Source organism: Eschrichtius robustus, chromosome 10, assembly GCF_028021215.1.
Source record: "Eschrichtius robustus isolate mEscRob2 chromosome 10, mEscRob2.pri, whole genome shotgun sequence".
Lineage (NCBI taxonomy): Eukaryota > Metazoa > Chordata > Mammalia > Artiodactyla > Eschrichtiidae > Eschrichtius > Eschrichtius robustus.
The window spans coordinates 116,648,394-116,720,482 of record NC_090833.1 but is presented as its reverse complement, the minus strand read 5'-3'; the positions used below and the strand labels follow the sequence as shown (position 1 = coordinate 116,720,482).

Below are 72,089 nucleotides of genomic sequence, written 5' to 3'. Positions count from 1 at the left end.
ATTGATATATATTCTTCACGTTGATTTATAAGAACGTGGCTAGAGAAATGGAGAACAGTCCAGCCAGCAAGTGGGCCAGGGAGTCCTGGATAACCTGGTAGTGGTAGTTTCTCTATGACCCAGCGAGTGTAGACAGGGTGGTCTACTACCCTGCTCCTAAGAATAGGTGTCCAGGAAGTTGGATTTGGACAGTTGGGCATGCATTTTTCAGGCTTTCATATTGCCCAGTGATGGCCAATGCACACATCTTCAGACTGACATGAAGACGCCAAGAGTTCAGCCGTGCACGCAATCTTCATGCTACCCACACCTCACACATGTATCAGCCACCCCCTAATCAGGTGAGAAAAGTCCCGGAGGCATGACAAACGGAAAGGGAAGCTGGATTCACGTGTAAATACTCTCATGAGTCTGAGATGGATGGGTTTAAACAAACCCGAGACAGCCTGATGTATCGCGATGCTTGTATCAAGCGAGTGTAAATGGAACATGATAGGCTGCGGAACTTCTGTTCTGAACTACAGCATAATGACCATTAGGCATTCGTGACACAATCGACGACTCCACTTTTCTGACAAAGCCTGCCTGTCCGCTGTTCCCACGGGCTGCCTTCTCTCTGCTCCCAAGAGGGCATTTAGAACCTGAAGCCCTTTCCCTGGGCTGGGTGACTGTGCTCGTTGCAGAGCTGCCCGTCCCAGCCAGCCTGGCAGCCCGAGTCCCACATCCTCCTAAGAAGAGTGCCAGCTCCCTGCGGGTGTAGAATTCCCTGACAAACCATGGCTGTGGCTGGAGAACTTGATTCCAAGGGGGTCCTCATTTCTATGGCTACGAGACTTCCCTGCGTGACAGAAAATAAGGGCAGATTGCTCTCAATTTCTCAATACATTGATATAAATGTTACAAGAAAATCCACCCTCTAGTTGCTCATCCTCTCCCTCTCCACCTCCTACCACTGGCATTACAGCGAATGCCACTGAGGCCTCCCAGCCTCCATCTGCCTCTACTGCCCTCCTTTCTAATACAACCCTGGTTTGCTCAGCCCTCCTCACCCCTCTTCACAGTTGACGTGGTTAGATTTCAGGGGAGACTGGCCCTGTCCACGGTGGGTTCATCATGCTTGATGTAAGCCAGGGACTGATTTAGGGACAGGCATTTCACTCAGTCCAGGAAAAAAAGAGATGTCTGATCAGCTCAGCTGGGTGTACTTCTGAGAAAGAGTTCCCTTCCTTAAAACAAACAGAACAAACAAGAAGAAGAAGAAATGGCCCTTTTGTATTTTCTGTTTCCGAATGCCGAGTGTGAAGGGCGATGCCTGTACCTGCTTTTCCACCTGGAGACCACGAGGGAAGCCAGTGAAGGTCCAGGGGAAACGGAACTGTTGGAGGCTGGATAAAACCTCAGTACTTAATTACGCTGATGATTTAATCACCCTGAGAAACTCTCCACCGCCAGAGCTCTTATCATGTGAGAGTACAAAAAAAAAAAAAAAAAAAAAAAATCCTAATGTTGGCTTCAGTCACTTTGAGTTGCATTTTCTACCTTCCTGGCAGCCCAAAGCACCCTAACTAAGCCATGTGACTCCAGCTGTTTGCTCAACATGTCTTTATAATCCCCTGGCTTGGGGACTTTTGAACAACAGTAGGATTTTCTAGTAATTAATACGTCAATGTATCAAATAGATGAGTCTCTACTTCCAACAGAAGACAAATTACTGGTTCTATTTTTCAGTGTTGTTTGTATCGTATTTTCAGTTTACAAAGCGCCCTTGCACACTCTCAAGTCCTGCCCTGTGAGCAAGTCCAAGAACAAGCAGGCACTTCCTAACTGCAAAGGTACCGAGAGAAAGCAGTGGTCAAACTACGTGTTTACGGACACGTATCTGTCAATCTCAAGGAGCTGGAAAGGACTTGCAAAAGTCACAGCAGTAATGGGTGTAACTGTTCCAAGTGTTCGATTTTCCTTACGTTCTCCTCCCCACTTCTCGGATGGCAATGTGATTCTCTCAGTCATCCAGGATTAAAACCTCCAATTTATTTCTGCTCCTCCCGCCCTCTTACTCCAGAAACTACTGTGGCCAAGCCCCCGACGAGGCGCTCAGAAACATCTCTCAGGTCCAGGCAGATCATCCTGCCGTTCCTGCCACTCACCTGGTCCAGACCGTCATCAAGAGCCTCTGAAATCCCCACGGGGGGCTTCACTCTCTCCCGCGCATCTTTCCAAAGCAGAGGTCTGTCCTGTCCACTCTGCACACTGGCCTTCAGGAGACCTCAGCCCACGTCCCCCCTGTGCCCCGCGTTCCCCACTCCAGCCCAACAGCCGGCCCTCTGGGCCCTTTATTGCCTTCACCCCTCACCTCACATCCAGTCCGTCTCCACCTGCCCAAATCCCAACTACCCTTCACAGATTATCTGAAATTACCTTTTTCTTCAGAGTTCTCCTGATTTCTCCCAGTCAAAAGTATGGCATTCCTCCCTTGACTTTTACTAGGATTTCAGTTCTCTATCCATGAGGGCATTTATTACTTTTTTTTTTTTTTTTACAAGATTCACTTTTAATGGATTTGATAGTCAGGTGCAAATTTGAGCATTATATACAAGAGCTGATGCTTCTATAGAGCTATGTCTGTTTGAACAAGAACAGACTTTCAAAATACAACATAAACCTGAACCAACTAGATTTTTTTCCCTGCAAGTTATAATATTCTGATCGAATAAAATATAATAAAAATTCTTGCTTCCCCACAGGTGTATAGTGTTTCCTTATAGGCAGAGGGAATGGTATCTTAGATGCCCGACCACAGTTCTAGGCATTTCTTGAGAGCTGGATTAAATGGATGTATGCATCACAGTACATAATCAGTTTTATCCACAGAGCAAAAACCTGTCTTCATTCTGGCATCTCTTTAACATTAAGTAAGGGTTTTTACCAAGAACGGGGTGTTGGCGGTTCTTCCCCTTGTAATGAGATCCGTGCTGCTCTGGAGGTTTCACACTCCGTGATTACTAGTAGCAGAAGACAAACACCTGAGGCAGGTGCTTCACAATGATGCTGCAATCTAATCTTGAGCTACTCTTTTCAATCCCTAAAATCTCTGATGGTGTGCCACCTTTTTTCCAACATTTATTACTTTTTGAAAAATCATCTATTGTAGCTATTTACTACATACCTCAAGTACTTTCTAAAAAGGTGAAGTTTTAAGGACAGGAACCAGGTCTTGTTCATTTTTATGTTCTTGGAGCCTAGTATTTCCTTGACCCTTACAAACATCCAATAAAGATACGTGTCTGTAAACACACAGTTTGACCGAACTGCTTTCTCTCGGTACCTCTGCAGTTAGGAAGTGCCTGCTTGCCCTTGGACTTGCTCACAGGGCAGGACTTGAGAGTGTGCAGTGGCACTTTGTAAACAAAAAGAAAGGTGACTTACTAAAGAGGGACTGGCTTTCTGTTGAATCCTGCTTTGTGTGTCCAAACCTTATCGTCATCTGATTAATTAAAATGAAATAAAATTTTGCAAAAAAATAAAGGGACATTATTTGGTTCAGCTGGTCACTAATCGCCTATATGAGGGAGAATTCTTTAAGGGTTGATGAATTCAGAATCATATTAACGGCAAAACAGGATAGATACCTTCGTTTCCTATTTCAGAGAGATTCTTATTAATCTGAACGAGTTTGAATAACATACATACTTCAGGATGATTCTCCCAAATTTATAAGCACTTTTTGGCCTTTCATCTGAAGATTATCACTTGAACTTTACAGAAAATGACTGTTTTGCTTTACTGAAAAACACCACTTTTCAATGAGTCAAAAGATTACGTGTACCAATATCAATATGAAGGATGCTTTTAAACAAGCAAATGCCTATTTCTTCGCTGGGCAGACTTCTCTACTGATCAAGGTGATGCCCTACTGTTCATGTGTAGGCACCATGAGATGATGAGATGCATGCCACCTAGTTAGCAGTGAACACCAGGACTTCCTGTTGGACCCCAGGAACCTCTACTCAGCTAATCTGCAGAAAAGGAACGCACCACAGGCTCATGCTGGGGGAATTCTGAGACACATCTAGGCTTACCCTCCACATTTTCTTACCCTTAGTTTCTTCCCCTACTATTTAGATTAAATTTAATACACAGTGTAAAACAGAAGTAGACCCAGAGGTTATCAGATCAAGAAAACTGTAGAGTAAATAAACCCTATTCATTTCCATGAACTTACTGCTTATTGGGTAAGAAGATAATGTAACTAGATACCATAGTAGGATTTGTTCTGACTCACTTTGACAGGTTATGAAGTAAACACTTGATAAGTGGTAAAACTGAATTCCTGAGTATTTAATAGGAGCAATTAAGATTTTATTTGCAAAATATTCGTGCAAAAGTAAAAACCAACTGGACCATCTTTAATCCATATCAGGATGGAACAGGTCCTTTATCGGGTGGGGATAAAGAAATCAAGGGCAGCTCAGAGACACACAGCAAACTAGAGAGAAGTGAGTCACAAAGGGTTCAAAAGGATTTCTACCCTATAATTAATACCTAGAGTCAAGCCTCTTGTGACTGCAGATGCCAGGAAAGAGGATTTACAGCGAGGTTGGGCAGGGCTGATGTTACATAAGCAAGTAGGTGCCCAGTCACCCTGCCGGACGCCGGGGCAGTGGGCAGAGCTCTGGATCTGGGCCCTTCTCCGGTCTGGGCAGCAGCGATTACGGAACCAGGCTCCACAGGGGAGTGGGACAGAGTGGCCGCTGTGGACCCCAGTGGAAATGTTCCCTCGTTACTGCCTCTGGATGGTTACTCAACTTTCGGATGAGAGGGTGGTGTTAGGACCAAGACAGAGACCTGGCTGACCTGGCGGCAGGTGCATTTCTGTCCAGGTGAATGCCATGGAGGGGGTGACAGGGGTTCTTATAGTTCAGATGTCAGTCCCCCCCATTGCAAGACCGCGTGTGTGCCATGTGTTGATGTGGTTCTGCTATTGTAAGACCATCCCCGTGATCTTCCGTAGTTACTGTTTCTGAGAGGGACCAGGAGGGATCACAGCCCTGGAAGCAGCTCTTCTTCCTCCTCGCCTGCCTCTGGTTGCAGGGGCTGCTGGGGTGTGTGTGTGTGTGTGTGTGTGCGTGTGTGTGTGTGTGCACGTGTGCAGTGGGAGCACGTGTGCAGCATGACGGGAAAGTCGGGCTCATGGCACCTCAGCAGTTTGTTATACAGGGAAGCAGTTCAGGGCCCAGCAGCCCGAGGCCTCTCAGAAGGGTCTGCACAGTTCCCGAGGTCAAGGGTGCCCAGTGACGGTGACACTCTGATGGTGGTGCCGGGGCCCGGGCCAGGGCCGGGGCTGGTCAGCGGAGGGAGGCTGGGGAAGGCGAGGACGGGTTTGCGCGGCCCGGGCTAGGACAGTAAGGAGGAATCAGCCCTAGTGGAGGTCAACTTGGCCTGATCCGCTGTGAAGTTTGGAAGGAAAGGTGGAATTGAGCAAGTAGGCAGGCTTAGCTTTCAACAAGCCTGGTAAGTACCGGGGCGGGGGAAGTTAACTCACAGCATCGAAAGCAGTTGATGTTTGGACGTGTTTATGTGCCTTAGTAGCGGCACATGGTGACCAAGAGTGGCTGGAGGGGACCAGAGGTCACCAAGATGGAAACACGAGAGCCGGTGAAAGCCTCCACCTCCTGGGCTGCTTTCTGGGGTGTGCTGTGTGAGCCTGAGCCCAGCCCCTCCCCAGGAAGCACCCGCCTTCAAGACAGGAGGAAAACACAGGTGCTCCCTGCCCGCCGGGGGCTGAGGCCCCACGACAAGACAAGACCAAGATGGAGGGGAAGCTGGGGAGGAAATGATGGTGACCCCTTGAGACAAGGCTGCAGCCGCAGAGGGCCTTCATCTCCCTTCACAAACCCCGGGCACCGGCTGCACCAAGAAGCCCTCGTGGGCGACGCCACAGCACGCAGCTCAGCGGCAGCACACGTGTGCGTCGGGGTGACGTGCCTGTTATGTCACATGCTGTCCCTCCTCGATCCTGAAATAATTCCCTCACTTAACGAGCCCGGTTTCCCTGCTCCTACAATGAGGCCCGTGGGCAGCGCTGCCCTGCTGTGCCCTGAAAGCAATTCAGGGGGGTACACACCCCTGGTTGTTTAGGAACATTTAAACCCATCAGCTGTGTGTGGGGGTTCATTTTCCACTGGGGCTGGTCTGCCCTGGTGAAGATTTAAGGAGAGGGCAGCTTGGGCTCAAGGAAGGGGATTCTCCACTAGAATTTTGTTGTTTCTTTTGAGGTAAAAGAAACTTAGAAGGGGGCCAGGGCAGCCTGGGCGGTTAAGCACTGACCTGTCCCCGGGATGCATGGACTGTCCCCACCAGCATCTGAGCTGCAGAAAGGATGCGGTTTTTATTCTGCTCGACCCTCCAGGGTCTGAAAAGTGCCCTCAGAGAATACGACACGAAATGACATAGAGGTGATTCCAGTGTCACTATTCCTTTCTCTTGAATTCACTGCAGCTTTCTAATTGTGGAAAGCTGTCTCACCAAGACACCACCAGAGTGGACAGAAGACTTTTAAACGGCTCTATAAAAAAATATGTTAGGTTAAAGTTCGATAGAAAGAGAAGAGTTATATTCTACTCCTTGAAAAAGAAACCTACCCCATCCTGTGAAGGTGGGAGTGTCTGCACAAGTATGGTTTTAGGTTCCAAGAGATTCTTCAAAGTGTACTTTTTACCCTTCACTGGGCCCTATGAATGAAGACATTTAATCCAATATCAATAAATCCTAATTAGCTAGAAGACAGATTTGTTTGCATTTAATTAACGTTTACTAAAGGCTAGTTATCTTTACGCTTCTGTAGGAAGCACTGTGGCGATACAGACATGATTGCTGTCTGCACAGAGCTCACAGTCTGGTAGCTGTAGATTCTCTTTTGGTCTTGGGAAAATGACTTTTTTGTTTAGAACATGGGATCATCTGTTAGGCTACCCTGCCGGTAAGACAGGGAAGAAGAAGGGTGTGTCTTGTTATGAAGGGGAAACCAAAGAAAAGACTTAAGGGTTTATGCAATCATATATCTGATAGGGGACTTGTATCTAGAATATAATAAAGAACTATTACAATTCAACAACAACAACAAAAAGACTTAAGGGTTTACCCAGCTTTACCTAAATACTCCGATATGAAAAATGACAGGAAATGTTACCTCCCACTGCTGATGAATGAGCATAAACAATTTTGTAAGGCTGTGAAATACTGTCTATGCAGAGGAAACAGAGCAAAACTTAGGTGGTACAGAATAAATCTGATCATGGTCAGTGTATGGTGTGCACATCTCGTGCTTAGTCCTGAGTTTGGAGTGGAAAATACAGAACAGCAACTTTACTGATGTGGCAATTATGAAAAAAACATTTTTGAACTTGATGGAGACAAAGTATCCTAATGTAGCACACTCAAAATAAATATTTGAAAGAGGCTTCAATGTTGCTGCTTAACGGAAAGTCCGCCCTCCACTATCACTGGGAATCATTTCTTAGTAATGGTTTAATAACTTGAGTTTTGTAACAGGACTCTACTGATTAGCTTAGCACAAAATGCTTCAGTCGTTGAGGTTCATGTCACCGAGGAGACAACCAGGACCCAAACCGGAGGGGTTTCTTGGCTGGAAATTAGGTAACGAGTATAATTTTCTGTAATTTTTACGACTGATTCACACAAGCTAATGCATTTACCATTTTCCATACTTAAAAAATTCACTTTTATCTGGGCACAGCTGCCCCTGGCTAACAGTATGAAGGAGAGTTGTTTTTTCAGTTTTCTCCTGCTTTCCTTAGGCTGCTCCTCTCCTGCTTCCAAGAGGTCAGCGTCCAGCTTCAGGCTGCTCAGGACCTCCGGCCAGGGCTGGCCTCCTGGAAGTCCCGTACCCTCCTCAACACTCCTGGGTCCGGGGCACTCAGATTTCAGCTGGTTGTTAGAGTCATAGGAGCAAACCAACCCACACTCCGTACCCGTAATGCCTGATGGAAGCCAAATGTGCTTACGAGTCCAGGGCATTTGCACAGTAAGAGAACAACGTTACTTGGAAGGATTCTTTCATGGCGCCTTTCCAGTGGCTTCGAATGAGGACTCTTCCAGACTCCTCAGATGCCCCTGTTCTGGAATCTGCCTCCTGTGCCTTCCTGAGTTGGGCAGAGAATCTTTTCCTCAACACTGTGGCCGGCTGTCTTAAGTTCAACACTTGAGATGCTTTCTTTTTTTTTTTTTTTTTTAGTTTATTTATTTTTGGCTGTGTTGGGTCTTTGTTTCTGTGCGAGGGCTTTCTCCAGTTGCGGCGAGTGGGGGCCACTCTTCATCGCGGTGCGCGGGCCTCTCACCGTCGCGGTCTCTCCCATTGCGGAGCACAGGCTCCAGACGCGCAAGCTCAGTAGTTGTGACTCACGGGCTTAGTTGCTCCGTGGCATGTGGGATCTTCCCAGACCAGGGCTCGAACCCGTGTCCCCTGCATTGGCAGGCAGATTCTCAACCACTGCGCCACCAGGGAAGCCCTAGAGATGCTTTCTTAATATAACATCAGAAGTGACAGGTACCTCATCACGGCCTAGGGGCTGGCACTTACCTGCCCATCCCGTCTTACCCAAGGGAGCGGAAAACAAGGCTATCGAGATCTCCAGCATCACAGAGGTTGTCTGAGCCTTTACCCATGACTTGTTACCACTCTGTGCCTTAGTTTTGGAACTTCTGGAGTGTACCTAGACATTTTACATTTGGGAGGGAGTACTTTCTCTTTGAGACTTTTAAAGGCATGTAGCAACCACGCCTTTGTTCCGTGCTCTGCATCTTCTGGCTGCTCTAGAGTGCAAGGCATGAAGTGGGCATCCCAGAGCTCCTCCACCAAGACACCTGCCTCACGTTCCTCCTTCTCAAGGGTTTTCTAGAATTTCAAGTGTCTGGCTGTCTTTCCTTTGTGTTTCAGAAACCACACCTGTCTGTCTTCATTGTACAAGTCCTTTTAAAGCAACAGGAATTCAGACATCAAGAAACTGATAAATGTCCATATATTTCTATTGGTAAAACATACTTATTACAGTTGGTTCCAGAGAAGCTTCAGTTATCTAGTTAAGTTTACTGATGTAAAAAAAAAATGTGTTCTGGGGTGGGAGGGAGGGAGGTGTGGTTGTGAAAGGGCAACTCAGGGGTCCTTGTACTCATGGAATGTTCTGCATCTCGCTGGTGGTGGTGGATGCACAGACCTACATGTGCGGTAAAATTTCACAGAACTAAATGCTCACACACAAATGAGTGTGTGGAAAACTGGGGTGACCTGGTTAAGACTGGAGAACTGTATCAGTATTGATGCCCTGATTGCGATGGTGTGCAATGCTTTTGTGAGAGATATCCACTGGGGGAACTGGTCAAGTGTACGTGGGATCTCTCTGTACTATTTCTTACAACCACGTGGGAATCTAGAACTCTCAAAATAAAAAGTCTAATTACCATAGACTGGCATCTTAAAAAAAGCATTTATTTCTCACAGTTCTGGAGGCTGGGAAGTCCATAACCAAGGCTCTGGAAGATTCAATGCCTGGTGAGGCCGGCTTCCTGGTTCAGAGATGGCTATCTTCTCGCTGTGTCTTTGGAGCGCTCTGGGCCTCTTTTATAAGGACACTAATCCCATTCATAAGGGCTCCACCCTTATGACCTCATTACCTTCCAGAGGCCCCACCACCAAATACCATCACATTGGGGTTTAGGATTTCAACATACGGTTTTTGAGGGGACACAAACATTCAGTCTGTGAGTATGCCATAATCATCTTATTCTTGTGTTACAGCGGAAAACCTTCCATTTTTAGCTACAGATAAAGAAAAGCATTTCTAGATCATCCAGCTGTTCTGCTTGTATAGTCATACTGAAAATCTCTCATGGATTCAAAATGATTGGGAATAAAATGTCTGATTAATAGTCTGGTTATTGAGTTAGTGAACTTGTACGAAACACAGCAATTACTAATGTCAAAGGATGCACAGAGAGTAAAATATATTTAACTCAATCACCTCAAATCCATTATGGGATGGGAGAAGGTAACATAAAATAGTTAGATGATATCTAACTATTTATCTGCATGTATTTTTTAAAAACTTGGTTTTTTTGTTTTTTTTTTTCAGGATCTGGCAGGTTTTCAGAAATATCACTAATGTATCTCAATAACTACTATAATGACAAAACGTTAGGAAAGTTGTATTCTGGACACACAAAAAAACTGATCCCAGACTTCCCATATGAGCTGTCATCTTTCTTTTTTTTTCCTACAAACGTATTTAAATTTTCTATAATTTCTGAGGTCTTAACACTTTCAAAATTTCTTCATTAGATGAAGACATTTCTACAAATATGGTGCCAGGTCTTAATTTTTGTAATGTTTCAGCTTTAAAATAATCTCAAGTGAAGCCAATATTAAAATTTACCTCTTGTATGCTCAAGTGTCTGCTACATGGTGGATGAATTTTCTCAGTCTCTAACTGTAATCAAGCATCTTACTTCGTGTGTTAATAGCTTGGTCCACTGGCCCAACAGGTGAGGTAATGCTAGCAGGAAAGACAGGAGACATCATCTGACAGTGAGGGCTATCTGCACAGCTGGTATGGAAGAAGTTTACCTCTTCAGACAAATTTGTCATTTCTTTCCCACTTCACGTAAAAACCTTGAGGTTTAGAACTAGGAATATTTTTAAAGTTTTGGGACAACTTTATTCACCTCATCAAATGGCTGGGTGGAATAAGTATGCCACAGTAGAAGTAATAATCCATCAGACCTAAAAATCAGAGACGCCGATCACGTCAGGGTCTCCAATGCATGTGAGTTTCATACGAATCCTGAAAACTTTCAGCAAACAGATGCTGTACAGCATGAAAACTGAACAACAGAAAGACCCTCAATCTAGCTAGAGTTCTATGCGCAGGTGATTTTTTTTTGCATGATTCATGTGAATTCCCATTCCATAATGAGCTTTAAAACATGAGTCCATTATAAGAAAACCCACTCCATTGGTAGTGAGAAATTTGCTTCTTGAAAAATTCATATTGCTATGCAACAACCTTCATTCATATTTTTTAGCTTAGTTAATATGAGTTAATACCTTAGGAAAATTCTTAGTTTACTCTTGGTGCCTTCATTTTACCTAACAGTTAAATGCAATTGGTGCTGGCCCTGATTCACTTATTATTTAAAAATACCTCAATAAGCCACTTAACACATACATACACTTCTTTCGGTGTGTCATCTCTAATGGTCCTTTCAAAACACACTGATCTACTGAGGCACTTCATCTGCTGGTTCTTTCATTTTTCTGGCAGTTGAACCATCCTTTACTTAATGAGTTGTAGCGTCAGGGCATCTCCGTGGTTGGGGGAGCACCTGAGTCGCCTACTTCTGCCTCCAACACCATTGGCAGAAACCATTTAAACTCAAAAGGGTCTGTGCCACATGGCGTGTAATTCATGTAGTGGTGCCAGGAGCACCCATGTTTTTTTGGTAATCCTCTCTTTGACATGAATACACTTATAATTTTCATTTTGGGTTGACAGTAAAGGAAAATTTTATTGTGGCAGGACAAACTCACGCTTTCAGCTCCAGATGCTCAACAAGGACCAGTGTGGGACCATTTTTAAGATTTCTGACTCAGCGCTTAAAACCTACCAACACCGGAGCATGTCCTAAACGTGGTCACGGGCTCTGCTACACCAGAGATGTTCAAGCAGAGCTGAACCCCTGTGTGTCAGGGACTCTGCCGAAAAGACAGGGAAATCAGAAAACCTGACACTTATTTTCCAGCTCTGTGACTACACGCTTTGAAAATCACTCAGATTAATATTAAGCCTTACCTAGGCTCCTCTGATTAAGGCCCATGAAGAATGCACTATTCCAAAACCTGTAAAAAAAAAAAAAATTAGCAGCTGTTTGTTCTGGGTCTGAAAATATGTACCAGTTAAAATTACGCAGTTAGGACAAAACTTTCCTATTTTCTCTTCCCTGGTGGCACAATTGTTAATTTTTCCATGAATGCTACCACAGTTCTCTTAAACCTTTTTTTGACAGAACCTCTGGATCTTAAGTTATATGCACAGTTTATCCGGTAACCCATTCAATAATTTTGTTGGCTTCTCCAGATCTATAGCAAAACACTGACTTTCTTTCCCATTTGGTGTTATCCTTTCTTGTTTTGTTTACACGACCTCATCCTATATGAGAGGAATCCAGCTTTCAAAGCTTTCAAGGGGCACCTCCTTAGCATATTCTTGGATTTGGACTGGACTGGGTTCTGTCTAGGTGTTTTGTGTTGGATCTATGACTAATGTCTTCTCCCGTGGAATGTTCTGGGTAGGTGAGTTTCCTGGTCTTCGTGGATTTTCTACAATAAGCTTGATGTTACATGTTAAAAATTATTTCTTCATGTAGATAGTCATTTATAAAAAAATAAATGGCTATCAAGTTTGTCAGGACAGAGTTAGGATTTTTGAATTTGGATAAAGTTTGCAGATTCACATAACAATTACCTCATTTTTCCCTTTTCCCCAAGATATGCCACAGATGCAAAAGGTAGGGATGAGGACTGACTACGGATTTCTTACCATTGGAAAGAGTAAATCAGGCCACACTCACACAGCCTTGAGCTGGGACACAACACGCTTGGCACACCTGTGCAAATCCTTTATTAAAGCAACAACCAAAATACAGGATGGCTCACATGTTTTTTTTGCTTTTTTGCTGCTATATCAATTTAAATATTAGTCATTTGTTTATACCTTTAAATTATTCTTAAAAGGTGAACATTTATAGCTCACAAATCAACAGTTTGACATTTCCGCCCAGATACATTTTTCCATCTTATTTCCTGGCTTTAACAAAGAAATTCCAGAACCAGAGGAATAGCACATCAAACGTTAGGTGCCAGCATCTTCCGTGAGCACTGCTGGGGTGTCTGAGAGATACACTGAAGGTTTTAATTCCTCGTTAAATAAAAATAATTTATGCCAGAATATTCTTAGAACTATTTGCTTTCTGTTTTTACATTCTCTATGAGCTTCAGTTTCGACTGTGATATTCTAAGCATTAGTCCCCTTAAAAATGACACCTCTAAAAAATCTCAGTTAAAAATCATTATCACCCTCATACAACATTTTCTTGTATAACAGACACTCAGTCCTTCAGGAAGCAGAATAAGCAATTGTTTTTTTCGATTTTTTTCCCCACCACTGATTTGTTTAATTCAAACCTTGTTAATCACTGGTTTAACCCTAAGAGTCATTAGGAAGATGAACTTTGTTATCTACTAAAGGATTTTTAAATGAATAGGTGAATGTAAAAATGACTAATACCGTGAAGGTAACAGGTGCTCAAAACACGTGTGTGAATATACAACGAGATTTGCTGGCTATTTAAAGAGTACCAACGAATTAGTTTAAAAAGCAAGAACAGAAACCAGGATTATGATCTAAAGGGACTGCCAAAAGGGTACGTGAAGACAGGTACAGGGAAGTCGCTGAACTGCGCTGGGTATAAAGTAGAGGATCTGAAAGATAAGGTAAATGCTCCATTTTCTTACCCAGTGAAACACTGGGAGGAAACCCCTGTTCACAGAACCACAGGGGCTGCCCTTCAAGAGTTTTAGCACTGGTACAACACTGAAATTCAACCTGCACACACAGGAGTCTGATCTGCCTTTTGAAATGGCTCGTCCGCGGGCTGGGATTGGGGTTTCTGTGGTTGAGTTAGTTTGTGTTGGCTGCACTACATTTAGAGGCTGTCTGTCCAAATCCTGCAAACATTCTTTCTGCCTAACATTTTCTTCACGAGCTAAACAGCTGAACAGCTCTGAGACCACCAATAGAGAACAATCCAAACATTAGATGAGAAATGTTACCAGCCCAGAGAATAAGTTACACAGCCATCCTTCAAGCCAAGTCTTTCCATCACGTTGCTTTCTTATCTCACATTTGCCCTTCAAAGAGGTCTGAACAACACGGGATGTCTACAATTAAAAATGAAACACACAATGAAAAAGATAAAGAAGGGAAGGATTCCAGACTCCACTGTGTGGGAGGCCAGGCCTTTTGGCTTGGTTTTGAAAAAAGAAAACGCTCACCAGCAATCATTCTGGGTGTAATGACACAGCACAATAATGCTCAGGATGGGTAAGGACATTCAGTTATTTTCAGAGCGATTTCTATACATTATAGATGTCACATTTGGTTCCTAGAGATTTAGTCAAGTATTACTATTTCTTTTTGTCAAGTATGATATACAAAAAGAGAATAGATGTGCCCTAAAAATATGAAAATATAATATATAAAACAAAACCATTATAAATTACATAGATTTGCAGTATAAAATTTTTTCCCATTTAGAATAAATACCATCCAAGTTTACAGATCATCTATGTGAATTAAATATGCACACATATCTGAATCATTTTCAGAACTTCAAGAAAAGAAATCGCTAGAGATATGACCAGATGACTCAGAAACCAGAAACTGCTTGCTTTTGAGAATAATGACCTAAGACCCAAAGGACATGGCTTGGGATTTAGTGCTGTTAAAACTGCCCAAAAGAGTCTGACGTATGCATGTGTGCATACACACACACACACACACACACACGCTCACATGCAGCCATACTTTTATGAATTTCTATGAAGCTCAACAGTTTATCTTTGAAAAATCAGCCAAAAGTCACGAGATCATCTCTGTTCCATATTCTAGCAGGAGAGCTTTTCTATTCTGTAAAGAAGCTACAGGATGAACAGGAAGAGTGTGGCCTTTCTGGACAGAGAAATCTTCGTTGTAAGCCAGCCTCCTCTTTGGTTGGCTGTTATTCTATCAAGAGCTTTCTGATGCCTTAAAGAGGGGAAAGGTTTTGAAAAGTCTATATAATCTCGCCAGTCTAAAGAAGCTAAAACCAACCTGAAAACATTCTTTGGTCACACATTTCTGCTCCTGCTTCATAAAAAATCTGCCCGTTTTTAACTTTCTATCCCTAATCAGTGTCTAGATGGGAGAGATGCCTTTTCCTGTAATTTCCACGTGGAAATGTGCACATGGGTTTCGGTGGAGGGAGAACTGGACAGAATGGGAAAAGGTTCATGCAGTGTCACAAAATGAGTGTTGGCCCCTGTTGTCGCTTTGGGTGTACAGATCCATGGTAAGAATCCGCTGACCTCCATGACAAGTGGAAAATTCTAAGAGGTGGAGATAAAACTCTTCTGCAACCAAATACAGAAAACCCTTGTCCAGAGAGTGCAAGTGGGAGGTCAAGGTTTCTCTCGATTGTTCACTACTCACTTTTTATGTGACCACCCAAGACACTCCTAACTGATGGCAATGGGTCACTTGAGGCCAAGAGGACTCTGATCCAACTCTGAGTCTTGTCAGACCACCTGTCACACCGGTTATCTATACATAGAGAAACCCCTGAAGCCAAATCTCTGCCCTCAGCTACGGATTCAGATGCTTTTGCTGTGAAGGTTGGCAGCAAGAGCATCTAGCCTCACGTGCCCATTTCTGCTCTCAAGACTGCTTGTCTCCTGCAAGGGGGGCCATCACACACTTTCCATAAAACTCTAAATGTCTGAGCCGCATGGGATCTGGGGACCCATCAAGTACCACATCCGTGTTTGTCAGATGAGAAAGATTAAACCCAGGGGGGTGTCGAAGGTCACTTATCCAGATAGCTAGAGAGTGAGGACTAAACATCAGATCTGCTCTCACATCCGTGTGGCCCAGGGAACCTCCATGGAAACCATGATGTGGCCGTGACCCTCAAGACGACTCCAAGGTTATGGCTCCCCTGCTCATACATGGAAATGAACCAATACCTCTCATTCTTCCCACGATGACATCTAAACTGCAGACGCTGCCCTAATGATTTTGGGATTTGAGTTTTTGAAACTGATCCTCTTGATTTGCATTAGTACTAACTTTCAGCATAAAGAAGATTAGAGGAACCAGAGAGGAAAGTGAAAAATCTTTCGAGTAACTGTGGAGGAGGGCCAGGTGATTCTGCGGGAGAGGGGACCATCTAGATGGAGCTCGAGCCCGTCCGGTCTGTCCCTCTGCCAGGGAAGGAATGGAGGCCCCACCTGCCCAAAGCCTGTGGTGGTTACTGGCACCGTCAGACGAGACGCTAGCCTTTGGGTGACTAATTTTGTCGTTTCTATAACATCATTCTGCCGCACATACAACTGCTTTCTTGTGGGACAAAATTAATTCAAGAATTCTGGTGTGAAATCTGATGCCATCACCCTAACCTTTCGCTCTCCCCTTCAAGGACGGACGAGCTAGCCCTGCAGTTCAGAGAAGTGGGCCTGGCTAGGCGACCCCACGGACCCTCACACTCGCTGCCCCAAACCAAGCGTCTGGGTCCCCGGACGGCCCCTGGCGGCCCTCGAGGGAGGCCCACATTCTACACCTACACGGATTCCTCAGATGCCTCTGTCTCTGGAAGCAACACGCGTTCCAGATCAAGCAGCAGCCGTGTTTGGAGGATGACGTTACTTAAACGTAAAAACAGCACTTTTCATGGACAGTTTGGGCAAATTCAAGTTTACAGTCTCCCTGCAACCTCAGCTGAGCTCACCCAAAGGCTCTCAGAATCGGACAGGCAACACATTTTTATTTGGCTATTAAAGTGCTATCCTGGGCAAGGTTTTTTTTTTTCTCAGTTTCACAACAGCAGCTTCATTGGAAACAAACAAAAAAAAGCGATGGATGGAGACAGGCCTGGGAAATGACAAAAATCACGACGCTGGTAACTGCTTTGGAACATTACAGATGACTTGTGGGTATCAGCCCTGACACCAAAGCCTCTGAGGTAAAAGTTTGGCGGGGGGTGGAGAGAAATAAGGACAAAGTGGCAAAGGGGACGAAACCAGAAGGAACGATTAGCATTCGTATCACAACGACTCGGTTATAGGGGAACAGGGAAGGGGGTTAAAACTGAGAAGAAAGTGCAACAGACCCACGGCCGTGCAGTTGCTCTCGTAGCAGACCTGTAATTTTTTAAAGGAAAAGCGCTGCAGTGTGCATTGGACAGGGCTCTTGACCTCAGAGTCTCTCACACCAAAAGGGCATCAGCGATTAAGGTATCTGGCAGAGAAGAGCCTCTGAGATTCGTGCCGTGCGCACAGACACCTGCCCAAGGTCACCGGCTCTGCACCCTGCCGCTGCTGGCATCCTCTGTCGCGGGGCGCGGTCCGGGCACACAGCATGCACACAGGCGCTCCCTTCTGAAGGGGCCTGGCTCCTACCTACGGGACAGGCGTCTCCGGTAAGGCTTAGCGGCGAGGGCGGACCGCGTCTGGCCCTGGGGGGGGGCGGCCCTGATTCTCGGGGTGTGCATAGCTTCTCGGGGGGGGGGGGCTGTTAGACATGGCTTTCACAGACGACGCGGGCGTTCCTGTCGCGCGCCCCGGCCGGCTCTGCGGCTTCCAGGAGACCTGGGGGCAGGACACGGTCCGGCACCTCGACGGGCGTGGGCTCCTCGGAGGTCAGCGCCGCGGATGTGACCTCGGTGGACGGCGCCGCGGACTCGGGGGAGCGCTCGGCCGACGGCTCGGTGTCCTCGTCTCTGGCCTCGAGGGGCCCCCCGTCCCGGTCATCCGTGGGCTCCCTCTGGGCCTGGGGGTGCACGGACACCTCGATGGCGATCTGCTGGGGCTGCTCGTGCAGCGACGAGGCGTCCGAGTCAGCGGCGGGGGACTCGCTCCGCTGCAGGGTGGCGGGGATGGTGTAGACCTCGTCCCCGGTGGCGGCCTCCTGGCCCTCAGGCGCCGGGCGCACGAAGTTCTGGCCCTGCTCCTCCAGCCCCACCACCTCCATGAGCTCCTCCACGATGGTCCTGCAGTTCATGATGAGCGGGGGCAGCGGCACGCTGCGGGCCAGCTCCTCGATGTAGCGGGCGAACTCCATGGTCTTGAACTGTGTGACCTTGGCCAGCTCCAGCGTCTTGGCCGAGGTGATGATGGGGATGCGCTTGGCGATCTCGAAGGCCTTCTGCAGCTTCTCGGCGCCCTCCGTGCGGAAGAACTCATTGATGGCCTTCTCGGTCTTCTTCAGGTGGCTGCTCATCATGCAGAGGCGGGTGATGTTGAGGACCAGCACCACGGCGAAGGCCACCAGGCACACCACCATGTAGTACACGCCCATGTCCCCCGACGTGAAGACCACCCTCAGCGTCACCGTGTTGTTCACGGTGCCGTGGATGTTGGCGGCCACACATGTGTACCGACCTCGGTCCGTGAAGGACACCTTGGTGATGTTCAGGAGGCCGTCGTGCATCTGCCACTTTCCTGCAGGAGGAAGAGGACAGAGTCAGCCGGGCCCTCCGCTCCCTGCAGCCACTGCCCCGCACGTCGCTGCGTGCATCTCCCACCACCGTGTCTGCCATTGCCGACGGCGCCCACGGCGAACGCCGACCTCGCCGGACGGTGACAGTGTTAGCTCGCCTAATCCGCACAACTCGGGGAGGAGCTACCAGCACCAGCCCATTTTACAGTATGGAGAAACTGAGGCACAAGTCCACTAAGCCACCTCCCCAGGGCGCCAGTTTGGAAGCAGTTGAGCTAGACGTGAACTTGAGCCCAAGAGGCTGTCCTCTTAACACCAAATCATACTGTGTGATTCCACATCCTAGAGAAAAATTAGAAAAATAAACAGTATGGAAAATACTTGCTCTTACTAGAGAATTCCTTAATGTAGCATCTGATTTTCTAGCCTGCCTGTGAGCATGGCTCTACAGAATATATATGTTCATTGGAGAGTTTTAATACTTTTCAGAAGATAAAGTACTTTAGGATCAACATAAAAACTGGAGTAAATCAATTAAATTGTAATGGTTCACCTGGGTTTCTCATATTTGAGATTGAAGTAGTCCTCGTATGACCTCGGTTGATGGAAACATAAATAATTAATTTTGAGAAGCTACAATGAACTATGTCACTTACAGTTACAAGCTAACGCTGTGGAGATTCAGAGGCTGGGTGTGAATAAGCAACAATTTGGTTTCGCTTTGCAAATAAATCATAGACCCATCAGGTTAAAACCAGGCCTCACATAATGGAGAATGCACGTTGAAAAGCATTGTAATAGATAAGAATTCTACCGCTCTCTGGCCTGGAAAGGATCGTTGCACTGGGAATGAGGTTCTTAATCTGAATTAATCTTTGCTAGGGATTAATCCTTAGTCTGCCTGTGTACCCGCAGGTCAGAGGACCCCGGGAAACGTGATCCTAGCTTTGCCTTCCAGGTCTTGGGTCTGAGCCTTTCTGAAAACCCTCCACCTCCCTAGACTGTCCTGTAGAGAGAGAAGGGTCCCGGTCCGGCCTCGGGGGAGTTCTGAGGAGCAGGAAGATCTTTCTGCGTAAAAGCACTCGCGTCCCCAGGCAAGCCAGAGGCCTCTCCTGAGAGATGCGGCAACTTAGCGTGTAGTTTCCTTTTAAGGGTGTATTATCGCTTTGTATTTTTGCTTGTTTCATCCCCTTCTGGCAGTAACTTAATTCTAATTAAAGTCTGATATTTCCCCAAAGCAACAAGCAATGGTTTTTTAAAAAAAGAAGAAATTTGTGAGCACCAACGTGACCAGGGTCTCCAGGGACTGTGGGATGAGACAGCAGACGCTCCCGTTATTCCAGGTCCTCTGCTCCAAGGACCATCCTTCGGGAGGCTGGCCGGAGCCGTGGGGGCCATCGGGGACCTGCAGCCCCTCCTCCCGCTGGCCTGGGGAGCCTGGCAGGAAGCCTCTTGTAGATGCTGTCACATTCCTCTGCTTTCTGAAGGAACATCTGTGAAGAGTGGTTCCTGGTGTCCCCAAGTACCCTGCGTCTAATAATTCGGCCAGTGTACTTTCCCGAGAGTAGGAAACACTGGTTTGGGAAATCTAGCGAATTTCCGTCTCTCGTGAACGTGTATGAACAGACCAACCTAGAGCCCGGCCTGTGAAATCTTCTCTCGTCCAGATGGGCACAGGCAAGCCTCCCACCCTGTCCGTTCGTTCCCGAACATGAGACTTGATACTTCAGTGGCAGATTTATCCAAATAGAGAATAATTTGAGCAAGGGAAATGATCAACTTGTTTTCTTAAAATGTGCATGTTTTATCAAACCACACTACAGCAGGCATAGAAAAAAATAACAACTCTGGTTGCTTGAAAGCTTATTATAGATGTGGAAGGTACTGGGTTCCAGAGAATTACAGACTCTACCTATAGGAGTTTCTCATACTGATTGTTGGAAAACAACAGGAAATAGGAAGGGAGAGGGTGAGAAGATGAGGTTATTTGTATGAGGGACAGTTAGGACCAATGTGTCCACCTCCTAACCTCCCACCCTCGCTCCCTCTGTGGAGGAATTATTATCTACAAATTCAAGGACAGGGTAGGGGGACCCAGGGTGTGGAGGAAGAGCAGAAAAGAGTACTGAACTCAAAAGGCTGGCACCTGACGGTAACATAAACAAGCTCTCTCCCCACACCTAGGCAAGGCGCTCAGGGACAACTGCACCTAATTGTGATAGAAAAGTGAAGTGCAGAAATGCACACCAGTTACAAGATACCAACAGTTTCCTCTACCGACTATTCAAAGGGTTTCTGAACTTGGATTTTATAGTTATCTTTAGGCATGTTTTTAATCGTCTATTGATGTATATTTATCTATCCTGGACCCAAGCGATTCAAAGCAGATACCGACTCAGACACTCCAGAAGTTCCCTGTCGCACGGTCAAAACAGGCACAGGCCGGAATCAAACACAATTAGGTGACACTTGTTGTTCGTTCTGGTTCTGGGGAAACCGGTGAGACGTAGAGTGCATAAATTATTAGTTTGGCACGTATTCTGCTTCTTAGCCCAGGGCACTGGGTCCTTGGACAAACATCTATCATATACCTTATCCAATAATTAACCTCGTTTGTTCCGGAAGCCCGAAGCCCAGCCATGAATCTGCGAAGTGACTATATTTGCCTAACGATAAACCACAACAATGAATCACATATGATTATCCTGAAACAGGCAGGTATTACCCCTAATAGGAGCTGTGACACTGTAGTTAAATAACTGAGACCCATCTCTCTGCCAGCAAGTCCCTGTTTCGGGTCCATGACAAGGACATCAAGACATCCCTCTCTTCAGGGTTCAGTCCTTCACTATATTTCTCTTGAAACAAAACACATATCACATTTACTTTATGGATTAAGGTAATATTAATGCTGCTTAGGCTTCTCAGGTACAACGAGGTAAAGTGAATGTGTGACCTGGACTAAACATTCTTTTGCCAGATCTCAAAGCGAGTCTTGGGAAGCCAGCACACACACACACACACACACACACTCATTCTGATGACAGAAGATTCTGACCTCAAAGGTGATGTATGTCCGTGTCACGTCCTATTTAAAGGCTGATACATTCTTTCCTTCCTAGGAACTAAGACTCTAAATACTTCCTCTCAGCCTCAGCATGACCTTGGATTAGCGAGAAATAAAGATTTCTGCATGTTCTCCTGCTGTATGCAGCCCCGAACACTATGAACCCCACCCTGGGGGTCCTCCCACATCAGCAGGGGCCCAGGCTCATGGAGAATCACTGGCAGCCGCCCCACTAGGATCGTCTCGAGAACATTCCTGGGCCACGTGTTGCCTTTCTCCTTAGTCTGTAAATACCTTGTCCTGAGACCCAGCCTGGAAGGTCTGACTTCAGCCATCAGGAGGTCGAGGGAATAAAAAGGGCCACAGTGACTGTCACACGGACCCGCAGAACCAGCCACCTGGGGCAGGGACGCTCGGTGCTGCAGCTCCAGAGATGATTTTAAACTGGAGTTGAGCAGGGATGTCACAACCACGTGCTGAATTCTCACTAAGCTGCATCACTTCAGCACAAGTAAACACCTAAAATGTGAGCCGCTGATGCTGAGTCACTTCAACAGGCAATGGTTTTGGAGGAAATGCACAACTAAAAGATCTTGCATGCCGCAACTAAGAGATCCTGCATGTCCCAACGAAGATCCCACATGCCACAACTAAGACCCGGGGCAGCCAAATAAGTGAATAAAAAAATTTTTTTTTTTTTTAAAGGCAGATGTTGAGCCATCACTTTCTGATTCTAATACCAAAGATTCTGTGTCAAACGTTTCCCTGACAGATTGGTTCAAGATGGCCAACTAGAAGGACGTGTGCTCACTCCCTCTTGCGAGAGCAATGGAATCACAACTAACTGCTGAACAATCATCGACAGGACACTGGAACTCACCAGAAAAGATACCCCACATCCAAAGACAAAGGAGAAGTCGCAATGAGATGGTAGGAGGGGCGCAATCACAGTAAAATCAAATCCCGTAACTGTTGGGTGGGTGACTCACAGACTGGAGAACACTTATACCACAGAAGTCCACCCACTGAAGTGAAGGTTCTGAGCCCCACGTTCAGGCTTCCCAACCTGGGGGTCAGGCTTCCCAACGTGGGGGTCCGGCAACGGGAGGAGGAATTCCTAGAGAATCAGACTTTGAAACCTAGTGGGATTTGATTGCAGGACTTCGACAGGACTGGAGGAAACAGAGACTCCACTCCTGGAGGGCACACACAAAGTAGTGTGTGCATGGGGACACAGGGGAAGGAGCAGTTACCCCATAGGAGACTGAACCAGACCTACCTGCTAGTGTCGGAGGGTTTCCTGCAGAGGCGGGGGGTGGCTCTGGCTCACCATGACGACAAGGACACTGGCAGCAGAAGTCCTGGGAAGTACTCCTTGGCGTGAGCCCTCCTGGAGTCTGCCATTAGCCCCACCAAAGAGCCCGGGTAGGCTCCAGTGTTGGGTTGCCTCAGGCCAAACAAACAACAGGGAGGGAACCCAGCCCCACTCATCAGCAGACAAGCAGATTAAAGTTTTACTGAGCTCTGCCCACCAGAGCAACACCCAGCTCTACCCACCACCAGTCCCTCCCATCAGGAAACTTGCACAAGCCTCTTAGATAGCCTCACCCACCAGAGGGCAGACAGCAGAGGCAAGAAGAACTACAACCCTACAGCCTGTGGAACGAAAACCACATTCACAGAAAGACAGACAAGATGAAAAGGCAGAGGACTATGTACCAGATGAAGGAACAAGATAAAACCCTAGAAAAACAATGAAAGGAAGTGGAGATAGGCAACCTTCCAGAAAAAGAATTCAGAATAATGATAGTGAAGATGATCCAGGACCTCGGAAAAAGAACGGAGGCAAAGACCAAGAAGATGCAAGAAATGTTTAACAAAGACCTAGAAGAATTAAAGAACAAACAAACAGAGATGAACATTACAATAACTGAAATGAAAAATACACTAGAAGGAATCAATAGCAGAATAACTGAGGCAGAAGAACAGATAAGTGACCTGGAAGACAGAATGGTGGAATTCACTGCCGTGGAACATATTAAAGAAAAAAGAATGAAAAGAAATGAAGACAGCCTAAGAGACCTCTGGGACAACATTAAATGCACCAACATTTGCATTATAGGGGTCCCAGAAGGAGAAGAGAGAGGGAAAGGACCCAAGAAAGTATTTGAAGAGATTACAGTTGAAAACTTCCCTAACATGGGAAAGGAAATAGCCATCCAAGTCCAGGAAGTGCAGAGAGTCCCATACAGGGTAAACCCAAGGAGAAACACGCCGACACGCATAGTTATCAAATTGGCAAAAATTAAACACAAAGCAAAATTATTAAAAGCAACAGAGGAAAAATGACAAATAATATACAAGGGAACTACCATAAGGTTAACAGCTGATTTCTCAGCTGAAACTCTATAAGCCAGAATGGAGTGGCACGATATATTTAAAGTGATGAAAGGGAAGAAACTACAACCAAGATTACTCTACCCAGCAAGCGTCTCATTCAGATTCAACGGAGAAATCAAAACCTTTACAGACAAACAAAAGCTAAGAGAATTCAGCACCACCAAACCAGCTCTACAACAAATGCTAAAGGAACTTCTCTAAGTGGGAAACACACGAGAAGAAAAGGAACTACAAAAACAAACCCAAAACAATTAAGAGAATGGTAATAGGAACATACATGTTGATAATTACCTTAAATGTGGATGGATTAAATGCTCCAACCAAAAGACACAGGCTTGCTGAATGGATACAAAAACAAGACCCATATATATGCTGCCTACAAGAGACCCACTTCAGACCTAGGGACACATACAGACTGAAAGTGAGGGGAGAGAAAAAGATATTCCACGCAAGTGGGAATCAAAAGAAAGCTGGAGTAGCAATACTGATATCAGATAAAATAGACTTTAAAATAAAGAATGTTACAAGACACAAGGAGGACACTACATAATGATCAAGGGATCAATCCAAGAAGAAGATATAACAATTATAAACATATATGCACCCAACATAGGAGCACCTCAATACATAAGGCAACTGCTGAAAGCTATAAAAGAGGAAATCGACAGTAACACAATAATAGTGGGGGACTTTAACACCTCACTTACACCAAAGGACAGATCATCCAGAGAGAAAATTAATAAGGAAACACAAGCTTTAAATGACACAATAGACCAGATAGATTTAATTGATATTTATAGGACATTCCATCCAAAAACAGCAGATTACACTTTCTTCTCAAGTGTGCACGGAACATTCTCCAGGATAGATCACATCTTGGGTCACAAATCAAGCCTCAGTAAAGTTGAGAAAATTGAAATCATATCAAGCATCTTTTCTGACCACAACGCCATGAGACTAGATATCAGTTACAGGGAAAAAAAACATAAAAAACACAAACACACGGAGGCTAAACAATACGTTACTAAATAACCAAGAGATCACTGAAGAAATCAAAGAGGAAATCAAAAAATACCTAGAGACAAACGACAATGAAAACAGGATGATCCAAAACGTATGGGATGCAGCAAAAGCAGTTCTAAGAGGGAAGTTTATAGCAATACAAGCCTACCTCAACAAACAACAAACATCTCAAATAAACAATCTAACTTACACTTAAAGGAACTAGAGAAAGAAGGACAAACAAAACCCAAAGTTAGTAGAAGGAAAGAAATCATAAAGATCAGAGCAGAAGTAAATGAAACAGAAACAAAGAAAACAATAGCAAAGATCAATACAACTGAAAGCTGGTTCTTTGAGAAGATAAACAAAATTGATGAGCCATTAGCCAGACTCATCAAGAAAAAGAGGGAGAGGACTCAAATCAATAAAATTAGAAATGAAAAAGGAGAAGTTACAATAGACAACGCAGAAATACAAAGCATCCTAAGAGACTACTACAAGCAACTCTATGCCAATAAAATGGACAACCTGGAAGAAATGGACAAATTCTTAGAAAGGTATAACCTTCCAAGACTGAACCAGGAAGAAATAGAAAATATGAACAGACCAATCACAAGTAATGAAATTGAAACTGTGATTAAAAATCTTCCAACAAACAAAAGTCCAGAACCAGATGGCTTCACAGGGGAATTCTATCAAACATTTAGAGAAGAGCTAACACCCATCCTTCTCAAACTCTTCCAAAAAATTGCAGAGGAGGGAACACACCCAAACTCATTCTATGAGGCCACCATCACCCTGATACCAAAACCAGACAAAGATACTACAAAAAAAGAAAACCACAGACCAGTATCACTGATGAATATAGATGCAAAAATCCTCAACAAAATACTAGCAAACAGAATCCAACAACAAATTAAAAGGATCATACACCAAGATCAAGTGGGATTTATCCCAGGGATGCAAGGATTCTTCAATATGAGTAAATCAATCAATGTGACACACCATATTAACAAATTGAAGAATAAAAACCATATGATCATCTCAATAGATGCAGAAAAAGCTTTTGACAGAATTCAACACCCATTTATGATAAAAACTCTCCAGAAAGTGGGGACAGAGGGAACCTACCTCAACATAATAAAGGCCATATAGGACAAACCCACAGCCAACATCATTCTCAATAGTGAAAAGCTGAAAGCATTTCCTCTAAGATCAAGAACAAGACAAGGATGTCCACTCTCGTCACTATTATTCAACACAGTTTAGAATTCCTAGCCACGGCAATCAGAGAAGAAAAAGAAATAGAAGGAATACAAATTGGAAAAAAAGAAGTAAAACTGTCACTGTTTGCAGATGACATGATACTATACACAGAGAATCCTAAAGATGCCACCAGAAAACTCCTAGAACTAATCAATGGATTTGGTAAAGGTGCAGGATACAAAATTAATGCACAGAAATCTTTTGCATTCCTATACACTAACGACGAAAGGTCAGAAAGAGAAATTAAGGAAACAATCCCCTTCACCACTGCAACAAAAAGAATAAAATACCTAGGAATAAACCTACCTAAGGAGGTAAAAGACCTGTACTGAGAAAACTATAAGACACTGAAGAAACAAATCAAAGATGACACAAACAGATGGAGGGATATACCATGTTCTTGGATTGGAAGAATCAATATTGTGAAAATGACTATACTACCCAAAGCAATCTACAGATTCAATGCAATCCCTATCAAATTACCAATGGCATTTTTTACAGAAGTAGAACAAAATATCTTAAAATTTGTATGGAGACACAAAAGACCCCGAATAGCCAAAGCAATCTTGAGGGAAAAAAATGGAGCTGGAGGAATCAGGCTCCCGGATTTCAGACTATACTACAAGCTACAGTCATCAAGACAGTGTGGTACTGGCACAAAAACAGAAATATAGATCAATGGAACAGGACAGAAAGCCCAGAGATAAACCCATGCACCTATGGTCACCTTATCTTTGATAAAGGAGGCAAGACTATACAATGGAGAAAAGACAGCCTCTTCAATAAGTGGTGCTGGGAAAACTGGACAGCTACATGTAAAAGAATGAAATTACAACACTCCCTAACACCGTACACAAAAATAAACTCAAAATAGATTAGAGACCTAAGTGTAAGACTGGACACTATAAAACTCTTGGAGGAAAACATAGGAAGAACACTCTTTGACATAAATCACAGCAAGATCTTTTTTGATCCACCTCCTAGAGTAATGGAAATAAAAACAAAAGTAAACAAATGGGACCTAATGAGACTTAAAAGCTTTTGGACAGCAAAGGAAACCATAAACAAGATGAAAAAACAACCCTGAGAATGGGAGAAAATATTTGCAAACGAATCAACATACAAAGGATTAATCTCCAAAATATATAAACAGCTCATGCAGCTCAATATTAAAAGAACAAACAACCCAATCACAAAATGGGCAGAAGACCTAGACATTTCTCCAAAGAAGACATACAGATGGCCAAGAGGCACATGAAAAGCTGCTCAACATCACTAATTATTAGAGGAATTCAAATCAAAACTACAATGAGGTATCACCTCACAGTGGTTAGAATGGGCATCATCAGAAAATCTACAAATAACAAATGCTGGAGAGGGTGTGGAGAAAAGGGAACCCTCCTGCACTGTTGGTGGGAATGTAAATTGATACAGCCACTATGGAGAACAGTATGGAGGTTCCTTAAAAAACTAAAAATAGAATTACCATATGACGCAGCAATCCCACTACTGGGCATAATATACCCAGAGAACACCATAACTGAAAGAGACACATGCACCCCAGTGTTCACTGCAGCACTATTTACAGTAGCCAGGACATGGAAGCAACCTAATTGCCCACTGACAGACAAACGGATAAAGATGTGGTACATATATACAATGGAATATTACTCAGCCATAGAAAGGAACGAAATTGGGTCATTTGTAGAGCCGTGGATGGACCTAGAGACTGTCATACAGAGTGAAGTAAGTCAGAAAGAGGAAAACAAATATCGTATATTAACGCATATATGTGGAACCTAGAAAAACGGTACAGATGAACTGGTTTGCAGGGCAGAAATAGAGACACAGATGCAGAGAACAAACGTATGGACACCAAGGGGGGAAAGTGGGGGGAGGGTGGTGGTGGTGGGATGAATTGGGAGATTGGGATTGACATATATACACTAATATGTTTAAAATAGATAACTAGTAAGAACCTGCTGTATAAAAAAGAAAATTAAAAACAACAACAAACCGCCTCCTTGACACTCGGGAGGGCAGTCCCCGGTTCCCGTCCTGTGCTCGGATGGGAGCTCCCCCTCTGCCCCTCGGGATGGCCTTCCCCATCCCATCCTCCCGCTCTGTCCTGATGCACGGCTGGAGGCTGACACCCCAGGAGACGGGCCGTGCGGCTCTCGGGTATCCTTCACGGTCTCCCCGGATACTCCAGGCACGAGAGGCCCATGTGGAAATCTCCCCCATGTGAACTGGGGCATCGCCTTTGCAAAGACAAACGCTAACAGAGGTTCGCTTGTAGCTGAACCACGCCGAGTGCTGCGCTGTGTGACGAAGCTGACGTCTTTAGAAGGACAGCGGTATTTTTTATCTTGTTCATGCATTCGGTCAACAAACATTACTGAATCCATTGTCTGTCACCAGGCTCCCTGCCAGAAGATGCAGCTACAAAGATGAGTGAGACATGACCCCCGGCTGCAGAAACCAGCGGGCCCCGAGAGGGCTGCAGACCCCCAGCCAAGCCGGGGCCTGTGGCGCGTGCCCTGTGCGGGTGGCGGGGACGGCAAGGGTGCTGCTCAGCGGGGGTGCGGCCCCGAGCGGGATGCGGGCGCAGGCAGAGCAGCAGAGGAAGAGGAAGCACTCCCAAGGCCACAGGGGGCAGCAGGGCTGGTGAGCAAAAGAGGGGCGCCCGTGTGCACTGCTGCAGCTCACAGACGTCGCACACACCAAGAGGGGATGCGCCACCTGCACACCCCCTGCTCTGACCCCTGGTTCAGCCAGCAGAGGAAACCTCCAAGTCCAGACGAAGACGCCGGCAAGCGTGGGAATTTTAAATGAAGGAAAAGGTCATTTCCAATCGGGGGGAAGAATACTGGGATAACTGACTACTCATTTGAAAGAAAATGAAGTTAAATTCCTAGTTTATGTGATACCTAAAAATAAATTCCAAGTACTCTAAACATAAAATGAAAAGTATAAAGTTAATAAACGATATGAAAACATTTTTCTAACCTTGGGACCGGAAAGCTTTTTTCAACATTTCAAGAATCCCAGGGGCTTCCCTGGTGGCGCAGTGGTTGAGAGTCTGCCTGCTAATGCAGGAGACATGGGTTTGAGCCCTGGTCTGGGAGGATCCCACATGCCGTGGAGCAACTGGGCCCATGAGCCACTACTGAGCCTGCGCGTCTGGAGCCTGTGCTCCGCAACAAGAGAGGCCGCGATAGAGAGGCCCGCGCACCACGATGAAGAGTGGTCCCCGCTTGCCGCAACTGGAGAAAGCCCTCACACAGAAACGAAGACCCAACACAGCCATAAATAATAAATAAATAAATAAATAAAAATTAAAAAAAAAAAAAAGAATCCCAGAAACTCTAACAGAGAACCCTGACGGATCGGATTTCTCCCAAATTAAAAGTTTTACACTGTAACATCTGTTACACTAAAGTTGAGAGCAAATGAAAGAGTGGGAGAAAATTCTGGAATATTTGACAAAGGCTTAATAACCACAAAACATAAAGAACTCCTATAAATCAAGACAAAGAACCCAAAAGGAAAAAAAAAATGGGAAAGGAGACGGACGGAGAAGTCACAGAAAAAAGGAATGCAGGTAGTGTCTAAGTGCACAAAATCACTCGTGGTTAAATCATAATTAAATTTAAAGAGACTGAAGTAATTTTTAAAAACAGATGACTTTTCCACCTTGCAGAGCGCCAGAGGAAGGGGGGCCCTGATTATATAGTGTGTTGCTGGGAGGATGGGAAGGCAGATTGCAAGGCTGGGTTTTGGCATCGACCGAAGTGCAAGATGAATGGAGCCTGTGACCCACTTCTAGAACTCTTGAAACGCTTCAAATCAGGCAGGCCTAGATTGACTGGGAAAATATTAATGAGTGTAAGAAAATCAAGGTAGTGAAAAAAATCTCCTTGTCAGCATCTTTCTCCCCAGGGACACAGTTCTAGAGACTTCCTCATGGCCTACATCTTCTGGATGAAGCCGTCACCGGGGTCGCAGGCCAGAAAGGCGGCTGACCTCGTATCACTGTGTCACTGCGGGGCCCAGGCACGTGGAGGGGGAGTCACTGAGGGCGGCACGAGGTCATGTCGACAAAACTGGGTCAGGGGACCATCCAGCAACTAGAGAAGCAGGTCAGCAGCGTTGCGTGGCGACAGTTAAAACCCGTGCCACCAAGAAAGGCCACGGCACACGGGTTACTGTGACTTACATGACAGATCAGGACGAACGCTGGTGCCAACACCTTCCGACCAAATGACCGCTGGACAGAAACAGCAGCACCATCTCCTTCCTCCCGGAACCGAAGCATCACGAGAAAGGTGACAGCACACCCACAAAGATGCTGTAACTACAACTTCCCTCCAAACCCATCTCTGCCGAAATCCCCAATCTTTCCAGCAGTCCTGAGGATCGCTCAGCATTAAAAATTAACACCATGCCCCAATGAAAAGCTCTTAGAATTTCCCTCAAATTATTTATTAGAAGAAAAGGATTTCTCTTTTTCCTTGGAGATGTCTTTCTGTGAAAGCGTCAACAAGCTGATGTGTGGTTCATCTACATTCCCGATAGGTGGTATGAGAACATTAAGCCTCTGTTCACAATGCCATTTAGACACTGAGGCTCTTAAACTTTTCAAGGAGGAGAGTTCGGTCTGCTAAAACAAGGAGGTTGTTTTCCTGAAACCAACTTAAAACTTTTCAGGTGGTGAGAGTTCCAATATACGTTTATGCAAACAGAAAGGAAGTGCAACACTCACTTGAATGACACCGCACTGAATCCACACTCTTCAAATAAGAACGAAACATGCGCATGTGTCTATAAGCATGGGGTCTATTTTCCAACATGTGAAATAGAAGCTATTGAGAGGAAAGGACCCAAGCCTTTTTACAAAACAGAATTGAGAACAAATGGAGCTCCGCATGGCTGCACCTGTTACGGGGCTTCTGCATGAGACGATAGCTCCCCGAAGCCACTGCAGAGACCCAGGTTAGAAACACTGCAAGCCGCAAGGGCTCCTGCGACACCACCCCCAGCCTCCCAAGCGGGCTCTTCGGATGGTCCTGGGGCAGCTCTACCAAGCTGCTTCCTACGTCATGTGGGACAGAGGTGGCCTGGGATCATCAGGGATTAGCTCAGCTCTCAGCTCAGGAAGGTTGGGGGGAGGGCGGGCTGTTCACAGCCTGCAGTTGTGCTTTGCTTCAAGGCATAAATAATATCTGAAGAGAACCCGTCTTTTCATTTCCTGGCAAAGGAAACATATGACCCTCCGGCTCATTCGGCCTGATAATCTCCATTTTTAAAAAAGTGCCAAGCACGTCACTCCATGCAGGCTGGCAAGAGTCTCTTCTGAGAGTGGGCATAGGTGGTCTTCTAAGAGCACGCTGCCTTGGGTGGATGGAAATAGCATCTCAGCCCTCACATCCTCATCTGAGAGGGATGGGGAAGGGTCGTCCCACTGCTAAGACTAACGCAGTCTGGGCTCACACCCCAAAGGGGCAGCACAACTCATTAAAAAAAACCCACTATAAATGGTGGTTCATTACCAGGCTGGCCCTCGACGTGACTCAATTTGGAAAATGAACCGAAGTACCACTTTCATGGAAAAATACATTTTGGGTTCACGCAAGTGACTTAACCGACTTTGGAATGATTCTTTAGCTGGCTGAGGATGCTTCTTCAGTTGAAACCAGGGTTTCTTCTCTTGGGCTGGCATTTTGCATCAGATAATTCTTTGTAGGGGGCTGTCTGTGCATTGCAGGATATTGAGAGCATCCCTGGCTTCCACCCTCTAGATGCCAGCAGCACATCTCCCCGGTCCTTCCCCTCCTGCCCCGGCTATGACAACCAAAAACACCTCCAGACTTGGCCGGTGTCCTTTGGGTGAGAGAACCAGTGGGTTAGGCAAAGGGAAAGTTCATCCTGTGCGTAATATACTCCGTAACATCCACACTCACTGCTCCGAGGCCTGGGCGCGTTGGAGGGCAGCGGGCCCCTTGCACGCGGAGGGGGGATGTGTCAGGGAGGGGATGTTGCTGGTGGAGGGGGGAGAGCCACTCTCGCCATCACATCCGTCACAGCGTTAACTCGAGCTTCTAAACAACACTTAAGGGATATAAATGTTTTTGGTCTTTACTGAATGTTTTTTTAAAAGGTTGAGAACTTGAGAGAGCGAATAAGAAATTGCCCAGAAAACTATTTCCTTTCTTTACAAAACACACCGTACTATGAAGCAGAGACAGACGCACTTGGGATCTTGACTGTGACAGCACAGGACTGACATTTCATACACGACACAAATTGCACAGCCCTGCCTGGTGGTAAAATAGGATTATCTCTGCTTTACACATAGGAAAACTGGCTCCGAAAAGTTGAGGAACTTGCTGAAAGAGATGCCATTGTGCTGTTCTGCTGAATTTGCAGTAATACATTTATAGTTACATAAATTTTGTCTAACGCCTTTTGAGGAGTTGATTTTTTAAATCTCAAATATGTAACATATTTAAGAGAAATTCAGTATAACACTTCCATAGGTTAATGCACTACTCCACGCTTCATCTGAGAGGCAAAGGATGATGTAAATTTAGTGCTGTGGGCGCTGACCCCCTCCTGGATATGTTGCAGGGGGTGATACACTCCGGCCTCAAGACGTGGCTGGCACAGTTTGTTGAGGCCCCCTGGCAGAAGGAGTTGAAAGCATCTCACGGGCTACTAAAAACATTTGCAAAGCAGAGGATACAAACACAAGAGCCGTGTAAACTAAAGCAAAATTTATAACAATGAATTCCACAAAGGTCAAGTAGCTGTGAGACAACTGTGAACTTTGTACAATTCAGCTCAGCTTACTTACGCTGTGCATGTTTATTTTCAGAGATAATTCTTAGTTATTTTTGGTGGCAGAATGCTACAGGGGAATGGAAAACAAATCCACAGGAAAGTCTAAAACCTCACCTGAAGGAAGAATTTCCAAGTTAATCGCTAACGAACCAGGCATGTTTCCAAAGGCCTATGCCTTTTCCAAAGCTGACTTTTTTTTTTTTTTAATTTTTATTGGAGTCTAGTTGCTTTACAATGTTGTGTTAGTTTCTGCTGTACAGGAAAGTGAATCAGCTATACGTATACATACATACATCCCCTTTTTTAGATTTCCTTCCCATTTAGGTCACCACAGAGCACTGAGTAGAGTTCCCTGTGCTAAACAGTAGATTTTCATTAGTTATCTATTTTATACGTAGTAGTGTGTATATGTCCATTCCAATCTCCCAATTCATCCTACCCTCCCCTCTCCCCTTGGTAACCATAAGTTTGCCCTCTACATCTGGGTCTCTATTTCTGTAAAGCTGACTTTCTTGAAATGCTTCTTATTTATTCATCTGATAAAGGTGCCAATGTGCATTTGAATGGTTTAAAGTCAGAGTATGAAGCTACAGCAAAAATACACTGGATAATTGGTACCTGAAATAACAGGGAACCACTTTCTGGCACCTATATACTCCTAGTTACCTCTTGCAAAAGGAAAATTGAAAACAGGACATTTTGTGGCCATTTGTGGTTCCTCGTGTTATTGGACTTGTGGGTTATTTCTGTAACATGGTTGGTGGACCACCCCGAACGTGTCCTTTGGTGAACTCCAAAAAAAGTCTTCCTCCAGAAATAGCTCACACATTAGCCTCTCCTGACCTGTGGGAATGAAGTGACAACACGAGGGACACAAAGCGAAGCAGCCGCCACTCCTGCCAGCGACAGGAAATAGCCCGTCCCTTCTAGGACCCGCGGGGCTGGCGCCAGGAACAGCCGTCTCACTTTCTCAGCACCAACAAGAAACGGAACTCCTCCTGGAACCGCAAAGCACACGTGGTGGGCAACTCGCCAGACGGCTCTGGACACACCTGGGTGTGTGCACGCCTCGTACGCAGGTCATGGCGGGGTCCTAACCCTGCTTCTTTGTGACGGTGACGGGGCTGGTGCAGGGACCATCCAGCCTCTCATCCACTCCGTCTGGTCAGAGGCTCTCACCACCCCTCGCCTGCCAACACCTGGAGGATGAGGAGGTGCTGGTGGGCACGGTGGGCACCACGCACCTGCTTCTCATCTGGATGGGTGAGCACCAAGGCCACCAAACCCTCACACTCACTGGAAGGACCAGAAACAAGGTGTGCAACGTGGTACAAGGGCTTAGTCAACGCAAGTGGTTGCTCATGGGAATTACACTCATTTTGTTTGGTTTCAGCAGTGGTCTACCGTGTACATAGGTAACATTCCAGGAGCACCATTTTCCACGCTGTATCCATCACCTCCTTGTTGAGTTATTAACACTGCTGCATTTAAACTCCTGGCCAATCAGCCCAGAAACTGAAATCTACATCCTGGTTAGCACGTGGGCACCTTCCTGTCAGAAATGGAGACTTAGACCATGGGTCCTCGAGTGGCACCACCATGCGCGTATTTTACGATGAGGATAAATGTTCTGCAATTTCCTCTGTCTTGCCTGGTTGTTCTGAATGTTGCCCCGTGTTACTTGTGCCCTGAAATGACTGTTACTATGCACGGTAACTACCAAAGCTGAGCTGGAACATCAAGTGCCAGGATCACGAGTTCTTTTAAAAACTCCACAGTGTGTCTTCCTTCCGAGGTTTTAGAACAGCCAACTGATTTCTCGGCACGGCCACCGGCTACAAACACGACCAGAGGGTTTTGATGCCCCGCCTTGCGCCCAGTCTCTGTCTCCGAGGCACTGGTGGCCGCTCCTTCCTCTCCCGGCGCCAGTGGACGGAACAGAAGTGAGCCTGGGGGACCCCGGCTCCACCAACCTCCCAATGAGAGAAACGACATACAGGGGTCACTTGCCAAGACTGGACCCACACCGTCAAGACTTCGCACAATCTCCCTGGCGGGGCCACTACGACTCCAAGGCAGCCCTCACAAAGCCACGGCTGAGGTCCAGGCCCCAGCCCCACTCTGTTCCCACGCTTCCCTCCTCTCCCGGATACAGGGCTCAGAGCCCCACCCTGGCTCTTTATACCCGGGACCACCTCTGCTCCGGGCCCAAGGGAGCCGCACGCTTGGTCTGCAGTCCCTGGTCCCCCGAGAATCCTCCCCGAGGCCCAGCCCAGCAGAAAGACCCCGTGGGGTCCAGGGACCTGTGTGTGCACACGTTGCCATGGTTACCGCCCCTGCGCAGGTGACGTCACTTCCTCCTGACCTGCAGCAGGAGGAAGGGGCGGTGCCGTCCCATCTGCCCACTGTCAGCACGGAAGGTCCGGTCACAGCCACTTAATGACCACAGGACCGGGGAAAAGTCCCGTAAAAGAGGGGTTCGGACTGCACTGTCTCCAGGGTCCCTTCCAATGGGAAAGTTCTGTGGTCCCATCGTTTTACTTGGTGGGGAGGGAGTTCCCCTCTACCAGGTGAAGCATGCAAACACACACATGGTGTTTTCGTGACCATGATACTTTCACTAGAGGGGAGAAGCTGCATGACGCTGCCTGGCCTTGAACGGCCGTGTAAGGGGCAGTACAGGCAGTGAATGTCGGGGGCATGACTGGGAGAAGCCTGGACTTGTCAGACACCCCATCACCTGGCACCTAAGGAGACAGAGTGTTAGCCTCTGGTCTTTTTTTTTTTAAGATTTTTTTGATGTGGACCATTTTTAAAGTCTTTATTGAACTTGTTACAATGTTGCTTCTGCTCTGTGTTTTTACTTTTTGGCCGCACAGGATGTGGGATCTTAGCTCCCCGACCAGGGATCAAACCCTCACCCCCTGCATTGGAAGGCGAAGTCTTAACCACTGGACCACCAGGGAAGTCCCAGCCTCTGTTCCTTTTCAGAGCGATTAAGATAAAATGAGGAAAAGAGATTAGCAATGCAGGCCTTCCTGGGGCAGAGACTCTTCTGGGGGTTAGAGGGCTGTGGGCTGGGAGGTACACGAGGGAAAGGGCGGCAGAAACGGAGCAGCTGCTAAGTCAGATCCGTGGTCATTTCACCCTCACCCCCACCCGCCAGGTCATCACCGGAGATGCTCAGAAAGTACCTCCCGGGCCTTCAGGTCAATCAATCAGGCTTGGTTCTCACACCTGAGATAGGAAGCATGTAGACTCCTGAGGACCCACGGTGCCCCCTCCGGCCTCAGTCCTTCCTGACGTGAGCTGGTACGTGGGAAGGGGATTTGCACCTTTTGGCCAGAAACTCATTTATGAGAAGCCAAGCACTCCCCCTATGCCACGGGTTATTTCTCCCCCCTGGCCAACAGTCTAGAAACTTCAGCCAGGTCCCCGGGAGCACACATGACCTCTGGCTGCTGGTGAGAAGCTGCACAGAGACCGCTCTCAAAAGACGTGGCCTTTAAACCCACAGTCCACGAATTAAACTGACCTTTAATGATAGACAACTGCTATGTTCCTTGAAACAAATTAAAACTCCCATATAAACAGAACATATGCTTAAGGAAAATCCACTTTACATCCACCCCTACAATATTCTGTACGCATTATATTGCAACATTCCAAGAGGCCTTTTAAAAGACTCAAACATACATACAATATTTTCGTTACTGTAATACTTTCATTAGAGGGGAGAAGCTGTTTGAGTTTTGTCTTCTGAGTCAAGAGTGAAAGAATGAATTCATTACTGCTTTGAATCCTTAAGGATATTCACTTCTTGGATATCTCTCTCTTGCCTTAGAAAAACAAGACAAAAGGAGATGCTGAAATGATCTGCATAAGAACAACGGACATTGAGGGTGCCGGCCCCCAAGGCCCTCCCCGTATTTTCTGACACGGGACACAACTGGACAGCCTACCTGCCCCTCGGTTCTCGGTGTCCTCATGCAGCAGCTTGCCCACGGAGTTATACCACTTGAGCTGGGGCTCAGGGAGGCCATAAACACTACAGTTGATCAAGGCACTGTTCCCTTCCTTGACGATGATATGGTCGGTTCTGGCAATGACCACGGGCACTGAGCCCACGACCATGTCAGTGCCATTTAAAGTGCTGTTGGCCACACTCTTAGCAGTCGCCAGAGTGGACACTAGGATTAACAAGGGCACAGAAGGCAGAAAGCACCCAGGCAGAGGGCGCGCCACTCCGTCCATCTTCTTCGTTTGCTCTGTAAGGCAACAGAGCCGGTCGGCCAGGGGAGTCTTCTAGCAGACAACACCCGGCTCACAGCAGGCCAAGGGCCAAACCCGGCCTGGGTCCATGGAGTTGGCTCTGGATTAAGAACCTCTGTAAAGAAAAAAAACGAACAAAAAAAACATGTAAATGTTAGCACCCATACTTTAAAAGGATTATTTATAAAATGTTAGAAACCCTGCTAAAGTACACATCTGTGTAATTTTTAAATAGCACACAAATTCAGAAGATGTTCCAAATATTCATGGAAATCGTGATGATACACGTCTGTTATTTTTGCTACTGAAACATATGACTCTTAGCAAGAACACGTTAACTTTGTACCACACGACTTCATGGGGCTCAAAAGCTGACCCCTGCTTCTTTCATCCCGCACCTCGAGGCCTCCTCCCATCCCTCACCTGTCCCCGTCGTGGACCCCGGTGGTGCACCTGGGTCCTCCTAACTAACTTCTCTCTGCTGGCTGAAATGAATTCCAGCTCCTGCAGTGTGCACCTGGGCTCTGCCACATCGGAAGGGCCCCCCCGAACCAGTGCAGTGTCCCCCTTACCCCCACCAGGACACCCCCTTCCCCTTTCAGGCAACTGCCCCGGCTCCTGGAGCTTCCGGGCGACCCTCATCACTCACTGAATGCCTTGCTTTCCATCTTCACCTGCCTCCCTGGATGCAGGGGGTGACATGACAGGTGGCTGCACTTCTTCACCCAAGGATCTAACCTTCACCTACACCTCTACTCTCCATTTCGTCCACTAATCACACGGCCACACCCTGGACCCTTCTTCTCTCCAAATTCTGAATTCTGGAGTTCCAGGTCATTCTGGAGTTCTCAATACCCGTCTTTCCCTGCACCCCACCTTCTCAGTCCCCTCACTGGGTTTCCTGGCCGTCCTACTCTCCTCAGGTCCTCCCTCCCACCCAGCTGGCTCACTTCCTTTCTGCCCCCGCTTGCACCCGGGCACACGGACTGCGCCCCCCGCACCCTCAGCCCTCACCCTCCCGCCACAATCCCTCTGCCAGCGCCCAGCCGCGATCCACCCATCGCTTGTCGTCCCAGCTCCTACTCCCCGGAGGCCGGAGCAGGACTGGGAGGGCATCCTACACCCATGACGTGACCGCAAAAATAAGGGGACGGTTGCCAGCCCCAGCCAGGCCCTCTGTGACAGCTGGCAATCCAGGAGAACTTCACTGAGGAGGTGGCCCCGGAGCTGAGGGCTCTTTGGGAATCAAGCATGCCTAGACCCCAGAGAAGAGCATTCCAGGAAGAGCCAACAACCAAAGCAAACGGGGCGCTACGAGATGGGCCCAGGTCACCTAGGGCTTTGGAGGACAGAGTAAGGAATCTGGATTTTAGCTGACGTTCATTGAAAAATGTTAAGCAGGGGAGGGACAGGATATGATTTGTCTTTTTTAAGATCAACTTTACTGTGGCATAATTTACAAATTAAAAAAGTGCCCATTTTACGTATGCATTTTAATAGGCTTTGAGAGATTTATACACTCACAAAACCACCACAATAAACAATACATAGAATGTTTCCATCACGACCAAAAGTTCCCTTGTGTCCCTTCCCAGTTTTAGTTTTGCCATGTTACTTTTGTTTACGGCGTGAGGGAGGGACTGAGGTTCATTTCTTCCCCACACGGACATCCAGCCCTTTCTGCACCACCTGTAGAAAAGACCATCCTTTCTCAGTGGATTGTGTCTCAAACACAATGAGTCTATTTCTAAACTCTTCCTTCTGTTCCACTAGCGCCAATGCCTGCCCCGAGGCCCATGTCAGCCTGACCGTACTGTCTGCCTCATCTTTCTTGGTATCTACAGAGTCTGAAATTGTCCCTGACACTTTACTTGCCCAACGGATTGCTGAATGAATGAATCTGTCTGCAAAAGCAGAAAGCAGAAATTATCACTCCAATTGTGTGGACGGTAACACTGAAGAGGTACCAGGTGTGATAAAGCAGCCTCGGACCACAGATTTCTTCAGTCGGAAAGACACGCGTTTCTTAGAGCTACAGCCTTCCACACACACACCCCACGGGGCCGGGTGCCTTCCTGCCCAGGGTGGCCCACACGCGACTTCCCAGTAGGAATCGTAGGGCCGAAGAGCGTGACAGACACCCTGCCGTGACTCTGTCAATGGTTTTCTATACTTGGGCTCATCTTGTGGTTTCCTTTTAGCAGGAAAGCTGACCCGCTCCATACAGAACGCTTAAGAGCATGGCCTCAGGTTTGAGAGTGACTGGGGTCCCACCTGGATCCAACCACCCTGACGGCCTGGGTGTTTCCGGCCCAGGACTTACCGAGTAAGGACTGTTACAAGGATTCATGATCAAATATACATCAAGCATGCATTGCTCAGCTTGAAAATAAAAGTTACTAATGCAGCATATAAAGCATCCTTTACTGAAATTACGCTTCTCAAGTTCATTCTTCTTTCAGGTGTTATCACACCTTGTTTTTGGTTTTGTTGAATACATTATGACTACCATCCCACCACCAGAAGTCATGACAAATGGTTTCCGGCGCTGGGTCCTTTGGTGGGACTCAGGTCTGAGAAGCATGAGCGCCACGGGCAGCGAGCGCCTGGGGACACTCCCTCCCTGGCACGAGGCCAGGGCAGACGCCAACCCAGGACCTCAGGGAGGATCAGAAACAAGTCGGCGAGGGAGACAGGTTCTCATAAATATGTGCAGTAAACACACTGTGACCTTTTCCCCCACAACTAGGGACAATGCAGCAAATGGGAGATCACAATGGGTTTTAAGGTGCGTAAATCAGAGCTGCTTTCAAACAAAGGCTGGCCACATGGTTTGTACTTCCCAACACACTGCGCCAGCCAGGACAAAGGGAAGGGGAGACGGCTGTTCTGTCCTCTTTTAATCACGTCAGTGGGTGCTCTGGGCTGGGCACACGGCGACCGCTCTGCAAGGGCTCGAGCTCGCTATGAGGTCTGACCAGGTAGGGGGAGAGGCTCCCCTCTGCTGCAGGCACGCTGACTCATCCCTCCCCTCCCTTCCCATCTGAAAAGTCACTGAGGTGCTTCGAAAACAGAGTGCGTCACCTATGCGCTGTTGGGAAGCCAAGCGTTTGTACTCTACAACTCTCTGTGAACACTCATTTTTGAAAAGAAAGCACTCATTTCTGAAAATGCGCACTAACGAAATTAACAGGTTTTGGTAAGAATTCACCATATCTCATGCCATGCCCTTTCAGTTTAGATTTTCAAAAAAGTATTTATTATGTGTTGGGCACACCGCCAGGGGCTTGGGGGCGGCAGGGGGCGTTGGGAGCGCTACGAACTCAACAAGCCATAGGCCGTGTCCTCTTACAATCCCCTGTGGAGAGAGACAGGTAAATTCAATGTGCTGTGCAGGTGTTGGGAGACTGGGGGTGGCTGGCGGGTGACACTGGGAGTGGCTGTTTGCCACTGGCCTCCCCTGCAGCATCCAGGGCCACCCCAGCTCCCCTCCCCACCTCCAGGAGTCCCACCGCTCACCCATCCCAGTCCTAATCGTCCCGGGGCAGATGCAGCTTGTGCCAGCCTCCTGGCACCCCTCCCACCCAGGCCCTTGCCTTTTCTCAGTTCTGAGTAACAAGGAGAATGCGTGGAGGGCAGGAACTCGGTGCAGTTCTGCAGAGTTCCCTCCATCTCGGCCGCCCATGGTCCTGCTTCCCTCCACACCTGCCCTGTGGCCACACCGGGGTGGGATCCACCGGCACCTGCTCAAGAGGAGGGAGGTGCCAGAAGAACATAAAGACATCGCATCCCTCTGGATGCTGGGGAAACGTTCCACAAACGTACTTTGTTCAGCTTGTCGGACTCTGCAGACAGCATCGTGACAAGTTCAGTTGATAACACTGTCACGCTGGGAAAGACATTTCAGCCACTGTAGAATTAACCACGAGGACTGTAATCCGGCAGCTTAAAACGCAGTCCTTCAAAATACAACAACGAAGGCCACAGATTCCCAAACCGGGGCTTAGCGACAGACACAATGGACAAATTGTTAAGGTTCACATGTTTGCTCAGGGCCTTTGGGAAAACGTTCACAGAATACTTGACTTTTTTTTTTTTAAATGAATGAAACAAAAGAGAAAACGCTTAGCAAATATCAAATGTCCTTTCTTTAACGTGACCCCTTTCTTACTTTCCAACAATTGCATCTTATCTAAAAGCATTTTAATAAAATGCTTTGTGGAGGCTTATTTGCTATCTCTGCACCTATAATAAAACATGACTATTGACCATGAATTTCTGGAGTTGGAAGGAAAAGTGCCTCTTGTTTCAGGGTGTTTTGAACTACATGAATGTACAGGATTGTTTTTTCTTGGCAGTGTTCATGCTGGCATTTCCCCATCAACTGTGATGAATAATTTTATACTTCACAGAACGGGGTTTTGTCACAAAAATATACGAAGAGTTATCACCATTTTTCATTTGTGCATAAACGACGTGACGGGCACAGAGGCCACCTTTTAGATAGGACACAATGTTGATAGGTCCCTACTCATCAGGCGAGGTGGGAAATCTCAACTTCCGGTGGAATGGACAAGGCCTGACGTGCTCATTACATCGTAGGTGCTAATGTTCAAAACCGGTAGCCAGCTGCGGCCACCCTAGTTACAGATATCTTTCTGCAACTTCCTTTCCCATGTGTCATAATCAATGAAAAATACCTATGCTAACCTGTTTTACGAACATGGTTTAAAAAAGATTTTCTGGGCTTCCCTGGTGGCGCAGTGGTTGAGAATCTGCCTGCCAATGCAGGGGACACGGGTTCGAGCCCTGGTCTGGGAAGATCCCACATGCTGCGGAGCAACTGGGCCCCGTGAGCCACAATTACTGAGCCTGCGCGTCTGGAGCCTGTGCTCCGCAACGAGAGGCCGCGATAGTGAGTGGCCCATGCACCGCGGTGAAGAGTGGCCCCCGCTTGCCGCAACTAGAGAAAGCCCTCGCACAGAAACGAAGACCCAACACAGCAATAAATAAATAAATAAATAAATAAAATTAAAAAAGATCTTCTTTTGCAATTTTAAAGAAAAATGACAAAATTCTACCAGCCCATTCTTTCTCCCCTAACTTGAGTTTTTAGGTAGTTAAGGTGATGTCTGAACATGGGCTACGGGAATCCAAAGTCAAAGATGAAGAGCTCTGTGGAACAAGCACGTTCCTGCCACGGCGACTGTAGCCCAGCATCACATCATTTAAGCTCTAAATCAGCTAAGTTCTATCTCAATGTCCAAAGTCACGCTACAGAAAGAGGTTCATGTGGTCCTTCTTTCTTCCCGACATGTGTCCTAGAATCCGTCTGTGCAGGGAATCCTGATGTCTCTAACCACACAAAGGTAACTCCTGACTCAGATGGTGATCGTTACATGAAAGGATGAAGAGCATCCTGTTTAGGTGACTTTCAGAAGCACCCAGCATCACTCCAAATCACTACACTTTAACTGAGAAGATTCCCCGTGCGAGGCACACTGCCGGGGTGTGGAGCACACAGGAAAGACACGGTCCTTACCCCTGTCACCCAAGAGTCGAGGAGGAGGACAAAGTAAATCAATAATTACAGGGCAGTGTGGCAACTGCCCCATCAGAGAGGGGTCAAGGATCCACATGGTACAGGACAGGAGACCCAAGTGGTAGAGGGTCCAGGAAGAACTTGCTTACAAGAAGTGACCCTGCGGTTTAATTACAAAGGGGTTCACCAAGGGGGCCAGGGGCCGGAAGCTGACCCTATAAGAGGAAACGGTGATTAGAGAGGACCCAACACACTCGGGGAAAGGTATGCATTAGGCATCACTGGTGACGTGCACAAGACGGGGGGCTGGAAAGGCAGAGTGCCTGGATAACAAGGGGGGGGCCCTGTAACACCAAGGATGGGGCGTGCCCACAGGTAACGGGGGGAGTGACCCCCAGACAAGGCCGGCAAGCTCACTGAACAATTCAGAAGGAGCTAGAACAAAAGGCCTCATTCCTACTTTATCAACTGCACTGATGTTCAGGCCTCTATTTTTCTGATACACAAAAGGCACCTACTTTTCAAAAACGGATCTGTTTTAAATCACTGTTTTTCAAACCTAACAATGAATGACAGGCCCAGAAATGCCATCTATGTAATATGTTATTTTTTATGGGTGCATCGTATGAAGAAACCCTTCTTGGATCTTCATCACATTTTTTCCACAGGGTACGTTTTTTTGGTTAAAAGTAAGAATCACATAAAATAAAGCTCTCATAAATATAATGGTTAGAAAAGGAGAAAGAGAAAAAGAAGAGTATTAAAGGCTTCCCTCTGCAGACAATGACTATCGTCAGGTGAGATACAAATGGTCCCATCGCATGGGTTTGTTCACAGAACAAGAGCAGTAGATCTGGAAGAACCTGGGTGTCTCTTCTCAGAGGCGTTTTTTTTTACACAAGATGAGAAACGGAGACCACAGCAGGTAAGCAACTGCCTAGGGTCACACAATTTATTGGCTTCAAACCAGGATAAAACGTCACGCCCATGTCAGGCCTGATATCACATGAAAACCTCTCGGCTCCATAAAGGCGATTTTTCATTGTTCTAGCAGTTGAGACAGGCAAAGAGGACTATTCTAATCACAAGCGTATCTTTTAGAAGGGCTTATTGATGTTTTAGGGTGTATTTAGCGTCTTCTAATTGTCATTCTAAATGAATAGGCTAAAACACTTTTGGGCCCAATTAATGCAAATTCTTAATTGATCAGAGAGATACTTCCTCAGGAATCTGACGGTCCAGGGAATAAGCCAAACCTGGGAACTGAATACAGATGGGACACATACATTGGTGGATGGTGCCTTTGTGCTACCAAACCTGTTCCTGAAACACATCACGATGCAGATAAAAGGTGAGGATGCCCAGTAGTGGGATGGCTGGGTCGTATGGTAGTTCTATTTTTAGTTTTTTAAGGAACCTCCATACTGTTCTCCATAGTGGCTGTATCAATTTACATTCCCACCAACAGTGCAAGAGGGTTTCCTTTTCTCCACACCATTACTGGGCGTATACCCTGAGAAAACCATAATTCGAAAAGAGTCATGTACCAAAATGTTCATTGCAGCTCTATTTACAATAGCCAGGACATGGAAGCAACCTAAGTGTCCATCATCGGATGAATGGATAAAGAAGATGTGGCACATATATACAATGGAATATTACTCAGCCATAAAAAGAAACGAAATGGAGTTATTTGTAGTGAGGTGGATGGAGTTAGAGTCTGTCATACAGAGTGAAGTAAGTCAGAAAGAGAAAAACAAATACAGTATGCTAACACATATATATGGAATCTAAGGGAAAAAAAAAAGGTCATGAAGAACCTAGTGGTAAGACAGGAATAAAGACACAGACCTACTAGAGAATGGACTTGAGGATATGGGGAGGGGGAAGGGTAAGATGTGACAGCGTGAGAGAGTGGCATGGACATATACACACTACCAAACGTAAAACAGATAGCTAGTGGGAAGCAGCCGCATAGCACAGGGAGATCAGCTCGGTGCTTTGTGACCACCTAGAGGGGTGGGATAGGGAGGGTGGGAGGGAGACGCAAGAGGGAAGAGATATGGGAACATATGTATGTGTATAACGGATTCACTTTGTGATAAAGCAGAAACTAACACACTATCGTAAAGCAATTATACTCCAATAAAGATGTTAAAAAAACAAAAAAAAAAAAGGTGAGGATGCTGTGTTGGCATTTTTCTCTTCTTTTCCCTTTGCAACTCTGATGATCAGATCCTATACGGGACCTAACGCTGGTCCAGAAGCACCTGGAGCTGCTTGTCTTTCTCTGCCTGTCTCTACCACTAGATATTTTGTCCAGCATCTCCCACCACCACTTAAAAAAACCGGGTCCTTCCCAAACATCCTCCCTACTCTTTGGAACGTACCTATAGGGAGATACATATTTTCATCCTAGTGCAGTTAATTTCTCTTACGGGCTGACCTACAGCACAACTTCAGCCAACCTTCAATTCTTCTTGTTTTAATTTCATTGCAAGCCCGTTTCCCGAGACGCTCTTGATGTAGTTCATGCATAAGCTCCTCTGTCCAGAGTGAAGCCAGACAGGAGCTGGTGGGCATATGGGAGCCTGGACGCATCAACAGGCCAGCCTGGAAAAGTGGCCAGAGGATTCGACGTCTTGGGGCGATGTTTGATGGACACGCTGACCCCCGGCTGCCTGCCCGCAAGGCCAGCGTTCTGCCCGGACAGAGGGGCAATCCGCCCTCCCGGCCGACTGCCAAAATCAGAGACCAATATTCTTAACCTTCTTCCTAAATATGATGTTTAGGCCCGAAGCAATGGCGAGTTTAGATTTTCTCGCGGATTCTGGCACACGCCGTAAACACTTAAGGCCGTGGCAGTGAAAGCCCCTTTCTCAACCCCATCTGCCTGTACACAGACCACCTCCCAACTGCCAAGGGTGAGGCATTGTGTGGACTGAGGGGGGCCCTTTTCCAGAGAAGCCATCCCTAAGGGATGACTGATTATTTCTCCTCCGAATCCACCATCCTGTGACCACAACGAGCAGGGGTGTAGCTGAGCTGAGGAGGGAGGGAACAGGGAGGTGTCTGTGTCCAGACCAAGGTCCCCCTGCAGGGAACAGTCAGGGCAGAGCGCCAGGTTGCCAGCCGTCCGGGACTCGGTGGATGGCCAGGAAGTGGCCTGGGTACCACACAGCACGTGGGGACTTGTCCTTTGCCAGGGATGCACCTTCCTGAGTGTCCCCTCCATCCTGTAAAACAGGGTGCGAGCTCCCGAAGCCTTTAGACCTCCATCCACACCCTCCAGATGCCTCACCTCAACACAGAGAGGAAGCAGCTCGGGTCCCTAGCGGCGCCTGTACGCGCAGGCGGGATGGGGTGGCTGGGGGCTGCGGGGAGGGACCCTCCTCCCGCGCGGCAGGGGCAGGGCTCTCCCTCGGCCCCACCCCCGGCGAGCTCAGCGCCACCACGGAGCCTCGCTGCTCGCGTGGATGGCGGTGAGGACCCGGGTGCCGTGGCCGCACCACCGACCGCCCCCTCTTCAGACCAAGGCCCACCACGGAGTTGGCCCCTGCTGTGCCCCTGCCCGGGCCCTGACAGCTCCACTTCGCTTGCTAATACCCGACAGAGAGGCCCTGCAACTGCTCTTGCGACCTGGGGGTATCACTGTTATCCTGGCGACGCTGTGACCGGACAAATTCTCTATAAATTCTATGTGAACTACAGAAAGGTGTGGTTGGTGCTCAAATACCTGCTGCCATCCTGGGCACCAGGCGTTCGTTACGTACTTTCGTAAATGTCTGGTAGCAGCCTGTGCATGGGGAGGCCTCAAGGAAAACACACCAGGAACACTCTTTAGTTAGCACAATGCACACTTCCCAGGGCTCCTCACTGAAGGGTAAAAGCCGGAGGGCCGGGACTTCCCGGGTGGCGCAGTGGTTAAGAATCCGCCTGCCAATGCAGGGGACACGGGTTGGAGCCCTGGTCCGGGAAGATCCCACATGCCATGGAGCAACTAAGCCTGTGCACCACAACTACTGAGCCTGCGCTCTAGAGCCCGCCAGCCACAACTACTGAGCCCGTGCGTCACAACTACTGAAGCCCGCGCGCCTAGAGCCCGGGCTCCACAAGAGAAGCCACCGCAATGAGAAGCCCGCGCACTGCAACGAAGAGTAGCCCCCGCTCGCCGCAACTAGAGAAAGCTCACGCGCAGCAACAAAGACCCAACACAGCCAAAAATAAACAAATAAATAAATTTATAAAAAGAAAAAAACAAAGCCAGAGGGCCTTCCCATGGCCACTACAGTATCTGCTCACTGGCTGCCTCCCAGACTCAATTTCTGACCTTTTTGCCCCTCTCGCTCCCCGCCAGCCACTTGGGCTCCGCTAACCCCGGAAGACGCCAGGCTCGCGGGAAGCCGCCCGCGCCATTCCTTCCTCTGGTCCGAGCCCCTGGGATGCCGGCAAGGCTCCTGCACACCCCCGTTCTGACTCTCAGATGTCACCTCGTCAGCACCCTCCCCCCTGTGTGATGGGAGTCGTGTGCTCCCCCCTCCCTCTCCCCGGGGGCTGGGCTTCTGTCCCTGCCGAGGGCGGTTCGTGGTCACGCGGGTTGCCGCCCCCCTCAGGGCAAGCACCTGGCTACCCACTGGGTGAGCTTAAACCGCTCTGGGTCCTTTCCTTTAAACAGCTGACTAACTCACTGGGCATCCACATTGGCCCTGCTTTCCTCCAAATTCCACCCATTTCTTAAGAATTCTAGGTAACTGTGTCCATTCTTTACCACAAATCTAACTTTAAAACATAAACCAAGGTTTCCCCAGAGCTCAGTCTTCACAGCACATCCTTCCCTTGCAGGAGAGGTAGGTGCTCCCACGTGGACCTGGGAGCAGAGGCCCAGGACCTGGGCGGGGACCATGGGGGCCCCGGGATCCGCCGTCGGAGGACTCGGGCCTGCGAGGTGAGTGAGGTTTACGGGACTCTCTTCTACACCTGAAATGTACATTCCTATGACTGCTGAACTGGAATTTGTATTTCACAGCGTCAAAACCATCCCTCATTCCTTGTCTTGCCGGTGTCTATTAAGGCCATTCAGAGTCACCGCAGAGGAACTGGATCACCCAGGGTTTCTTCTTTCATCAGGATAAAATCTCATCTATTTGAGAAAATATGCTCAGTAACTGCAGAGAGTAGTTAAAATTCTTTTCTTTCTCCCTCCTTTACCAGCCCATTTTCACAAAGTGTGATTGTACGACCAACGTGTTTCCAAATCACACGAGTGTTCTCACTAGACTCTCTCTGAGAACTGGATGTCAGGAAAAACAGATCAGAAGAGATCCTGAATTCACACTCTGCTTGATTTCATTCTTATTAACAGCAAGAAGACAACATCCCTTATACTCACCTAGCATTTATGGTTTACAAGACACACCCGAGGACGTTACCCAGCCTCGCCTTGCCACGAGCCTATGACGTGGGGAAGGACCACATAGATCTGTCTACAATGACAGCCGAAGAGGCAGAGGCCAAGCCGCCAACCTGGGCATGGAAGCCCCTCCAGGACCACATCACCCCAGGGCTCCTGTCGCCTGCCCACGGTGACCTGGGAGTGGACACCACAGCCGCGGCAAACTGGCTAAATGCCACTAACATCCAAACTGTCATAACTGTTATTTTAAAATGATAATTTAAAAATATTGTGATTATGTATTATTTAAAGAATTATTATTATTTTAAAATTTTGTGCATAGAGCAATACTCTTCAAAATTCAGTTGGACCGTAATAATCTTCTAGCTGAGTTCAATGCATATATCCTAAGGTCAATCCTCCCCCAAAGTTAAGTGGGTTTCACTGTGGCACTATGGAAAATTATCTTAACAGAAACACCAGAAGAAAGCTGAAAATGTGGATTCAGTGGTTTCCATGCAGAATCTCTGAAGGAAGCTTTGCTTTTCTCTCAGCTCTGACGGGAGAAGGCCTTGCTAGGCTGAGCACACTCTGGGTATTCTCAAGAATTTCTCAGTGGGGCAGATTCAGCTGAGTAATAAAAACAATCAGGACTCAGTCATCGTCATCCCAACTAAGTGGAACTCCAAGTATTTAAGAGACCACTATTATCACTTCGGTTCCAATTGCTGTGGGGCTTAAAAAAACTTTTAAGACCAGGTCTTTACCCTAAAGGTGCTTACAATCTTGGTGATACCTGTATACAAAATGATACATAATTAAGCACTACTGGGTACATACCACAGAAATTCAGAGGAGGGCCAGCTGGAAAGGTCAAAGAATGTTCACTGGGATTGGCCAAGCCTTGAAGGGTGAGTAAAGGAGACAGGACAGTTTCCCCAGCAGGAGTTAACGGCTTAGTTTAGCAAGTAGGGGAGGAAATAAGCAAGGCCTCCCAATTAAAAACAAAAATCTTCATTACAGTATGTTTCAGCAGGACTCATGCAGTGGATCTGCTGTGTGCGCTCATCTCAAGCATGCTGGCACATCAGGGCATTCCTCTAGAAGTTCTACTTAATAAGAGGGCCTCCAGGGCTTCTTAGGAGCAACGATAAAGAGGACTTTGGGACAGAGATCCATTCCCCCAGTGAAAGAAGAAGGGGAGACAGCCAAAATCTGGAGGAAGGGATGGATGCCCTACAAAGGCAGGAGGGAATCAAGTCCACTATAGGTCCTGGGGTCAGATGTACAGGGAGAAATGCCCAGCCCCCAGTAAGGTAAAGGACTGGTAATACTCAGATATTTTCTGGAAATTAATTTCAAGTTCCTCAAAAGTGTTTTAAAATGGAGAAAGCCACGTTACCTTTGGGGAGTCCAACAAGACCTAGACTCACCCAGAGACCAAGTCATCTAGGGCTGTCCAAACCCTGAAGGACAAAACCCTTCCCTCCAGCACATCCAGTAACAGGGCAGCCCAGCCCAGCCCCGGCTTCAGCATCGCAGCAGAAATCTACAAAATGAAACTAACAACAGCATCTGAGAAGCAAGCAGGCTCCACGGCTGCTGGAAGTTTAAGCCACCCCACGGCCATCCCAGGGTGTGAAGACCCAGGAGGAAGAACTGGGTGGGAGCCAAACACTAACGCAGTCAGTCTTCACTCCAATACCTTCTCCTGCCGAGGACCAGAGAAAGTGGGCTCTGCACCTTTAAGAAAGCACAGTGGCTGTACACCTACCTACCCCTTTGCAGGCGAGAAAGGGGTTAGCTGGCCAACTTGGGATGGTCCCCACTGCCACCAATATCCCAGAGCTCTCGCTAGTTTCAAGAGGGTACAGAAAGGTACAGACGTGGGAACAGGCACATTCCGTCTTGTCTAGGAGACCTACTGCCTTAATGAATCCAGCCTGCCACCTCCAGCGCTGTCAATGGGTAACTACTCCGATCCACTGATTTTTTTTTTTAAGGAGCAATCTCTTCCCTTACACTCTTCCTTGAGCCCTCAGCCAACTCAAATCCTCAATGGAAGGAAAGGGTTGGGATGATATCTAAATATCTGCTCAGCAAGCTTCTTCTTTCCCACTGATGACAAAGTCAACTTCAGCCCAGCTTCTAAAAGAGGTACCTTCTAAATCCAGAACTAGGAAGTCCACCCACACCGACTTCCTCTCAGTCTCATTGGCAAGCCCCAGAGGCTTCTGTCCAGAAGCTGGACAACCACCGGGGAATTAATCCCTTCTTTCTTTCTCCCACGCCTTTCTCACAAAGTCTGTGCCCTGCGGCAATGCAGTTCCGTCTACAGCCCCGCGTACCAGGCCCGCGTGCGGGCTTTCCTGCTTCTCCAGCCTCAGGTCCCCCTGGTTAAGCACCTGAGGTAGATAGAGTCAGTCTCTCTGTCCGCAATCCCTCCAGAAGGTGTCGTCACACACCTGACAGATGCTCCAACTACATGGGCGTTACGATGCCTGCTTTCCCTCCCTGCCCACATGGCTGCCACGTCCAGGTCTGTCCCTGGTTTAAGTGCTCCTCATCCCCTCTGACTAACATCACTCTGATGGACCCCGTCCTGGCTGACCTGCCTCGAGTCCCGCCTGCCTGCAATCCACACACCATGTGGCTGCTGAAGTGGGCTGACTCTGAGAGATCTGATTCAGACGTATTCCAGGTCCTCATCCCGCCACCAGCGTACAACTGAAGTCCATGGCAGGACACACGTGATCCTTCATGCTCTGACTCCCGCCTGCCTCTGTAACCTCATCCCTGGAGCTCCCTTGGCACCTCTGCACCGTGCTTCCTTCCATATCCTCACACATCTGGCAAACCCCTACTCAGCCTTCAAGTTCAAAGCCAACCAGGACTGACCAGGTAGCCCCAGACACTCCTTTTCTCACCAACCTTCACCCAGAACTTCATATTTTCACTGTAATCATCTTTGTGCACATCCATCCCTCCGCTAGGTTATAAGCTCTCAGGTTATCAACATTTGCTGAATGAATCAGTGAATGAATTAGAGAGGCTTATCTGAAGGTACAGATTTGGGGACATCGGCATGTGGGTGACTGATGCAGTCATGAGGAAAAATAAATCACCCATAAGGAACACAGTGGGCCACATAATGAGAGGACTAAGGTTAGAACCCAGGGAGGACAGACCCTCAGAGAACGAGGGGCCCGTATCCCAGAGCCCAAGGGAGAGGAGATTCAAGATAGATAGAACGGTTTACACTGAGCTTGTCCTGTACAGTGGAAAACAATAATTATTGCATTACTATATAAGGAAGTATCGGTAAAAATCTTACAAAGTTATGAAAACGGAAGCTAAACAATATAGATCCACAGTTTCATTTTCATTAAGATAAGTTTTCATCAAGTCTTACTATTGTTCCCAGGATCAGATTTTGCCAACATAGGGCTTCCTGCACCATGTTGTCTGAAAAATCTGTTCTCTCTTACTAATTTTTCTACATATAGTTCGGTTTCAACTTGGAGCCACTCCTGCAACACTAAGGTAGAAGATTTCTTCAGATGAGGTTTTCCAGACACACAGAGATGTCAATTCAACCAGACCATACATTTTTATACGCTATTAAGCCCTTGTATGTAAAAGAGACTGAATAATATGTTTGGAGAGAATGACTGAAATTCTTATATTTAAACCCATAGGTTAGGGCATCTGGTAGTGTAGCTGTTGCCCATCCCCCGGCAAATATGGAGCCCACAGCAAACACTGCTGATGGGTTGTCGGAATTTCCCAGCCAAGCCTGTACAAGCCCACGACATGGCAAGCAGCTCCTACCAACTGGTCAGAGTTGGCCCAGGTGACGTGGCTTCGTTCTCAAGGTAACTATGTTAAACCTGGCTTTCCCGCAGGTCCCTGCCCACATCTGGTCTGCACGGGTGTGTATTCAGCAGAGCAGCTGCCCTCTGTTAAGAGGGCAATGAACAGAAACAAAGTAGTCCAAATGTGACCCGCCCTTCTGCTTTACTTCCTACGTCCTTCCTGCATTACTAGTTGTGAACACAAGTCTTCTTAAGCTCTTAATTCCACACATGCATACTAATGTCATTTCAGATCAATGGAGAACTGAATTATATGACACGCTGGTTCCAGATTCCCATCTGCCACTGACCACCTCTAGTTACACACCCTTTGTCGAACTGCCCTGTGAAACCTGGGGTTTAGCTGTATACTGCTTTTTCAGGAAGATAAAACTGGCAGCGGTTTGTCCACCACATGCTCCTGTTTAAAAATCCTCAGTTGATTTCCCATCATTTATCTATAATAGGATGAAATCCAAACTCCTTTGCCCCGGCCCCTGATTCCATTATACCAAATCTTTCTTTGTATATGGTTGGATGACCTTTCTATGGCTCCTTTCTAAGGCACCAAGTCGTTTATTGACTTATACACACATTTGTTATCTTTCAGTTCTGCGGGTGAAAAGTTCCACATGGGTCAGGATGGGCTAATCAAGGAGCTGGCAGGCCTGTGCTCCTTCTGTAAGCTCGGGGGGCGGCAATCTGTGTCCTGGCCTTTACCAGCTTCCAGAGGCTGCCCCCGTTCCTTGGCCCCTTCATCTTCAAGGCTAGCAATGGCCAGCCAGTCTTCCTCACATGCATCTGACCTGACCTCTGCTTCCCTCTTGCGATTACATGGGGCCCACTGGATAATCCAGAATAATCTCTCCACCTCCAAGATCCTCCATTTAACCACATCTGCACAGTCCCGAAGTGGACATCTTGGGTTGAGGGGGCATTACCCTAACTACCATCATGGTGGTCTGTCTGCCTGGACTTCCCCGGTAGAAGACTCCTATCCAATTCCTTAGGCATTCCTTAGGATCCTACGGAAATGTCAATATTTTCACGAGGCCCCTCCCCTTACAACCCAGGACACGTCTCTGGCAGCACTGACTTTGTACTCCAGTTTATTTGTGCTCAAGCCTGTCTCTCTGACTAGACGGTGAATCACTGTGTCTTACTCATTTTTGCAGCCTTAGGGGCCTAACTATAAAAGACTGTGGGGAAGAAAAATGAATATTTTAATGAGTAAAGGCCTCAGCCAGAGGCAAGACCAGTAAACACACAGGACTTCTGAGTATAACTTAGAAACTAGTTCTGACAGCTCTTAACTGGTTCTTATCACATAATCAACCAAGCCCCTTAATCCTTTAACGATTCCAGGGAGGTCTTCCTGAAAACTTAAAATCAACCATTTGCATCTAAGGCTGTTTCTGACTTTAAAGTGATTTGCCATAGATCACAAAGTGTTGTCAAGTGTCCTCCTCGGCTTGGCTAGAAAAGGGCGAGCCACATCCCAAATGCTTGGTTAGATGCTGAATTAGGGAAGTGACCTTATTTGCACTATTTCTGAATTCCAAGAAAATGATTCTCGTCTAACAAATCTGACTGCACTTTGTTGGGGGTTAAAAGCAACTTTGCCACAATATTTGTTTGATATTTCAGTATCTGGAAGTTCTTGCATAGAACAAAAAGTTCAAATTAAGCAAAGTTTAAATGGCCTCAAATCTTTAAATTGCAAGGCAAACAAGGAATTGAATAAATTTCGGTCTCGTGAATGGGCAAAGCTGTACTTTTAAAGGCAATAGTTTGCCAGGAATATCCAATGTGACTAATAGGACTATGCACTATAGAAACCTAAAGACATGGAATTAAAAGTAAAATCTATGTGCCCAGCAGTTGAGCTGCAAGAACCCAATAGTTAGGTACAAAAGAGGAGAGATTATCACCTGTTTCCGAATTTGAATACAAAGTCTACTCTGCTATTTTTTCTTCATTAGCAGTAATAAAACCTCTCTTCAACCTAACTCCTGTTGGTTTTGTTAGTTTCAGGTTAGCAGAATGTGGAGTTCCCAAAGCCAAGAGTGGTGTTTAAATGTGCCTTCTGTTAAATTTCATTGTCTTTCCTAACACTGATAAAATAGGTAGGATTTTCAGATCCACAAGGGGGGGGTGCCTATGTATCTGATAAAACACTGATAAAATAGGTAGGATTTTCAGATCCACAAGGGGGGGCCTATATATCTGTATCAAACCTCACATTCACAAAGCAGAAACTCAGGCCTAGCTGCTTCCTCCAGGTCAGCAAAAAGCCAAGGGTGAGGGGAGATGGTCCGAACACCCACTGAGGAATGGAGCCTGAGAACACGGGCCCTGCCGTAACGGATAAGCTGTACATACGTGTAGTACACACGGCAGATTGTGAACTGGATGCATTTTTATAGAAAAGGGAAGCACAATTTCTCAGTATTTGTGTTGGGCTTTTTTCAAACTTCTAAATTCTTCTATAAATATATTAAGAAAAACATCTAGGGCAATGAACACCACCAACCAAACTCTTTGGCTAAAATGGAGGACTGCAGGCCTAATTTGCAGAAAGAGTCATCATGTTGCCGCTCTTACTGTCTGGACACTTCACTCCTGTTATTACATCTCGGTCACCTACAGGCACGACACAGACCCCACTTGCGGAAATGGTCTGGAGTATCTGGAATGAGAGCTGGAGCCATCTCAAGAAAGAACAAACATTAAAAGCTATTCACAACCCAGTGAAAAGCAAATGCACCTCAAAAGTCTAGGTCTATGAAGAACGCAAACCAGATGTTTTGTAATACCTTAATATATAAAACAACTGAACCCACTAAGTGGTACTTATGGAAACTGGCTTGAGAGTTAGAGCTTTAGTTAGAAGTGGAACTAGTTCCCACTAGGAAAAGGATTGTTTGCCTTGCTCCTAAAATCCAGCCATGCTAAGGGTGATAATGGTACTAAATGTTTTAAGAACCAACAGAAACGGTGGTGGGACCTACACGTTTCGTTTTCCATAAAAGTAAAACGCCCGGTAGAATTACATTGTTCTAACTTAATCCCTTCCGAAAATAATTTTCTTGCATCTTGCATTTCATCTTGAACAATTTTACTATGTTCAGCATAGTAGCAACTGAGAAAAAAATGTGTTTCTTTTAGAAACAAAAGTGAGAGAACTTTACAAAAAAAAAATTGCGCTTCTGCGACGCTACGCTTCCAAGTTCTTAAAATAAAGCCAAAATAACGCACAATATAGATGGCTACAGTAACCCAACTTTTCTGCAACAAGTATGCTTAAAAACAATGACCATTCAACCACAATACATTATTTTCTACAATGTGAGCGGGTAATGGACCCGCAAACATTTTTTTCTTTTTGGCTAGCTTGCTTTAAAAATCTTGCAACTTGCAAGCTCAAGTTTTTTGGAGGGGAAGGCCGGTTAATGGTCGAGCTTAAAATAAATCGGCTCTGCAATTACTTCGTTCTTTAAGCCGATGAAACACGTTTACCCATTCCACGCCATAAAGCAATCCGATGTCAACTTGCTATGGAGTCAAATGCGACAAACTCCGATAGCTCCAGTGGAGGCGGCGGCTGGCGGAGCCCACAGATCCCCGCACCCCTGCGGCACCAGGACGCGCAGCCCGCGCTCAGGGCCTGCCGGGCCCGGGACAGTGCACCACCGCCACCCCCCGTCCCGGGGATACTGAGGCCCGGTGACCCGGGCGACCTGGAGTCGGCGAAGGCCCCGCCGCGGCTTGGCGCCCCCTTTCCCCAGAGGCCGGGAGGCTCCTGGGCAGCGCGCTGTGGACACCACGCTCCTATAGCCGTGGGAGGGCTATGGCACGAGCCTGGGACGCCGTGTCCCCGACCCGCCGCTCCCGGATCCCGCAGCATCCTGAGACCCAGGAGCCCGCCGCGGGGACCCGGGCGCCTCCCGGCGCGCAGCCCCGGCCGCGGGCCCCTCCAGCCCGAAAGCCCCAAAGTTGCGCGGCCGCGTTGCCGGCGGCGGCGACTCGGCCACCACGCGGTGCGGGGCTCCCCGCCGCCCGCGCCCCGCGCCCCCGCCCGCCAGCGCCCGGCTAACCTGGATAACCTGACGCCGCCTCGCCACCCCAGCGGCCGCCGCGCGCCCCTAGCCATGGCCAGCCCGGGAGCTGCGCCGACGCCCGCAGTCTCCCGGCGGCCGCCTCTGCCCCCGCGCTGGCGGCGGCGCAGGATGCGGTCTGCGGGAGCGCGGAGCCTCCCGGAGCGCAGCGGGGCCGAGCGGCCGGGCGGAGCATGCCCAGTGCGCGCGGCGCCGCCGGGTCTTCGCGGCAGCGCGGCGGGGCGGGGCGGGGCGGGGCAGCGGGCCGGCCCGCGGGGGAGGGGCCAGGGCCGGGGGGCGGCCCCTCGGTCCCCGAAGCCCCGCGACGAGACCCCGCGCCCAGCTGTCTCCGGCCGGCGCCCGCCCCGCGCGGCTGTGCTGCAGCCTCGGCCGTCTCGGCGTGGGTCCCGGGTTCCCGCACGCGGGGCTCGGGACCCGCCCTGGGCCCGTGACCCCGGACCTACCCCGAGCAGGGTCCCCGTGCGGCCGCGGTGCCCGCCGCGGCAGCGCCCCCGCCGCGCGCGGAGCCGCAGGAGCGGGACGTCCACCGGCGGCTTCTGAGCGGCGGGCTTGGGATTCTAGTCTCCTCCTTTGTGACTATCTGGAGTTTCTAAGTTTTCTCTAGTGACCACTGTGGTGTTTTGTCAGTGAGGAAAGACGGGTTTTCTAAGGCGCCTGCAGAAGTTGAGCGGCCCGTCCCCGCAGTGCAAGCTGCCCTTTTCCATACGGGGGGACCGCTTGGTGCCAGGCCGGCCCCCGGCTCCTCCTCGGGCTGCCCCCGCCCCTGTCGGCCCCGCCCCTCCCCGCCCCGAGCCTCGCCCCCTCGGCTGCGGCGTAAACCCGGAGCGGCAGATTTCCCACGGCGCCCAGGAGCCGGTAGTCGCCGGTAGTCGCCGGGCGGGAGCGCTGCCGGGGGCGGGGTGACGCAGCTCCGCTCTCCCCCTCTTTCCCCGTCCCCGGCGAGCCTCGCGGGGGAGCGCTGCGACCCCCGCCGCGGGCCCGGCCGCAAAAATGGGTCAGGATCCGACTGAGCATGCTCGCCGGCTCGCGGCCGCGTCGGGCGCCCAGGTGGACCCAGCCGGGCCTCCGGTCGGGCCGCGCGGGGGCGGCGCCGGTGCGCGGTCCGGGAGCAGGTGCGTGGTACCTGGCCGGGCCGCGGGCCGGAGTGGGGGGGGGGGCTGGGGGGGGTCTGGGTCACAAGTGAGTTGAATTAGAAATCCTATTTCAACATTAGTTTCATTACCTCAAGAACTTTCAGCTGGTTTGTTTTTCAGGCAACCCAAATCTTTCATTCTCTTCTCGTATTTAATAGGCATCCTTGACAATTGCATGAGGACACGAAGTTTTCACCTGCTTTTTCGAAGATGAAGGCCTTGTCCTCATTCTCAGATCATTGCGCGGCGTCAGAGTCCATTTTTTCTTCAGTTCTTCCTTCCTCTGAGACTCCACGTTCTCCAGGACCCTGCAGAGCGCGCTCGCGCCGCCTTGGATGCACTTGGGTGGGCGTGGGAACTTGCTGCTAGCCTTCGGTTTCGGAGGAGAAGAGGGGAATGGAGAGCTTCCAGGGAAGGGAGGCTACAGGCAGGAGAGGAGTAAACTCAGGAACCCAGAGAGATACTTTCAGGTGAGTGGGGTCTTGCGGGTTTCCTGTCCGGGGAGGGGGGACGCTGCCGCACCAAGCTTGGTGCCATGGTGGTCGAATATGAGGGAAGGGGGCAGGGCACAACCTTTAAAAGAAGACATATCCCGAGGACATGACATAAACTGGTTACAACCAGCTAGGTCCAAGATGGCGGACTAGCCAGCATCCACTAGACCTTGAGCCTCAGTATAGGCTCATTGTAACACATCAGCTAAATGATACACCCACAGGTGCCATGACAGTTCCAAGGCTGACCCTAAAGGTCAAAAAGTAGGCGGTGGCCCAATTCCTGGGAATCCCCACCCTCCCCCCAAATAGCTGGACGACTACTCCCACTCATTAGCCTGTGAAATTACCCACCCCTATAAAAACTGACAACCCCCATATCCTGGTCCCGGTCTTGCCTTCTGAGATGGCCCACACTCTGTCTGTGGAGTGTTTCTCTAAATAAATCCACTTCTTATCTATCACTTTTTCTCTCACTGAATTCTTTCTGTGTTGAGACGTCAAGAACCTGAGCTTCATTAAGTCCTGAGACCAGGTGTGTGATCTCAGTTAAAACACCATGGGTTCAAGTGCCAATCTGAGTTACACGGTTTCATTGGGATTCCCTCCGAGGGCGGCTTCCCTCTCCCCTAGTCCAGCCCCAGTTCAGCGCCAGCGTGCTTGGGGACACCACCTGTAGTGTAGGCCCCTCTGGGGAACAATTTCCTGGGGGGCTTACTCTGGTGCTCCCCAGAGCCCTACCTTGTGCTGAGGCCCCCCGCCTCCCTCTCGCGAACTGTGAGGCGCCATCATTGCCCGTGCCTCCTGAGCCCTGCCCTTGAGCTTGCCCAGGCCCCTTGGAGGTCCACACCGTGAAGCGTCTAGCCTGGCGGAGGATGGGTGAGAATTTGAACCCGGTGTGTCGCCAGCAGAAGTCACGAGCTGTAGTTGCTCCTCCCTTGCATGTCCTAGTTTGGTGACCGGTACCCGCTTCTTCTTAGCTATCTATGCGCAGCACAGATCTGGATGTTTGTTATCCCAGATTCGCTCATTTGCTTTCCCCCGTCATCAAGCTGGTCACTGGCCTGTCCACGCTGCCCTTAGACCTCGCTGGATGCGGACCCTCCGCCTGCACCACCCTTTTCGGACCGTGTCAGCTTCCCCATCAACCACAGAGCAACGACCTTCCAGAAGGATCCTCCCTCTGTGCTTCCGATCCGTCCTCTGTGCCTCCACACACTTTTCTTTCTCAGCAAATTATATTTCAGTATATCTGCAAAAAATCCTTACACGGGTTCCTACTGCCTTCGGGAGAAAGTCCAAGTTTTTAAGCATAAACTGGCCCCTGTCTCCCTCTCCTGATTGGCCTCCAGCCAGTGTCCCCGCGTGTCCCCCATCCTAGCTGACCCCAAAAGTCACACCTCTGTGTTCCTGTAGTTCTCTTGTCCCTCCTTTTGCCTTGCTCACCCCTTGGCAAACGGTTACATCTTCAACACCCAGTTCAGGCTGGATCTCCTCTGACCTCCCCAGGGGTTTCTCCTGGGTACGTCACCTGGGCCATGTGCTTTGTCTCCATCTGACATACCTGACCTTGATTTATTTTCCTTCATCTCCGCTGCACTGAGGCAGCGTGACCACAAGGGCTCCTGTCAGCCTCTCTGTGTCTTCGCTGTCAATCCTCAGTAAGATTTTTACTTAATAAATGAATGATAGGTATATGTACCCATCTAATGTTTAAAGTTCATCAATTTAAAAAATTCTTCCCAAGAATTGTAAGTGGAGTGCACAGAAAAAAATACTAGAACAAAGTCACATCTTATGCTGTTGCCAAATGGTTGTACTCCTTTGAGTGATGTAAGTGAGACCTCAGATTTGACTTTCAACCCAGTGGATTTTCTTCAGCTTCAGAGATCAGGGCATGTCTGAGGTCCTTGTTTATCAGTCTGTGGCTGCACAGAGTTCCGTGTTGTATTGCTTATTAATCTACAGACTGCATTGTTCTCTCTCCTTGTTTCCTTCTACAGTGTAGTCATAAGCTTCTAATTACAGGTTACTCCTTAGAATAGATTGTGCTTGATTTTTTTTCTGATGAGAGTGTGGCACACAGAGAGGGCAGATTAACCATTTAGGAAGGAACACGCTTCTTGCAGTTCCGCCAGCTTGTATTGCCTTCCAAGAGCACTTCCAGCTGATTGTGGGGTGACTGGCCACCTGCTTCAGATTCACCGGGGAGGCTTAACCCACCCAGACCTCCTGAGCAGAGTGGACTGGGGGCCGGCGAGTTTAACAAGCCCTCCAGGTGATTCTGGATACATTTGAGAAACACAGTTGTAAGTCATATGGATAAAAGGAAAAAAACAAAGTATTAGTCCAGAACTTCGAGTACTGGTTTTCCCTGGTGGAGAGATGCACGTGGGTGGGAAGAGAGTTGGCCCGTTTCAGAAGCATTGCCCGTGTTTGTACGTGTTAACCAGCGGGGGCTTGTGTTGGGGAGGCTGGGGATCTAGAGCAGCACGAGGTAAGGCAGCTGCTTGCTTATCGGTGTGTTGAGCCGCTCGGGCCTTACTTGGTGGCCTCTTAGGCCACGTGTGATTCCCCAGCACCTGTGTCCTCAGGGCAGCCCCCTTGGCGGGGGTGAGCGGGCCGTGGAGGCTCTGACCCGACCCCTTCCTGGAAGAGGCCAGGAGAGCTGTGGGACTCTCATTAGGCAGCGTCCTTGTTCCTGGGAGCCTGACCAGGCCAGTAAGGAGGGGGCGGGGGAGGAATGGAAGGAAGCAAGCCTTTCTCTCCACAACCCTGTGACTTGCTGGCTGAGGAGGGCGAAGCTTCTTGAAAAGTCTGAGTCAGGGTTAGGGAAATACTCCCTTCCTCGTCTGGGTGTAGACGGAGCCCTGATGTTGGTCCTTTGAGGGGTGTGTGCACGTGTGCTGTCTAACCAGTTAGCCAGGAACCGCAGAGCAAAGGGCTGCCTGCAGCCTGAGTAGGGCCGGTGACCCAGCTGGGGGTCCTGCCCTCCCTGATCGTTTTCTGAGGCCACAACAAGGCCCTGGTCACCTTCCAGCTGAGCCTGCTGCCCCCTTTGGGTTTCACTCTGACGGTGACTTGGATCTCGGGACACGGGTTATTGGCAGGAGAAGGGATGGATCCGGGGGTCCCCTCTGTGTGCAGGGCCTTCCTGATAGGCGGTGGGAAAGTCAGAGGCGGGAACCTCTCCGTGAAGAGCCGGGAGAGGCTGCCTCGGAGGTGGGGCAGGTCCACGGCCAGGGGCGTTGTGAAAACGGACTTCACAGCGGTTTCCCTCGGATTCTGAGGAAGTTAGGTCTTGCGCGTAGCTTGGTGTCCTGGTCTTTGAGTTTATAATTTCCTCGGGACGGAGGGAAGGCCAAGGATCCACTTTCCCAGCACGGGTCAAAGTTGGGTGACCCGTGTAATGAAACGAACAAACACATCGCTGGTCAGCACATGGGAGAGAGACACCCAGGGATGCCGAGATGTTCTCCAGGAGCACAGCAGCTCGGGAGACCCCGCGCCCAGGTCAGGTGCGGCTCGAAGCCCGGGGCTCCGCCCAGGGGAGTGTCCGCAGCCTTTCTGACCTGCGTAGGAGTGACCGGGACCCCTGCACGATGAGGACTCCAAGGTGAGCTCGGAGAGTCGAGGTGTGATTTCTGTGCTGGCGATTCCACGCCTCGCTCTTTTCTCAGCAGTCATTTGCTAGAATTAAGAGGGAAAGAAAGGAAATTCCGTCCGTGGATACACGTGATAAAAAGTGGACACAGGGGCTCCAGCCGGGATGAAGGCGGGGGGCGGGGAGCCCCGAGGGGCGGCTGAGCTGAGCCGAGCTGGGCGGGCAGAGGCCAAGGCGGCTGACACCGGGGTACGAGGCCACGTGGTGGGTGGGAGGGGCCGGGGGAAGGGGCCCTCCCGAGGCAGGAATGGGGAGTGTGAGATGCTCGCCCCACAGAAGGTGGAAAGAGCTGGTTTTCATAGGAGATTTGAAGGACTGGGAGGTGGGAGGCCTTGCTTTTACGTGGGTACCGTCTTCCTCTGGAGCCCTCCCGTCTGCCGGCCGAGGTTAGGGTCCAGGGAGCCGGCGGCCCAAGCCCAGGACCTGCCTGGGGATGGGGCTCCTCAGCGGGCAGCGTGGAGGCACTGGACATCCACACGTGATGCGTCACCACGGGCCGGGGCTGACACGGGGCCTGAAACTTACTTTTGATGCTGTTACAACTGCGGCTTGAGCCCCGCCTGGGGATGAAGTTTCCCAACAGACTGGAACTTCCCTCCCGGCACAAGAGACACAGCCCAAGCGTGCCGGCCTTCACTCAGATCCCTGCCCCCGTCTGCCTGATAATGAGTACAGTTTCCACCTGTCACTACAGGAACGGCTGTGTGGTGTGTTCTCCATCGTGGCGAGTGTGCTTGTGAATAGTTTTTCTTTGCTTCTGGCCCGCGTGGGGGTTGGTACAGCCGAACTGTCCGGCTGAGGGCACAGGGCTCTCCTCCTGGACCACGCCTGCGTGTCAGGCGGACACAAACTCTGCAGCTTCTCTTTAGTAATCTTTTCAGTCTCATCTCGTGTAGGTTCTGGTACATAATAGATGCCCATCGATTTTGTTGAATCACGTGTTGAAATTGGTGTTAGAACTACAGGTCGGAGTATCTCGGAGGCAGGCGTGTAAAAATACAAAATCTGTCATTCAGCTGGTTAGTGGGAAACGCCATCCAGACTCTGGCCTCAGTCTGTGTCATCTTGATTCGGCTTTTCTTTCTGATGAAGTGTTTCAGGTCGGTTACCAGACTGTTCCTCGCTGATTTGGGTCAGCTGGCAAAAAAGCAGAGCTGCAAATACATCCTGGATGAGTGTATGGCTGAGTTCATGAAAATGTTTGCAGGAGAAGGTTACTAAGTGGCTGTTTTTTTTAGCATCGTGGTTCAGTGGCTCTCTACTGTAATAGGTCAGCATTTCTGCTATTAATTTCAATGAGCCTTTCCTTTTGCTTTAATAGGAAATCTAAAAGTGTCTTGGAATCAACCATCCCTAAAACTTGAGGAATGTTGTAATCGTATGTATGAACTAAACGAGCCAGTTTGCTTAAGTTGAATGGAAATTGCGATTTGCTGCCCACAGTGTCGGGTGTAGGGTCAGGTGAGAAGTGCAGCTAGGAATTGCTGAGATGCCCAGTGACATTGGCTGGTGATGTCGGCAGCAATCAGAGTGGAGTAGGAGAGGGCTTTGCCCGGCTGTCTCCACGTGGCTGATTTCAGTGATTTATAATTGCGTGTCTGTGCTTTGGCCTGTGGTACTAATGACTGCAAACGGACTGAGCTAACCAGCGCAGCTTCAGGAATCTCTGGCTGGTACATGAATATTACATTTAATTACATTAAAAGTCCGCCATTGCTTATTCCCCGTAAGAGACACAGCGGGTAGTACCTCATCATCTGTTAGGCACTCACCAACCTATAATTCACCTGGTGCTGGGCCCCGAGTCCTGAGGGCACCAGAGAAGCAGGAGAGCCGGGGACAGCTCTGAAGGTGTCAGTGCTAGCTGAGCACCAAGCTAGTCCTGTGGGGAGAACACATTCCCGCTGCGGCCTGGAGTTTGCATTGTCAGGTTCCCGTGACCGCCTTCCACTACCTGGGGGCCTTGGTTCTGAAGGCTGAATCTGGTTTTCTGTCTCTCCCTTATTTTCGCTTTTTTGACTCTCACACGACTTCTTCTTGAGAGCGTTATTTCCTTTCCTTTCGTAGTGTCATGGGGAGAGTCATGAGAAAACTACCAGGGAAAGGAGGAACCAAGTCAGTGCTGAGACCCCCGGGGTCAAGTCAGTGCTGAGACCCCCGGGGTCAAGCCAGGCTGGTCCCGCTGACCTCGCGTCCAGGACGACTCCCAAGACCGCACGTGGAGAGGGTTGAATTGATTTATTTCTTACGAGATTCTGGCTCAGGTTTCCTTCAAATGGTAGTTGTTATTAACTTAAAGTATTCAAAATATGATCTGACAGGCAAGTTAGGAGCATAGAATTACATCATTCTAGCATTGCTAGCTTTTAGACCCACATGAAATACACCTTTCTGGTGTCTGTGAGATCTACTGCATTTGATTGTCAGGAACCAGTTAAGAGAGCAGGATGGCCGCCCCAGCTTCTCCGAAAGTGCCCCCTGTCGCTGGGTCCTCCGGGGCCTCACTTCCTGTGGGAGAAGGCCGTGGTCTGAGTGGGCCTCTCTGCGGGCAGGGCCTGGGGGGCCAGGAGGCTGAAGGCTGAAAGCGCAGGGTGATGCGACCTTCCGGGGGCTCGCGGTTACCCTGTTCTGCTTCCTCTCCCGTCCCTGTCCTCAGGGTCGGGGGTGATGGAGGAGGGTGCGGGTCCTTTGCCTTCAACCACCCCCAGTCTCCCCCGCCTCGTGGCGGCACGAGGTTGAGGCCTGGCATTGGGCCTGGATGACTCTCCCGCTGCCCTCCTGTCACCTCTGCTTCCCCTGAGCACAGGCTGATAACCTGCTGGTTTCTGGGGCTAGACTCTGTTACCCTGACCCAGCCCTGTTGAGGATTCCCAGCATCCTGTGGGTCCCCCTGGGCTTTCCTCGAGCCCCTCAAAGCCAGCAGCCTCTCCCAGCGTCCTGTGGGTCCCCCTGGGCTTTCCTCGAGCCCCTCAAAGCCAGCAGCCTCTTTGAGCTGCAGCTCAATCCCGAGTCTTAGTGAGAGCCGTGGGTTCCTTGAGGTGGACCATGGAGAGACAGGAAACAGGAGCTTAAGAGGGGATGTATGTCCGCACTTCATCCTCTTGTCAGGTGAGTGCAATGTCTTCATGGAATCAGTATCTTTAATATCTATAAACACATACTGATCGTTTTAGAATCAGTATCTTTAATATCTATAAACACATACTGATCGTTTTAGAGTGAGAATATTTTTCAGTTGCTGCATTAACAGTCAAGCTGCATCCTCCTAAACATTAAGGTGATGGTACCCACGTGAAGTGTTAAAGGGGCAGTGTTGTACAATCGTCACAACAATTTACTCTTAACGTCGGCGCAAGAAATTAGCCATAGAATCTGTGACTTTCAGAATGCATTAGGTGCAATATTTTGGGCCAGTGAGACTAATACTGCACATAAGTGGGAAAATTGAGTCTCATACATACATTTTAATTTATTATGAAATTAATATGCCAGATTTGTCTAACAATTTAGGAACATTGCATAACTTATAGTGACAGTTCATTTACGAAAGAACTAGGGTGCCTTTTTTTTTAAGCCATAAAACAAATTGGAGAGTGATTCTTGTCCCATGAGTTATTTATGTAGGAAGATTAATAAAAACATTAAGCATGATGAATGCATTTGCTGTGACAGGGTTACAGCAAGAACAAATAATAACGAATGCCACATTTTTAATCAGGCTAAAAAATTTTACTACACAGCAAATTAAGGAATCTTATTTTTATCTGGCACAACATTAAAATTGTTTTATCACGCAAACGGCATTGAACACACATTGCCCATCCCCCCAAACTAGTTGAAACTCCTTGAGGACGGAGGCCACGTCTCCTGTCCGTGCAGCCTCTGCATCCAGGGTGTTATCCTACACGTGGTTGGTACTGGCTCAGCATCTGCTGGGTAGAACCTGAACTTAAGAGTGACTTAAACAGTTTTTGGGTTTTTTTTTAATTAATTTTTTTTGGAGTATAGCTGGTTTACGATGATGTGTTAGTTTCAGGTGGGCAGCAAAGTGAGTCAAAGTGAGTGGACATACACATATATCCACTTTTTTTTAGATTCTTTCCCATATATATAGGTCATGACACAGTGTTGAGTGGAGTTCCCTGTGCTATACAGTAGGTCCTTATTAGTTATCCATTTTACATACAATGGTTTTAAGTGAGCTAGTCTTTATGAGGAAACGTACATGAAAGAAAGGCAGTGACTTCCTTTTGAATAGTTGTTTACCTAAAAAACCTGAATGATGATTTGATCAGAAGCAGATTGGTATTTGGGGAGGTGGCTTTTCATGTATGGCTAATCTCTGAGATTAGTATGTAGTAAAAATTACTCTAGAAAAGCCCTTGCCTTGACCATAAAGCTTAACATTCCTGTTTGAGTATATAATCTCTCTCCAATGGGAGAATGAGAGGAGCGTCTCTGTACGAATGTCTGGGCAGTCCGATCCATGGTCTTGAAGGAATCTCTCTACTCGTTCTGCCCTAATAGTAGACCTTTATTCTTTAGTATATTTCACTATGAGGATTAAACGTAAGGAGTTGCATTTTCTGCATCCCACGTAGGGAAGGGTCGGATGCGGGGTCAGAGACCGCATTGCCTTTTGTGCTGAAAGTAGGGTTTCTGTGATGTGAAGGAGCCTGGAAGTCGTGGCAGTTCTTTGACTGAGTTATGTTATGTGAGAGGCAGCCCTTCTGGAGCTGGGCTCTGCACGGTCGCTGTTTTGATCCAGCTTGAACTATTCAAGAAAGGCCTGTTTGGTTGGTTACCGCTCTCAGGTCACAGGACACATCAGCGTGACAGTAAAGCCAGGGTGTCATTTATGTTTGGCATTTAACCTCACTTTGTTGTGGTTTTAAGATGGTCACGGGGGGTTGCATATGAGGCAAGAGCGGATGGGTGTGGCTTGTCACCGATATTAGAAAACCGGGAAGATCGGGTGGGCAGCTGGAAGTTGACTTTATGTCTGAAGTTCATCATTAGTACTGTCTTTGGACCGGGGGTGCAGTATTTCTGCTCCACTGGTACGAGTGCCCTGTGTGTTTCTCGGCCTTTCCTTTAACGATGACCTTGCTAATCTAAGTGCCATCAGGGTCCTGTTTGTAACCTGCTCAGGAACCTGGGTGATCAAAGCCAGTGCGAGATTTACTCTCAAACGACCTGATGGTTTAAATGCCAGGGATGCTGCTTAAGTTTCGGCTTAAGTACCAGGGCCCACAACGGCTTATCTTCCAGCGAGATGCGTACTGACAGTGCCACAGAGGGCGCCAGGTACAGGCAGCCGAGTAGGAACTGCGTGTGGAGGGTGTGGATTCCATAAGCGCCGTGAGTTTGGTGTCTTCTCATTTTTATTAATTACATTTAATTTTTATTAATAGTAATTATATTTAATGTAATAATTTAATAGTAATTAAGTTTCACATTCCCAACAACGACCCCTTCCCGGCGGCCTGGCGTCCCTCGGTGGCCGAGCGGCTGGACGTCCGCGTGCTGAGCTCCTCAGAAGCCAGAGGCTCTGCATCCCGCTCGTCCCGCCGGCGGCCCCTGGCCGTCCTGCCGAGGGGCGTCTCTCCCCCACCCGAGCACTCCTGCCATCTGAGCTGCCCTGCATTTACCAGGGCACCTGGTCCTTCCCCGACGTGCCGTGACATTGTGCGCGAGTGTGTGCCCTGCAGGGCCCTATGCGTGGACGTCCCCACGTCCCAGCACCTGGGAGGGGGCAGACCCCAAGCCCACTGCGGGTGAGTCCTGCTGGGCTTGTACCAACCGCGCGCCAAGGAGTGATGTCCGTGGGCAGGACCGCAAAGGTGGGCGGGCTGGGTCCATCCTTCTCTGTGCTGTGGACGGAGTCCTGTCCGCCCAGAGGTCCCATGTGGAAGCCTAACCCCCAGTGGGATGGACTTAGGATGGCGGGGAGGTAATCGGGTGGTGAAGGGAGAGCCCTCCTGCTGGGCTAGTGCCCCTGGGAGCAGAGCCGGAGAGGACCTTCCCCCACATGGGGACACGGCAGAGGCAGCCATGCAGGCAGAGGGGGGCTTTCCGGGAAGCCGGCCCTGGCTGCGGACTCCCTGCCTCCAAACTGCGATAATAACATCTGCTGTTTAAGCCCCCAGCCTGGGGAGTTTTGTTACAGCAGCCTGGGCTGACTAAGACAGTATGTTTCCAGAAAACATTTGTCTTTCCCAGACTCCTGTCTCCCAGGGGAGCCATCAGCTGACAGCAGGGCCATGGGGAGACCGTCTAAGGGGGGGCAGCAGCGTTCGTGTCAGCTGAGTGCAGGTGCTGCTGGGAGGGGGCAGAGAAGCTTCCTTTTTGTGAGGATGCACTGAATGAAGCTTTCGGAGTAGAGCACGCGGTACTGCCGTGGGGTCGTTTGTACGTGGTGTTTATGGGACTGTGATTCCAGTGCAAGTACGGGGGATACAGCTTTTGAAGAGATGGTTCTGGGTTTTGCTTGTTTTGAGATCCTTTAGGATAATTCAAAAGATCTCCTACAGAAAAAGCCTATGATTTATGTGTTCACACTGAAACTCTTGGATTCTGATTTTTTTCTTTGAAAATTTTCTTAAAAATTAATTTGTTAAAAATGTAAACTTTTCTAAGTTATTCCCCACTCCTGCCTCTTTTCTTGAATTGCTTTTCTCTGTACAAAAAACTTGTCAGGAATTGTAGTGCTTGAATGGTTATTTCTCCAGAAAAATGGACTCACTCCATTCATTTCCATTTTTCCTATTTTTTTTTTGCACTCCTTGTTTTCCTGTTATATATTTGGCTCTTACCATAGTTTTTTCTATCTTTAGTTTTTTAAAAAAGTTTGATCACCATTGAGTATACACAAGAATAAGTTAGAAACGTAAAAAAAAATTTTTTTCCACGAAGTAAGTTTTCTTGCAATATAAGGAATTATATTGTGTTATGGAGCCTGTTATAGGGCAACATGATTAGCAGATCATAAGAATGAGTGAGAACTTCTCCCCCCTTTCTCTGCCATGGACACTGATTGGTTTACCTGTGATTATCTGCTATGTGTAGAGGATGATGTCCTGGCCGATAAAACTTATTTCAGAGTTTGAAACACGTGTTGATCTAGGAGCACAGACAGACATTTCCAGGGGGTATCTGAGAAGACCTTACAACCCCATAAGAGCAGACCTTATAAAACATGTAACAGTTTATAATGTACGTGTTGGCCAGGTGTTTTTTTTAAGTTACCTCAAGTCCTTTTTGGAAATAGGGGTGTCTATTAGTAAGTCACCCAAGACACAAAGAGTCGTGGCCAGTGTTTTCAGAATCGGTATGGTACTGCCACCGGACAGAGGGTGTGAGGGTCAGAGTCAGGGTCGCGGCATCCTGGGCCATCTTTCAGGTTGGCATTGGAGCTGAAAGCCCAGCTCTGCCACACGAGGTGGTCCCTCCCTATGCCAGCAGATGCCCTGCTTGACCAAGAGCAAGAAGAACTTCTCAAGGAGAGCAGTGTGAATACCCTGATGCTCCAAACAAGCCGATGACGGGCAGAGCAGAGGTGTGAGCGGCCCTCCACGTGGTGTGGAGCTCACAGGGTGGCCTCATCGGCCCCTTGGCTATTTCACTGGCTGCCACCAGCAGCCATGCTTGATTTTTAAGGCAGCAAAAGAGGCTTCACCCAGACTCTTTGAATTTAGCCAGCCTCTGCAGGAAACAGTTTTTTACCCCCTGATCTGTAATTCTAATGGCTGACTCCATCTGAATACTTATGTTGGATTTCACCGTGTATGTTTATACATACCAAATATTGAGATGAAGGTGGTAAATTTTGGTTGATGTGTGTTAGTAGTTTGCTAACAAGTAGTTTGTTACTACGTACCACAAACTGAGTGGCTTAAAGGGAAACTTGTTTCTTAGTTCTGGAGGCTAGAAATCCAAGATCACGGTGTCAGTAGGGCCGTTGTCCCTCTGGGGAAGGATGCGTCAGGACTTCAGTATATGAATTTTGGGGGACACAGTTCAGTACACAACAGTGTGATCGGCATGAAGATAATCAGCTTATGGAGGCGTAGACCCAGTAGGGCCCTGGGAGATTATTGGATGCAACCTGATTATTTTGCACGTGAGATCAGTGGGCAGTAAAGATTGTATTATTTTAAAAATTAAATCAGGTAAAGGGTCCTTCAAATGCTGCAGAATAATTAAAGCTCCTTTGTTTGCCCATGTGTCTCTCCAGCCCCGGTGGTCCTTCTCTTCTTTCTCCGACTCTGCCCATCCTCCTGGCTCCAGTCCACCTCCATCACTACCAGGAAACCTTCCCTAGCTGTTCTCACCAGCAGACGGCCCAACTCTGTACCACCAGCCTTTAGTAACTTGGTCCCTTTTGTCTCCTGATTTTTATTCACTGAAATTTGAAATGTACACACCATCTTATGTTTTAATCATGCCATGCATTTATTAGTCTCCTGGCATTTGTTGATGGAAAGATTTCTGGTTCCATTATTAAAAGGAAGTCTGATACATAGGCATGTAAAATTTTTCTGAAATACAAGTTGGGTTGTTTTGTTTTGTTTTGTTTTGTTTCGGTTTTTGACCATGCCATGCAGCAGGCGGGATCTTAGTTCCCAGACCAGAGATTGAACCTGGGCCCCCTGCAGTGGAAGTGTGGAGTCCTAACCACTAGATTGCCAGGGAAGCAATTGCCCTGAAATACAGGTTTTTTTTTTTTTAATTAATTAATTAATTAATTTATTTATTTTTGGCTGTGTTGTGCGAGGGCTTTCTCTAGTTGCGGCAAGTGGGGGCCACTCTTCATCGCGGTGCACGGGCCTCTCACTATCGCGGCCTCTCTCGTTGTGGAGCATAGGCTCCAGACACGCAGGCTCAGTAGTTGTGGCTCACGGGCTTAGTTGCTCCGCGGCATGTGGGATCCTCCCAGACCAGGGCTCGAACCCGTGTCCCCTGCATTGGCAGGCAGATTCTTAACCACTGCGCCACCAGGGAAGCCCTGAAATACAGGTTTTAATCACCTGGATTTTGAAGAGTGGACGTGTGGGGCTGGGCTGTGGAGTGGGTGGTAATGGGTGACCCAGGTAATGAGTGCCTGGCTGGCCTTTCTTTACCTAAATGTGAAACTCGCTGACATTCTGCACCTTGGTGATGTTAAGTCTTTTGTTGGGACTGTAGGTGCAATCATATCTTTGAGAGCTTTAGAAAGCTCCCAGGGACATAAGACTCTGATGGTCTCATCTCTATAACAAAGCTATGGGCTCCTTGAAGGCGGGAACCTTCTCTTTCCTGCTTCATGCCAACTTCCTGCTGGGGCAGGGCCATGCTTGTTGACCTGTCATACCAGCTAGGGAAGCCAGAGGTTGACTTAATGTAAATAAGGTCAACAGAGGAAAATGTGTTCTCTTACTGGACTAGACTCGGCAAATATTTTGAGAGTAAACATATACTTACCATGATTATCCTACAAGGTTTACCATTTTAATTTTGAGTACTATATGAAATATACTTTTAAATATTATAAAAATCACAGCCACATATTAATCTTTCTAAAAAGTTAAAAGTATATTTTGTTATTTCTCTACAATGAATGAAAACTTGAACTTTTTGATGAAAACTTGAACTTTTTTTTAATTAAATGAGACCCAGGAGTATGCAATATACAATTAGTGACAGGCCTCACATAGGAAGACAAAATATGTTAAATATCTTAATGGGAAAATCAATGTTTAAATATATTACTTCCCCCCGCTATGACTTAGAATGGCCTAGACATTATGTATTACATGGAGTGTACAGAAATGTCTTGACAATTAATTCATTTAATGCCTACATGTATTATCTTGTATTCTTACAGTTAATTGAATGAACAGATTCAGACATTATTCATGAAACTCAAGGCCATATATGATTAAACAATGCTGCATTCATAATTCCTGCTAAATATGAGATACATTTGGATTTTTGTGATGGTATCACTCAGAATCAAAAATTTACTGTCATCCTTTCTGTGAGCTTTTGAAGTCATCATGAGACAAACCTGCCACCTGCTGGTCAAGGCTTGTTACTTCAATCTACATTTCAAATAACCTGGGCATTTTTCACTACAGCCAAAGAATGTAATGTGGGACTTACCTGGTGGCGCAGTGGTTAAGAATCTGCCTGCCAATGCAGGAGACATGGGTTCGAGCCCTGGTCCAGGAAGATCCCACATGCCACAGAGCAACTAAGCCTGTGCGCCACAACTACTGAGCCTGCACTCTAGAGCCTGTGAGCCACAACTACTGAGCCCACGTGCCACAACTACTGAAGCCCACGCGCCTAGAGCCCGTGCTCCGCAACAAGAGAAGGCACGGCAATGAGAAGCCCGCACAGCTCAACGAAGACCCAACGCAGCCAAAAATAAATAAATATAAGAAAAAAAAGAATGTGATACAATTTGAAGCAATCCTACATATGGACTTCTGAGATTTCCCAGGCTGTCATGAATTATTGAAGCTTGAACATCCTAACCATTGTCATTCCCACAAGCCTTTCATGTTTATTCTTCCCTTCTGATGACCATTGATGATAAATCTAGGTCTGTATGTTTCTGGGCCTTTGACACAGTCCAAGTTCCAATCAGGCTTCTTTCTTTTGAGCAGTTGTATGCCAAGTCGGCCCGTAAATGCGGCCAACCCTCCGGCAGAGTCTCACTCCTCTGCCTCTTCT

At 48.0% G+C, this 72,089-nt stretch overlaps 1 protein-coding gene across 1 annotated transcript; it reads right to left on the bottom strand.

The window, feature by feature from the left end:
- Positions 1 to 12,705: 12,705 nt before the first annotated feature.
- Positions 12,706 to 56,179, bottom strand: MFAP3L (microfibril associated protein 3 like). Its single transcript, XM_068552822.1, has 3 exons — positions 56,059 to 56,179; positions 36,864 to 37,288; positions 12,706 to 18,325 (listed from the first exon to the last, which is right to left on the bottom strand). Exons 2-3 carry the CDS (start codon positions 37,153 to 37,155, stop codon positions 17,400 to 17,402), a joined length of 1,218 nt encoding a protein of 405 aa, XP_068408923.1. The 5' UTR covers positions 37,156 to 37,288; positions 56,059 to 56,179; the 3' UTR covers positions 12,706 to 17,399.
- Between the last annotated feature and the right edge of the window lie 15,910 nt (positions 56,180 to 72,089).

Excerpts from the sequence above, each read along its gene's own strand:
- MFAP3L (XM_068552822.1), bottom strand. The coding sequence starts at position 37,155 with ATGGACGGAGTGGCGCGCCCTCTGCCTGGGTGCTTTCTGCCTTCTGTG. Across the intron at positions 18,326-36,863 it reads CACCGAGAACCGAGGGGCAG|GAAAGTGGCAGATGCACGAC; the intron begins GTAGGCTGTCCA and ends TTCCTCCTGCAG.